At 39.3% G+C, this 72,089-nt stretch overlaps 1 long non-coding RNA gene across 1 annotated transcript; it reads left to right on the forward strand.

Annotated features, from left to right (window-relative positions):
* Positions 1-6,621: 6,621 nt before the first annotated feature.
* On the forward strand, positions 6,622-48,401 carry LOC134759466 (uncharacterized). The gene is made up of 3 exons (XR_010135689.1): positions 6,622-6,774; positions 9,682-9,794; positions 48,194-48,401. It is a non-coding gene; the product is annotated as an uncharacterized LOC134759466 (long non-coding RNA).
* Positions 48,402-72,089: the final 23,688 nt, after the last annotated feature.

Consider the following 72,089-nt stretch of genomic DNA (forward strand, 5'->3'; position numbering starts at 1 on the left):
ATATGGAATTTCACAAGTTCTACACATGGTGGGAGGCAGGAGCAGGCTCCCAAGGTGTCAGCTTTTAATGATGTTGTATATTTAAGGAGCAATTGATGCCAGTCTAGAACCCTTTTGGCATGTGCATATGGAAGATGTTACTGGTGTGTGACAGTCCAGTTTTTATGCTACTGCGTTTTGTGTGCCTACTATGTGCTAAGGTCTATATACATAATCACATTTAATCTTCACAGCCACCCCATAGGAAGTCTTATTACCCCTATCTTGCAAACAAGGGAAAAATGAGGCACAGAGAAAGAAGTGCAAGAGGCAGAGGTGGAATTTGTTCATCCACTTATTTGGCCTTAAGAGGCAATCAGCATTATTGACCAGCGCCTGGTCCCACTCTTCTCAGACACTGCATTCTCTTCCTATTTTTCTGGTTGAAAATTCTTTTGTTCTTTTTCTTTAGTTTTCCTTTACATGCTGGTCATTATGGATTGAGTTGCATCTTAACAAAATGTCTCTGTTGGAGTCCTAACATCTGGTACCTCAGAATGTGATCTTATCTGGAGATAGGGTCTTCTAGGGGTCATCAAGTTAAAGATCATTAGTCGGGGCTGTAATCCAATATGGCTGATATCCTCATGAAAAGGGGAAAATCCGGACACAGACATGCGCACAGGGAGAATAGAAGATGAAGATTAAGGTAGAGATTGGGATGATGCTTCCACAAATCAAGGAATGCCAAAGGTTGCCAGCAAACCACAAAAGCTAAGGAAAGGCATTGGACAGAGTCTCCTCTCACAGCCTTAGAAGGAACCAACCCTGCTAACACCTTGATCTTGGACTTTTAGCCTCTAGAGCTGTGGGAATACAAATTCCATTGTTTAAGCCACTCAGCTTGTGGTACGCCTTGTTACAACAGTCCTAGCAAACTAATACACAGCTATGCTTCAGTAAAAGGTACCTCATGGAGAAAGACCTCTGCCTACCTCCCCAGGCTTGCCTGACTTCATCCTCATATACTAGCCACCAGCACCCCACCAAATAATTAACTTCTGCTACTTTCCTGGACACCCCAAGCCATTGTGTCCCTTGTTCCCTTGCTATGATATTCCCCCTTTCTGGAACACCTCCATCAACATTCCAGCTCAATTATCACCTCCTACAGGAAGCCTTCTCTCATTTCCTCCTATGCTTGTCACTCAAGAAGTATTAACCACACTTTTCTCTGTGCTGTAGCTTTTTTTTTGTACCTGGTTCTATGGTTACCTTTACGCTGCATTGTAACCTGGTATTCATGTGCTTATCCGTGTCCCCTGTGGAGCTGTCAGTCTCTGAAAGGCAAGTGCCTACTTCATTTCCTCTCTAGATTCCAGCACTGAGATGGTGCCAGGTGTCAGCCCTCCTTGGAAGCCTTAGAAAGGTCTCTCCAATTGCCCTACCCCAACCACAATATAGGGGACTATAAAATGAGCACATAGTGGGAGGAGACAGAAGGGTTCCCTGCTTACATGTATGAACGCAGCTAGAGAGAGAATATGTCCTTCCAATGTGGGTGAGGTAGAAAAGCAGTATCTGTGAAAGCATGAAAAGGAGGAAATAGGAGTTGCTGGACCTATCGAGGAACTGTCTGATAGGGAACCTAAGTTATCAGGCATCCAATCTTTTTAGTCACATTGTAAAGTAATCTCAAGAGACAGATGATTCAGGGTCCCCTGGCTCTTGGTCCTTAATCTCTGGTTTTATATAACTCCCCTTATCCTGCTTCCATGTTTCTCAGACAACCTCTCATTCCCATCTGGATCTCCCACTGAACAAGAATACGATAAGTGCATGGATTCCGCGTGTTTCCAGTCCTTGAGCAGTGATTGCTCGTGGCCAGTGGACAAAGTGGCTTTGGATTGTTTGGCTCCTGAGCAGTCTGACAACAACCAGAGAAGGCTTGGAGCATGTCAGTATGAGAATTTCTGGTCTGAATGACAGATACATTTGTCAAATTGAATCAATAAGCTGTCATTCTGGCAGCCACCCCAGTCTCCTTTGGGTTTTGCTTAGTGTAAACTAGTGAGTTAAATCGATCTTGGTTTGTATTTATTAGGTAAATAGTAATACTAGCACCTGAGCTGAGCACCGTGGCTCACGCCTGTAATCCCAACACTTTGGGAGGTCAGGGTGGGCAGACCACTTGAGGTCAGGAGTTTGAGAGCAGCCTGGCCAACATGGTGAAACCCTGTGTCTACTAAAAATACAAAAATGAGCTGGGCGTGGTGGCAGGCACCTGTAATCCCAGCTACTTGGAAGGCTGAGGCAGGAGAATTGCTTGAACCCAGGAGGCGGAGGTTGCAGTGAGCCGAGATCAGATCACACCACTGCAGTCCAACCTGGGCAACAGAGACCGACCCTGTCTCAAAAAAAAAAAAAAAAAAAAAAAAAAACCGCTAGCATCTAAAACAAACAGCCTACATCCTAGTGGTTTAACAATAAAGGCTTATTTCTCACTCATGTCCTTACATTTCAGTCCTTGCAGGGTGGGTGAGGACTTTGTAGTAATTCAGTCCTACCTCCTCATTGTGTCTTCTTTACTAAGCTGGAAATCATGTGGAAATAAAAGCAATTTTGCTTTCATGTAGAAGATAAAAAGGAATGGATATGGCAAGTGGCCAATATCGCAAACACCCTTGTGCTCCTGGACAGAGTTTCATCACATGGTCACTCTAAGCTGAGGGAAACTGGAAAATGTGGTTGAGCCAGATGCTTGGGAAAAAGAAAACTTGGCAATTGGCCACCCCAAGTGGTCTCTGCCACATAAGGACACAATAAACTGACACTCTAGATCCTTCTTTGGGCAATACCATGGCCATCTCCAGACTCTTCCTTCCTGACACTGATTGCTATACCTGAACCAAGAAGAGGTTGGTGCATGTTCATTGAATAAATGAATAGAACTTTTACTCTTCTCAACTCTCTGGCAAGCTTTAGTCGTTACCTCTAAGCGGATGTCCTCTCAAATAACCATCTCTCTTCTCTCCTTCTGAGCTCCAACCGTACATTCTCAATTCTTTCCTGGGTACCTTCACATGAGGTTCAACCATTTCAAACTCAATATGACAAACCTAAGCTCAGCAAGCTCTTCCTGCGCTGAGCTTTGTTTTTCTTACACAACGCTTAAGGCAAGAGGCTTATCTAACTCGTTTCTATTCCTCCAAGCATCTAGTACAACTTTGCATGCTATTAATAGTTATCTTTTGAATAAATGTTTCTGTTGTGGAATTATGTAAACTATGCTAACCTTAGATTAGCAGAAAAAAAATGTAATTTTTCTGTTTTTCTATAGCTTACCTGATATTCCTCATAACACCTACCCCTCTGTGACTGATAATCCAGTCTGTTGTAAACTCTGTTGCATAAAATAATTGAAGGTCTCTTTAGGTAACTCAGTCTATCATTTTTTATTTTTGTGGACATTCCATCCTCAAATTTCCTTTTCCTCTGCTCTCTTCAAGAGGCATCTGTGGCTATGGCTGTACCTACTGAATCCAGGCTTAGGTAATCTGGCCTGTAGCCCTCAGCCACATGGTCTGCCTGTTTAATCTCACCACAGTAACATCCCTAGTAAACTTCCCCTAGCACTGTTATCTAACCTCTGCATGTCCTCCACAGGGGCCCAGAATGTCAGGGTACCCAAGAGAGTGGAGGAAGAATTGGGAGAACTAAATATAGGCCTCCCTTGGCCTAAGCATGCAACTGCTGCAAAGGTTACTCTGATGGAGCCCATCAATGTTGGTGTGAGGGAAAGAGGGGCATCTGTGAGACTCTCTTCCCACAGTCCCCAACTGGAAATGAGAAGGAACCTACTCTGCTCTCTGCTTTGCTTGTAACCAGCCACCCCTACCACCCGTCCAGGAATTCTGCTATTGAAAGGAGGGTCCACCTGTAACACCCGTCCATGCCAGCTTCCTCCTAGTTCTCCTGAAGTCCACCATGGACCTGCTTCTTCTCTCACTGTGGCCAAAACTTTCCTGGCCCCATAGCTACTGCTTTTCCTGGGTGGCAGTGACTTGCCACCTTTCCCTGGAGTGTCCAGTGGAATAACCTCTGAGTATTATGAAATACAAGAAAGAAAATGAAAACCATATTTATTTTTTCAGACGGAGTCTCGCTCTGTTGCCCAGCCTGGAGTGCAGTGGTGCGGTCTCGGCTCACTGCAACCTCCGCCTCCCAGGTTCAAGAGATTTTCCTGCCTCAGCCTCCTGAGTAGCTGGGACTACAGGTGTGCACCACAACACCCAGCTAATTTTTGTATTTTTGGTTGAGGTGGGGTTTTGCCATGTTGGCCAGGCTGGTCTTGAACTCCTGACCTCAGGTGATCCACCCACCTTGGCCTCCCAAAGTGCTGGGATAACAGGCATGAGCCACTGTGCCTGGCTGAAAACCATATTTTAAAATATTTTAAAATGTAATAAATGTTTATTAAGTATCAGGCACTATTCTAAGAGCTTTCCAGATATGAACTCACTTAACCCTGTGACAGTCTGAGGGGGGTTCTGTAATCAGACCCATTTTATTGACAAGGAAGCTGAGGCATAGCACAGCTAAATGATTTGCCCAAGGGCACAGAATTTGGGTTCAAACTCAGGCAAAATGGTTCTAGAATCTCTATTCTTAACCACTACGGTAAGTTGCCTCTACATTTGCTTTATATTTTTAAAATATTACTCCTACTTCAGCTTATAACTAAAAGGACATTATAATTGCCTGTCATATTTTCCCACAGGCAGTAAATCAAGATGCCAAGTGAAGACTTCTCTATAGCATAGGGCAAAAATCCATGAGGCTAAATCCTGGTGTTCATGGTCTATGTTAATTTGAAAACCAAAAACCCGTAAAACGGCATGTGGGGAGCTTCAAAAGAACTGCTGTCTTGGGAATTCTTACCAGCTTTGAAGACTTCGGGGAGGTGTGGTCTGTTTTTCCTTCTCTGGATTCTCCTCCCGGCCTCTAATCCAGAGCCTGTACATGTGGGTGAATTTGCACATGCACACCTGCACACACACACCCACCAATGGTAAAAGCCTCTCCGGGATCCTTTCAGGATCCTTGGAGTCAGGGCTCTATACAGGGCTATTTTAAAGTGTGATGGTTCACTGAAAAATGTTGTCAAACAGCAAAGTACCAACCTTTTTGAATCACTAGGTCATATTTTAGAGACTGTGAGTTCTACCGCTGCAGGAACGTGACCTTTTCCACGCTGTATTTTCTCAAATAGGAGAGAAGAGAATTCCAACCAGTGAGATGAGAATTGCGCAAATCCTGCAGCCCATCTCTGCCACAGCTCAAAGTAAGCAACTTTTACTGCTGTATTCTTAAATAGTCCCAAGGATCAAATTATGTCTCTGCTAAAACATTGTTAGGCCCAACTTCCTCACCAAGAATGTGGACTTTGGTCTGACTGCCAGGTTAAGAGGGCGTTTCTTGAAAACTTTGGTTTCTTTGTAGGCACGGTATGTGCTCATTAGACATAAAAGCTGATGGATTAACTAATTCCTTTAGCCTTTCCAAAATAGAGATTTCATGGAACTATCTAGGCCCATAACAAATGTTTCTGTGATGAAACAAACTCAGGAAACTGTATATTTTCTTTTTCCCTTAAAGCTTCACAGAATGCATCATCTCATTAAAAGCTCCAGAAACCCTACAAAGAAGAAACCTTACCTGGTATTCCCCAAACTGAGATTTGATAGATTTCTACTGAATTGTAAAAGAGACTCTTATTCTGCGAATTTCTCATGGGCTTAAAAAGAAGTCACCTTCTCATTGTATAGACTCAGACACACAATTTGTACTTTTTTTTCGGATTGTTGGGTAAGTAATGACCCAGACCATTGAAGAAAATGAGGAAACTGCACACAGACTGATGTCTTATGTGACCAACATGCATAGAAGAAATGGAAGCTTCCCCCTATCTTTCCAGCGTTCAAAAATCCTACTGCTGAATTCACCTCCAATTCCATGAAACAATATAGAAGATCCTCCATAAAGACCCCAGGTTATAATGTTTACAATTTATTCTGTACTCCTTTTCTCTGGTAATTGATGACTGCTATTAATAATGAAGACATTACAAGGAATAAAAGGGCTTGCCTGCCACTTCTCACAAAACTGTGGCATCAAACAGAATGAAATCCTTCTGACACTGACAGCTGGAGAAAACCTTGTCACCACAGTGACAGTGTCAAGTGTGGTGTGACATCTCTGTGTGTGTTTCCTTTGCACCTAATAACTTCGTTGCCAATACAGACCAAAATAATGAAAGAAAACCTGCTTTTGCCAGCCCAAAGGATTAACTGTACTGTTGAGAAAACTGCAGGAATATTTGACATGAGATTACAATTTTTAATTCTTTTCCCCCCAGGATTCTGCATGAAGTATTTTTCTATGAAGGATTTAAATAGAATTACTTTTCCTCACATTGGTCATGGAGAGAATTAAGACATTAACTGTTGATCCAATTTATACTGCCATTTGATCCCATAAGTGCTATACAGGACTCGGTTACTCATGGAAAATAGTTCCTGCCAGATCAAACACTTTCAGGGCCAAAGTCACAAGATTCTGACTTTACACGCTCTGTTCTGCCTCCTTTCATTTTGCCTCTTGGATTGTCATGAACTTCCTGAGCAAGGAGGCCATCCACCATGCAGTGTAATGTCTTGCTAAGAGAAATTAGTATTCAGTCTGCTCAAGTTCCAGCAAGGACTTTCTTCATGAAGATCTTCAAGTGGAATCGAGGTAGGAACTGTTATCCTTTTCAGTCCTTGTCCTATTCATTCACACCTTGGAACAAAAACAAAAACAAAGCTGAACTCTGTAAAGGGGAAAATTGATACCACATGGTTTCTGGTGTATCTGCAACTTTTGGCTCTGGTTTGGAAAAGGGTGTGTGTGTGTCATGCACACATGTCTATTTCATCCTCATATCTGACAAATACCTTTGTGAATTGCTTTGTGGACTATTTGGGTGTTACTGCAGGTTACAAATTTCTAGAGGGCTGGGAGATGTCTTTAAATCTTATAGGCATTGAATCATGTGTCCTCTAGTGGCCATGAACACTAGAAGTTTTAGATAAAAGGTCCCATTTTCAGATAAGTATGAGGAATACTTTATTTTCAGCCCTCTCTTTTAACAGGCATAAAATCTTTTAGTGCTGAAAACACTTGTACTACCTATAATAAAGAATTATGTTTAACTTTAAGTCAGTGTGTTCCTAATTTGACTATGGAATTCAAAGTTCTTGTAAGAGTCCACAGACCAGGTAAGACTTAAAGATTTGCCAACATTCAAAACCTCTGAAAAATAACCCATTACTGGGCAGCTAGGTGATCTCCATCCTAATTTACCTGGCTCTATTTTCTTTTCTCTACCATCACCAATAGCATCTTTCTAATCCCTCACTCGGATCTCCTCATTCCTCCATTCATTAGAATACCAGTTCATTTCTTCAATAAACATGCCAAATAGGAGTGGCTCTAACAAGACGGGAAGTTTTTTCTGATGTGACAGTCTGTATATTTGCAGTCTAGGACCTGAATGGTGACAGCAAGAGGACAGAGACTCCAGGTTCCTTTTGTTTTAGTGCTCTGCCGTGTGTAGGGTATTTCCCATCCAAATGTTCCAAGATGTCTTACCACTATTTCTGTATTCCAGGCAATGGGAAGGAGGGAAGGGGAAGGGGAGAGAATTTTCCTTCCTTGCAAAAGCATCATCTGCAAGTTGTATTTCTGCTCACACCCCATTGACAGAGCTTTACTGCTTGATCACAGCTAGCTGCAAACGAGGCTAGGAGATGTTTTTGTCAGTCTGGTAGCCTTGTCACACTACAATTTCTATGTTAGAGGAGAGAGAGAGAACATATATTAGGGAATAGCTAACCATCTCTGCTACACCTATGACCTTCCATTTGGCTCTTACAATGAGTTTGTGAAGTGAGAATTTTTATCCCAAGTTTTCCACTGAGAAAAATAAAGCTCATAAAGCTGAAATAATTTTAATATTGTCACCATGTTAAGAATGATTAAGGGTGTGAAGTTTTATCTGCTTCCAAGCTAACAAGGGAGCTGCCACAATTGCATGGATTCTTGCAGAAGACACAGATTCCTGAGTCAGACACAGAGGACTTTATCACTCATGGCACAACAAGCAGCATCAGCTCCAGTATTCATGTTGGTTCTTCTTGTCCTCCAAATCCTATGGGGCATTAGGGGGTGGCCAAGGTAGAGATGCTGCAAACGCAGTCGGTTTGCACCAAAGGTGAAAAACCCCGAGCTTAGGAAACTACAAGCTTTTAAAGAGGCTATAAGGAAACCTGCCCAACTTTTTCCTTAGAAGGAAACCTTTCTTTTAGTATCCTAGTAAAGAAACAAATCTCTCTGCTTGAGAGAGACACACTACCTCTAACCTCCAAGAAGTCCACCATACAAATATTCTTGGAAGGCAGTCCCAAATAAAAGTCTCTTTGTTGACAAGGCTTGCAGAAACATGAGAGACCCATGGACATTTTTTTCCCCAACACACAGATAGTCTTGCTATTTTCATTACAATAAAGATACTTCTTCAAGAAATCTCCCACATACACTGACCATGCCTCCATCCATCAGGGCAGTTCTCACTTTTTATTGTAATTGTTCACACCTCTGGATCTCCATATTGGAATATCAATTCCTTGAAGGCAGGGGCTATGGCTTTTACTTTTATATCCCTAGCACCTAACACATTACTTGGAATATGGAACATGTTCAACAACTATTTTGAATGAAGTATATTAGAATAAGATTTACTTAAGGGATAGAACAAATCAGCAAGCATTACATGTTATTGAATCCACTTGAGGTTCTCTTTGTATGGATCCTAGGGTAGGTGGCTAATTTTTATGATTCAGGCTTCAAATACCACTCCCCTGACCACCGTATTTAAAACATCATTCTAGATAAGTCTAATGATAAGCACTTGTCACTACCTGATATTATTCTGCTTGTTTATTTAGGTATCTGACTCCCCTTCTAGAGTAGAAACCCATGACTTCAAGGACTTGCCTATCTAGTTCATGACTATATTTCTATATTCTCAAATAGTGTCGGGCCTAAAATAGAAGTTTCATAAGATTTTTGAATGAATAAATGAATAAGTAAATTCAGCAAACATTCACTAAGTTTATACCATCTGCTAGGAACAAAATGTTTTACTGTGTCGCAGTGGCCCACAAAGAATATTGTTACTTTGGACAACTGAAATAATTCCATATCTGGGTTGAGTGGCAGCATCACTTTTGTTGGGGCAATGAGCTTCCATTCCTCACTACAGATATTCCACTGCTGGCTTGAGCTGGGTCCTGAACACTGTCCTTTCCTGGTCTTGCTGGTGAAGGCGTCCTGTGCCAGCAGGCAGCTTCATTGCCTTCCTCTCCTCTCCAAGCCCCTACGTAGCCATGCTGCTTATCAGGTACCCACAGTTCTGGTCAGGTAGCCTCAGGGAGCCCATCTGATTGGCTCTGTGGGTCCCCACACCTCCAAGGACTCCATGCCCTTCATATGATGCTTAACTATTTGTTTATCCTCATTCTCACCTGGGCAGCAGGTAGCTATCAGACCCTCTCTCACTTTTCCTCTACTTTTCTTCCACCTCTATTTGATATCCTATAGCAGCCTTGCCCATAAAGTCTTTCCTGTGGCTCCACTGAGAAATTCGATTAAGTATTCCAATACTGCTGTGAAACGAAGTGATCTGATTCAGGTGAGTCAATTTATCTTGCAAGGTGTATCAATACTCATTTTATTCATTATTTACCCATTTCCAAAAGTGATGTGAAGTGGGAAAATGTCAATGTTGAACAACAAAAATAGTAAAATCCCTTTAGGGGGAAGATCATTATAATTTGTTTAAATGCTGACAAATATTGATATCAATGGTGAATGTAGAAGTGGGGCATGAGGGAAATTACCAGAGGGAAATGACTAGGATATTTTCCAAGCCATCATTGATTCAAAATGAATTATGAGAGTAGAGCTTTGCGTGGAAAATTAAAGGCCTAATACTAAAAATAATTATTAAGTATTTTCTTTCTTTTATAGATGAAGAAATTACCTCAGAGAAGTCAAATAATTTACCCAGAGTCACAAAATAAGCAAATGACAGAATATTCAAATCCAGGTCTTCTGACTGTACCTCTATTGCATTGTCTGCCTTAGAGGTTTCCGAAGTATTGATAAGATGGAGGCTGGAAGAGCTTGAAACAGACCATATAAAGCCAGGTCTGGAAAAGCAAAGAGGCCCAAGGAACAGCACAGACCCTGACTGGTGGGGTATCTGTGTATTTTAAATAACAAATACAACAAAGATTCAAGGTTCAGCATGTACCCAGATGTTTCCATTATTTATATATATATATATGCCAATTTAAAATATTTAAATGGAAAACAGTTTGTGTCTACTTTATTTTAGAACTATGCCAGTTACAGGAATCACCCCAGTATCAGTTATGTCTCACTCATGTCAAAGAACCAGGGTCAGAAGAAAAAAATCTCCAGTAAAGATCCTTGCAACTCAGGAACACTCTTTCCTCTGAATATTGCTATGAACTAGAGTTAAAAGAAAGCATTTTTTAAAAGAAATATGATTTATTCATTCCTCATGATAAACATATCAAAACATCACATTGTACCCCATAAATATACGCAATTATTTGGTTAACTAAAAATAAAATAAAATTTAAAAAGAAATAGAACGAACCTGAGTTAAACCCTGAGTTAAATGACTTTTTAACAAAATTCAGTGGATTTAGTTTGAGTTCATGTTTGCCTATATAATGAATAGAGTGTTATTTATGACAACATCCAGAAGAACAGATCTCAGGGGTTGGCTTTATTACAGTATGTTAGTTTAAATTAATTTGCCACTATTCCCTACAGTTATTCTTTAGTCTTCCCCTGAAGATTTTCACACACACACACACACACACACACACACACACACACACACACACACCCCTCCTTCCAGAAATATAAGAAATATCTTTACCCTCACCCTATCCTATCTTTAAGATGCCAACTTCTAGCTTTGCGGGTAGGAAGGATTAAAACATGAGAAAGAAAAGTAGGCCTAACTTGTCATGAAAGTAAAATATATGGTCAAAGCCCATACCAAATGATAATGTCTGTATTTTTCCAGATATGAAGTTCTTCTTTTGTGCTCTTAAATGGGTTGAGAGATTGTGATAGGTAGTGGGGGGAAAAAGCATTTGGGGCCCTGAGTTTTTCATTATGGTGTTTTTGCTACTAGAAAACACATGTCTCAATGGTGAATATTTTTAAAAAGTTACCGTTTCAATTTAACTAGACCCTAATAGAGGCTCATCAACAAGTGGCATAAAGAGAGGAACAACAAACATTGCCTACTTGAGAATGAAGGATGGGAGAGGGAGAGGATCAGAAAGAATAACTATTGGGTACCAGGCTTAGTACCTGGGTGAAAAAATAATCTGTATAACAAGCCCCCACGACACAAGTTTACCCATATAACAAACCTGCACATTTACCCTTGAACCTAAAATAAAAGTTAAAAACAAACAAACAAAAAACAAACCTAGAGGCTCACCTGCTTCCATTCCAAGTGAAATGTCGAAATTTGTGTTCTTTTCTTCTGCTTAATGAAAGTCTGGCATAAAAAAATCCAGAGTCCACTCTAGTATTGTTGCCATGTGTTCTAATAATGCATTTTTTCACACCAGCAAAATCATAGAAAGTGTGGTGAAATACTGTTTTAAGTGAGAGCCATCCTTCACCTGGTATGAAATGACCATGCTAGATTCTGTTTCACAGCCAAAAAAACATGATTATTACACTGTGTGTATGGGGTTAACCTTGATTATTCTTATTCACCACACCAAGAAATTACTCCAAACCTAAACTGATCCAATTAATAAGACTGCAATTAAAACCAAGAAAAAAATTATAAACATATTTTCTAGTTCTCAGAAAATATCTGAGAAGGAAAATTGACTCCAGAGACACAAATGGCCTAATAGAATAATTAAAATTATAATTAAATAAAACCAAGTCATCCCAGGCCTACTTAGCTGTACAACTCCCTCCAGGATTATTGTGTCATTAGGGGAGGGAGGATGAAGAAATCACTTTTCAGGATTTCTCAGTATAAGAGAGTTCTCCAGACTTTCAAAGCCTGAGAAGAGACCAAGAAGAAATAAATATCAGGACAGATGAAGCTGACATTACACCCCTTCCCAGTCATTTCTACTTTACCATTGATAGCTGTGTGGCCAAGGAAATTGACCTTGCACTCTTTATCTTTAATTTCTTCATCTCTAAAATTTCTGGGACAATAGCAACATGAATCACAGAGTTACTATGAAGATTAAGTGTAACCATGTATAATAAGTGCTATGGGCATATTCGGTATTGGATATCACTATTAATATGAGGAAGACATCAAATGGTGTAAAGAGTATTCCAGAACAGCTGAAGACGGTGACAATAGTGAATTCACTGAGCCAGGCGTCAATGGTAGGAGAGTTTCTGGAGAGAGCTGGAATTGCAAATTGGAAAAGCCTCCCTGTAAACTGAATGTGGGACTCTGGGAATGGAGGGAGGAGGTGAAGCCTCAAGCAGCTTTCTCTGTCTCCCATTAAGTGCAGACCCCAGGAAGCTGGTCACTGATAAGGAGTGGGGCAATGAAAATGGGGAGAAGCCTGGTGAGGAAAAGGGTTCCCTTTCCATAGGCCACATAATCTATTCTCCCAGCTTAGCAAGTGTCCCAAGTTTGGCCAGGCACAGTGGCTCATGCCTGTAATCCCAGTACTTAGGGAGGGTGAGGTGGGCAGATCACCTGAGGTCAGGAGTTCAAGACCATCCTGGCCAACATGGTGAAACCCCGTATCTACTAAAAATACAAAAATTAGCCAGGTGTGGTGGCGTGCACCTGTAATCCCAGCTACTTGGGAGGCTGAGGCAGGAGAATTGCTTGAACCTGGGAGGTGAAGGTTGCAGTGAGCCAAGACCACACCGTTGCACTCCAGCCAGGGCAACAAGAGCGAGACTACACCTCACAAAACAACAAAAAAAAAAAAAAAAGAAAAGAACAAACAAAAAACAGTGACCTAAGGTCTCTAGCTTTCTATTTCTTTAAATTATTCTTTAAAAATCATTAGTGAAAAATTCCCTATTGGGTACAACATACCCTTTTACTTGGGTAAAAGGTGCAATAAAATCCTATACTTCACCACTGTATAATTCATTCATGTAACCAAAACCTCTTGTACCCCTAAAGCTATTGAAATATAATTTTTTAAATAAAAAAATAAAAATCATTAGCTACCACACTGATTAGGATAGCTAACCACAGTGATAGAAAATAACAAGTGCTGACAGGGATGTGGAGAAACTGGACCCCTCCTACACTGCTGGTGGGAATGTAAAATTGGGCAGCCTCTTTGTAGCACAGGTGGCAATTCTTCAAAGGTTAAACATGGAGTTACCATATAACTCAACAATTCTACTCCTAGGCATAAACCCAAGGTCATTGAAAAGATCTCCACACAAAACCTTGTACAAGCATGTCCATAGAAGCACTACACATAACAGCCCCAAAGTAAAAACAACTCAAATGTCTATCATTGATGAGTAGATTAAAAAAACTTAGTATACCCATACAACGGAATAGTATTTAGCCATAAAAGGGAATGAAGTACTCACCTTAAAAACATTATGCTAAGTGAAAAAAGCTAGTCATAAAAGGCCACATATTATATGATTCAATTTTACATGAAATGTCCAGAAAAGGCAAATCCAGAGAGACAGAAAGTAGATTAATGGTTACCAGGGGCTGGGGAGGGAAGGGGATGGGGACTGGTTGCTAATGTGTATGTGATTTCTTTTTGAGGTGATTAAAGTGTTCTGAAATTAGTGATTATGGTCGTACAACTGTGAATATATATGTATATACATATATATTTTTTTTGAGATGGAGTCTCGCTCTGTTGCCCAGGCTGGAGTGCAGTGGTACAGTCTCGGCTCACTGCAAGCTCTGCCTCCTGGGTTCACGCCATTCTCCTGCCTCAGCCTCCTGAGTGGCTGGGACTACAGGTGCCCGCCACCATGCCTGGCTAATTTTTTTCTGTATTTTTAGTAGAGACGGGGTTTCACCGTGTCAGCCAGGATGGTCTCGATCTCCTGACCTCGTGATCCACCTGTCTCGGCCTCCCAAAGTGCTGAGATTACAGGCGTGAGCCACCATGCCCGGCCAACTGTGAAAATATATTAAAAATCATGGTGTGTGCTTTAAAAAGTTGAATTGTGAATTAGATCTCAAAAAAGTATGAGAAAAAAATCAGTACCTCATTTAACAAACTATATTAAACTAAATTGAAGGCAAATAAAAGCCAAGGTTTTACAAATGCTTTAGTGAGCCTACACAAGTCATTCATTCCTGTTTCTTAATTTTCCTCAACTGGAGGAAGAAAAGAACCACACTTGCCACCTACATTTGTGATAAGACCTGAGTATATTTTTTAAACGTCTGTGTTTTTTAGCCAAAGGTTATATACAAATACTAGGTGTTGTTATTATGAAACTGGCAACACTGAACCCTGGGTAACTTTAAATAGAGTCACCATGTGGCAGTTGAGTCTTAGACATATGCATTACTGTTCATTCTTCACAGCAACTGAGTGGCCCATTTGATATACCGTGGCTCTGAGTGGGTCATCCATGGGGGTAAAGCTTGGGAGACACACAGTTTTGAGATTCAAGCCCTAGGTTATTCCTCTAGTTATCATAGTGTCCTGAATATTAAGTTCTGTTTTCAAAACAGACAGTCCACAAAATTGTCAGCTCTGATGATCCTTTTAGAAAATAACCCAAGGCATTCTTCTTAGCACCTGGAAGGAGGATGGTCCTTAAGAGGGGCTGTTCACATCCCTTTTTGTGTAATCAAAAGATCTTGATTCTCTTTCTTCAGATTTCTTTTAAGGAAGTAGAAAGAATAAGATTCTGGAATGTGGAAAGGGTAACTACCCCCCTTTTCTTGATGGCGAATGTTGTTAGTTTATCCTTCTATGGAAAGGAAGGGCAATGTAGGAAGTGCAGTGAATCCTCAGTTCCAAACAGCCATTGCAAATGGTGACTGCCTACCCTTAACCCACTGTAAACAAGTGCATTTCTAACACAATAATCTCCCTGCACCTCACTTGTGATTTACACAAACAAATTTAAGATCCACACAGTGTAGAAGCCAAAGCAGGGAGACAAAGCCACTGTCTACTCTCCCCACATTCTTTGTCCCAACCCCGTCCCTTGCTGCTGGGCAGGTGCACAGGAGAGAGGGTGCATGTACCTTTATACAGTGGAGAAGCACACACCTGCTTCCTGTACCCCCTGGTGTCTCTCAGAGCCACCAGCCAGAGGAGAGGTAAAGCTGAATTGCATGTTGCACTGAAAGGGCTGGGATCTAGTGACCCATCTCTCCACTCCAGTCTTTCACTCCCTTCAACACAGCTATAGAAGTGGAAATGAAAGAGGGGCAAAGACTGATATGGAAATCTAAACATAAGCAATGAATGGTTTGTATCTTTAGGGAAACTTTTTCTCTTCCCACATTTTCCTCTCATCTCATAGAAGAAGGAATCTCCATCATGACTCTCAGAAACACCATAAAGGAAAGATCCACCATCTCAATTCCTCTTTACTTGCTCTTCTTTATGGAAATGGGAATAATAATCTGATTGGTTAATTTGCCTCAAATCAGGAGACTGGATTCTGCTGCTATTTATGGTACCTGGAAGCAAATGGGGGCTAGGTTTGACAAACGCTGGATGCCTGTGTTCAGTGATGGTGGACATCACTGGTGGAAGGCTTCCAACCTTCATGTGACAAGCAGACCAAGCACCGGGTTTAACAGTTGAAGACGAGAAGCTACAAGGCAAGCAAAAACCAGCAGCAAAGGGTAAGAGTAGAGAGAAGGGGGAAAGAGGCAGCGTGGATCTATTCTAGATTACATGACTTGTATATAGTTTACAACAGACTAGCTTCAGCTGGATTGAACAAAAAAAAACTGTCTTAAAAACAGTCTTTCCTTCTCCCAAAATAAATTTGGAGATAGATGAGCCAGGATGTGTAATGTTCTCCACAATCATCAGGGAATGAGAATCTTTCTGTTTTCCCACTCTACCTACTTGGCCTGTAGCTTTTGTTTTCAAGGTCACTTCAAGGTTGAAAGATGGCCACTAGAGCTCTAGACATGGCACCGTGTCCCAGGGCAATAGGAAAATAGAAGGAGCCAGAGGAAAGACAACTCCCAGCTGAATTGAAGTTACACTGGGAACTCCACCCACCAACTTCTGCTTGCATCTCATTGGCCACTTCCAGCTGCAAGGTAGATTGGGATGTGGAGTCTTATCTAGACACAGTGGTGGCCTGAATAACATCATATGTGGTCACAGTGCATTAGTAAGGAAGAAGTGGATGCCTGATGAGTTCCAGGGAGCAATCAGATTAACCACATCTGCTCCTATGGGGAGGAGAAAGAAGATAGAGAGGTTAAGCCTCACTCCATAGTACATTCATAAGAGATCAAAAGAATTGGTAAAATTTTCTTTCTCTGTAATCTAAAGGTGAGTAGAAAATTAAGGGAGTTCTCTGAATAAATTAAGACCATTACCTCATTACAAATATGCACACACACTTGCAAAAGTAGACCCATTTTTCATGGACAAATGCCAAGAAAAGAACAAGGTTAGAGAGGAAAAGTCTTCCTTCTACAGCTATATCTTCCCATAAAACATCGTGGGGTGTGTGAGTGTATGTGAAAGAGAGAGGGACAGAGAGTAATGGAGTGGTGGTACTATTTTATTCAGAGAACATTCTTAACTTTCTATGTACTTATACATGTATCAATACAATCTAACCCTACTGAGCTCCCATTATAAAAATTAATCACCAAGGTTAGGGCACAGTTTGTTCTTGTGCAAGGACATTCCCAAAGAACAGATGTGGGGAGGGCAGCATTTCCTCTGGGTCCTATCACTAAGTTAATGGTCAGAATTCATGCTGTGGAGTGAACAGCCCATCACAATCTGAGGCATTACCATGGAGGATGAGCTTTAGGGAACAATGGGATAAAGACAGACCAGACAGGACAGGCCGTCCGGAACACTGCCCAGAAAAATTCCCACCACCTCTGCCAGCTCCTGAACTGCCCGTGTAGGGAGATTTCTGCTGTTACACAATCAGCTGGTTTATCTTGTCTGCATGGCATGTTGAGAGAAGGCTGTTTAGGGGCCAGCTAAGTCAGTTTCTCTGGCTGCTGAAATAGCTTTCATAAAAATAGAGTTACAAAACTAATGTTAAAGCTTGGGTTGTATACTGTCTTTTTAAGAAAAATAATGGATATTATAAACAAGGAACAGTAAAGGTTTCTGGGAGAAAATATAATAGAAAAGTTGTCCTGGCACCCTTTGGAGAAGGTAATGGGACTCTCTCATGACCTTTGTTTCAGAATTGCTTTGTAATTCTGGTAAGATAGACACTAAATTGTCATTTCTGGACTGTATAGACACATTAAATTGTCATTACTGGAAGTATATACACACACATGCAAAAACGGACCCATTTTAAAATGAGCAAATACAAGGGCCAAAATGTTTGATTACAGGTTCATGATGGATTTTTATTTTTTTAATTAAACAAATGCTTAAATTTTTCTAACAATAATTTCATTCGAAGAAAAGTCAGTTGATAAATTTTAAGGTTGTATTTATTACTCCCATGTTTTTGAAAAGTGTTCATTCAATCTAGGTGTTTTTAGAGTATCAGCTTTTGAACTCAGGATTCTCAATCTTGAAAGCATAATGGTAAAAGTCCTGCTTTCATTTATTTAAGTGTTCTCAGAGACTACAATTGCCAATATAAATTTGAAAAAACAAAATTTACAGTACCATCGCTTTTTGTTAACAAATACTATATGCAAATCCACTTGTAAAACTATCTTACAAATATTTTCTTAACAATGTTCTACAACTAGTAGTTATATTTTGAGGTGCCCAGCAAAGGAAAACAAAATCCATCCACTTTGTGCCAGTCAGTAACAACCACAACAGACCAGCTGATGTTGTTAACAATGCCCCTATTAGCTAAGGATCAGAAATGTTGTGACATTAGTTTCTGGGATCATTTTAGGATTGAATTAGACTGACTCATCTCAGGTCTTGGTGCTCTCTTAATTCTTTGGTCAGCAGGAATTAGTCCTACCAAGCTTTATGTTGGTCATACCCAACATTGTCCTCAAGCATAAGTTAAGTAGCCCTACTATAGGATCACATTTGTCAGAAGTTTTCTCCTCTGTGCTTGGCTAAATTCCCACTGTCCATTTGCAAAAGGAGTGGTTTATGCAATTTTATTACTTTTAAGAGCTGTCTCACCTCCAAATGCCTGCTCAAGGGAACTCAGTGACACCAAGAGTTCAAGTGACACTAAGAGGCATGTGAGTGCTAAGGTTTAGAGTTGCCCATGTTTGCTTTCTGATACAGGAATGCCGGAAGAAGCTGAGTGCTGGATGAAGGTGAAAGAGATTATCAGTACCAGAAAGCCAGCTCTTTCCTTCTTCCCTGGAAATTGAGTTGTCAGCAGCCAGTTCAAAACAGACATGTGAGAAAATCACCATGTCTTTTTATTTTAATGGAAATAACTTAAATAGTTGTCTTACAGGAAATAGGTTTTAAAAATTGATCTTTCTGGGGTTGAGGGAAGCTGGCTATACTAAATGGGCCATGAGCAGGGGGTCAGCCAAATTATTACTTATTACTTATTAGAGTAGAGTGCTTAATAACTTTTCCTTATCTCCCCTCAAGGGGAATATTCATTAGTAGGTCAGAAGATAGTGTTATTAACTTATAGCATATCCATAATCTATAGCATATATAGAGGCCAAATTTTACCTCTGATTTATCCAATTGGTTAATGGTTTTAAACCAGATTCACATGGAACTCTTTTTTTAAAGCACATTGCCTCTCCATCCCAGGAGGTTGAGATTCTTTAAGTTTGGTGAGGAATCTGTATTTTAACAACTGTATTGATAATTTCAAAGTATGCCAAAGTTTGAAACCCGCTTAGGTTAGGGACAGGTCAATATGAGAGAAAATAGTCACCTTGATTTGCTCTAATAGCTTTATCATTTAGATTAAAACATAATCTACCCAATTATGTTATATATAACACCCAATCCGTTAATAAAAATGTTAAAATCTAGGTTTTTTTAAACTCTAGGTAAACATTGCCTGAATCCTTTAGTGCTTCAATTTAGCTAAACCATAAAGTAAGTAGAAACTATAAAGCTTCCTGACTGCAAAGATGGTGAAATTCTAGTTCAAATGTTATGCCTCTCTGGGAAACCTCCTTGTAAATCTCATCGTCCTTTGTGGAACTCAAGTCTTCTTTTTGGTTCCTGGCTAGTAGCAAATTGTATTTAGATGTTTTATCCATGGCCACACCAATTGTGAACTTCTTGGGGGATAGACATGTTTCTATCTCCTCTCTCCTTCAACAAAGCATCAAGCACACAGTAAACCTGAATGATGTATGCTGATTTTCACTCTGTTATAGGTTTCCTAAAGTGATTTACCACTTATTTTAGAAAATTATGGACACACAGAAGATTTAGATGGAATTACTGTAATATTTTAAATATTTGTTTGAATTTGGAAGTACATTAAACTCTTTAAGAAAAGATGTTTCCTAATCTCGAGTTATTTCTCTCAGGAAAGAAAAACACAGTAATTTGCCTAAAAGCTTACCCTTAATTTAGGTGTTGATTTAGTGTCTCCACTAAATACAATCCCCCTTCTCTGCTGTGTAAGTGTTTTTAAAAGGATTGGCAATGGATGAATAAACAACTCCTTTAACAAACATTTGAAGACCCCATCCAAACACATACACACACACACAACATAAAATCTCTTTCCACATCAATTTAGTGAGCCCTTAATTTTGCTTTCTAAGCACACAATATTATAAACCACAAAACACACACAACCAGTGTAACTACTGCTGAAATGACATAAGAAGATTCTACTGAAATGCTTAGGGAAACTGGTAGTTGTGTGCTGGATTTACTATAGGCTACACCACTAGAAGAGCTATAAGTAGCAACAGCAGCAAATGTTGAGCAGTCACTTTCCTCAACTTGTCCCTGTCCTTAGGGAGCTCACAGTATGTGGCTAAGACAGATACATGAACCATTAATTACCATGTAAGGCAAAAAAATGGCACATGGAAGAATATGCAGCTGTGTTCTGGGAACGAGGCAAAAAGAACTGTCTGGGGTCACGTTTGACAGACTAGAAAACATTTGATCTGCCTGGAAGGATGCATAGGAGTAGGAGTTCACTCAAAGATATTCCACTAAGAATAGGTACTATGTTTATCCAGCTTGCTTTTCAGGTAGTTCAGTTTAAAACAGGCTCTAAAAAAAGTTTAATAAAATACATGAACTGAGGAAGGATTAGATGCAAACAGCCCAGCCAGTACATTTAGACCACATAAAATCCAGTTATGCTCATGAAAATGCAGGCAGCAGGATGTCCAATTTAATAGGAGAGGAAGAAAGAAAGGGCACATAAAATAGAAAGGATTTATTCATTTTCCCCAATAAAGGCTAAGCACCTTCGTAGGTTCTTGTTAATTCATGAACTTTCCAATTCATATTCCAGGTACTAATCCTGCTGTTCTAAAATAGCTGTTGCAGATAACGGGATTTTATGTAGGCCACGTGACCTTAATTTTTATTTCTGCCTCACTCAGCTCAATGTCTACTCAAATTTGTTGGTCATAAACCAGGTATTTAATTAGATTACTTAGCGACACCTAGTGACAGAGATCGGAACCAAGTGCTATTTTAATACAGTGGAGTGTGTGTGCCTCTGTTATTGTCACGCTTTAGCCCAAGACAGCCCTCATTATTCCAAGTTCTCTTTTCAACCCATTTCATCCCAATGATACTAAAGCAAACCCATGCCCAGTTTGGCCTGAAAAACAACTAATTAGAGAGAGGAAGTAAGAAAGAGAAGAACAAGGGAGAGAGGGAAGGAGGTGATTGAGGGAGTGGGTTGGAATCACAGAAGAGACAAGATCAGCAATGAGGGCTTCTATTTTTATGTATTTATTTGGCTGTGTTCATATCAAGAAATGGCAAGAAAGGTAAGACCACCCTGAAGCAGAGAAGGAATGAGAACCAGGGGCAGTCTAAAGAAAGGCTCAATTCATATTTTGTTTCTCTCTTTTCCACTTGTATTTGAAAGGGCAGAATAAACATGTTTTGATGATTTTGAAATCAAAGATAGATCCAAATTTAAATGTTTTTAAACAAAAGATAGTTCTCATTGTCATAAATTATAAAACGTCTTTCTCACTTTGCAATTCCTCTTCTTTCATCCGTGTCTATGCATTTTTCATATCAATTTGTTTTTCCCACTAAATGGATCTATTCAGATAGAGTCATTACTGAGTTGGCATTGCTCTAAAAATAAGCTGATGATTTTCTATCTGCAGTACGTGCTGTCAAAAAAAAAAACAACCAAAGTAACAAAGCAAAATATAGTAATTAACACGTTAAATTAAAAATCAAAATATAACAAAAATACTAGAAGACAATGTGAGTCACGTGACAGTTTTAAATGAGTTGAAGGTGCTGATTCTAGGCAAATTCCATCCAAGGGTTCAGAGGGAATCACACAAGAAAGTACTGTTATACATTTTTGAGAAAATACAGAGAACATGAACAATGCTAAAGGACTGAATTCTAAAACAGATTTTGAAGAATGCAGACAAGTGAGCCCTCAACTGTAAGCATGACACTGGCGCAGCCAATTAAGCAGCGGTCTTTACCTGCTGTGGTCCAGCCCCTTTGCCAACAATGGGGTTCACACCCTACAAGTTGAGACCCTTTCAGGCTCTGGGTCCACTGAAACTAACTGAAACATAAGGAGTGACTTGCTCCTTGGAGTTGGAATCCACAGATGATGTTATACAGAATAGCCCTGATTCTGAGGCCAGAGGTCCCAGTGGGCTCCACTGTTCCAGGGTGCAGACATGGCACTGGACCATCAGTCTCCCTATTTTTCTTCCCCACCCAGTTAGCCATTATGTTTTATTATATTTGTACAGACATTTATATAGATTTCTACCATCCCATTGCATTGTAATATCGTATTGTCATGTCTGTTTTTCTTCTGTTAAACTATGACTTTCATGGGTGGAGTCACGCTGTGTAGTCTTTGACTACTAGCCCAGCCTATTTAATCGTTAATTAAATGTTAACTAAGCATCTAGTATGCACTGTGCACTGAGTGGGATTTGGGGATACAATGAAGAAGATGTATGTCCTGGCCTCGAACTACTTAAAATCTGGTGGAAAATACAAGGAAGACCTTACTTCATTTTGGTATGTTTTAGTAAGTGCTAAGACGGGGGTAAGCACAGAGTTCTGGGAGCACAGAGTAATGCCACTGGATTTACAGTTTGTGAAGGAGTGTGGGAAGGCTTCCTGGAGGAGGAGGAGCTGAGGAAGGAGCATGGGAAGGGCATTCTGGGTAGCACAAAGCCTCAAAGACATAAACTAGCACAACATACGCTCTCACATGAGATCTAGTTGTCTGCCTGTCACTGGTCCCTTCCCCTACAAGCCCATTCTCCACATTGTCCCCAGAGTGGTCTTATCAACATGCAGATATGCAATATAAAGATCTTTCCATAATCAAGTTTCTTTGATGCCTCCACATTACCTGCAGGAAAAAAAATCCAGTTTTTTTTTTTGTTTTTTTTTTTTTTTGAGACGGAGTCTCGCTCTGTCACCAGGCTGGAGTGCAGTGGCGCAATCTGGGCTCACTGCAACCTCCGCCTCCTGGGTTCAAACAATTCTCCTGCCCCAGCCTCCCGAGTAGCTGGGACTACGGGCATATGCCACCACACCCAGCTCATTTTTTTGTATTTTTAGTAGAGACGGGGTTTCACCATGTTGGCTAGGATGGTCTCAAACTCCAGACCTCATGATCCACCTGCCTCGGCCTCCCAAAGTGCTGGGATTGCAGGCATGAGCCACCGTACCCAGCCAAAAATCCAGCTTCTTAACATAACCTGTAAATCCCATCTCACCTCACTGAGCCCAGGTGCCTACTGTGGTGCAGTGCAGTACATTGCACAAAATATTTTTGGATGAACAAATGAAAGTTGAATAAATGGCTCATGAATTGTAGACAGGATGAAAATAGCAAGAATACAAGAAGATTATTCCACTTCTATAGGCCATAATCCTCCCACATACCATCCTCACAGGGCTTTATCAGGCGACCAAAAAACATTAGGGTAACAAAGGGTCAAAACATTATTAATGATAAAAGTACACTTTAGGTTATTGCTTTCTTTGCAACTCATTTTAGTTTCGAAATGGCTTTGAGTATCTGAAATGTTATTTGTACTTTATACTTTTGTTTAAGCTTCCATTTCTTCAGTACTTACTGTACACCATAATATCCTAGGCATTTTTCAGGCATTTATCTTAGTAAAAATCCATAAACTAGAAATGAAGGAGGTGCTATGGAAACCTCATTTTTCCAGAGAAAGAGATGAACATTTAGAGGTTAAGGGACTGACAGAATGTCACAGTCGATAATTGGTAGAGCAGAAATTTGAACCCAGGACTGTCTAACTGTAGCATCCATGTTCTTAAATATTCAATGTGCTGAACAGATCAACTTGATCTAAGCCCCACATGGATCAGGAGAAAGGGGACACTAAGGCTGTATAGTTATGACATGAGGACTTGCCCCCAAAGGAGCAGCAACCAGAATTCTAATCTCTACTGTTGCAAGCCCAGGCTCCATGCAAACCAACATCAGTATCTATATGCAGGAGAATCCAATCCAGCAGCTGGGATGCAGAATTGGAGGCAATTCAAATATAAGCGGTCTTCAAGGTCATACTATTACTTGGGTCATGGTTTCAAGGGACATAGCTATGTGAAGTTCTGTCTCCACAGTGAACTGGGACTATGAAACCTAAGGTTTGAGACACAGAGGAAGGGGCAAGGAATAGACAGGGAACCAGCACCACCTTCCCCATGCATCATCAAGCCAACTTGGAATTCAAGGAACTGCGATAGACAGAAAGTCAGTAGGAGAGTCCAGTTCATGTAGACACCAAGTACACAGGGGCTGGTAGAAAGCTGATTTAGTGGGTACCTTGGTGCCGTCATTTGAATGTATCCCCCAAAATTCATATGGTAAAACTTAATCATCAATGTGCTTATATGAAAAGGTCAGGGGGTGAATTAGTCATGAAAATGGAGCCCTCATGAATGGGATTGACGGCCTTATTAAGAAAGATTTGAGGGAGCTATCTCTTCTGTTTTGCCTTCCACTTTCCAACATGTAAAGACTCAGTGTTCAAGGTGCCATCTTAGAAGCAGAGACTAGGCCTTCAACAGACAACAAGCTTGCCAGCACCTCTATTTTAGACTTTCCAGCCTCCAGAACTGTGAGAAATAAATGCCTACTATTTATAAATTATCCAGTTTCTGGGATTCTCTCTTACAGTGGCACAAGCAGACTAAGACATGAGGTGAGCCAAAGTGGTTCCAAGACACCAAAATACCAAAAGCTTATGACAGCAAAACTAATACTAACTTCTACCTGTTGAAGTGTGGCATCTACTGGTTTCCCTATCCTAGTAACATAGTCCAGAAGGATGGGATAGGGCTGAGTCAAGTTAAAGTGAAGGATTCAGCATCTATGGCTGAGAAGAGCTGAGAAAGGCAGAAAATGACAGTGAACATTCTTGGTGTTTAGCCAGGATCTTCCCCCAAAAATACCCATGAAACATGACAGTGAGGTTTCAGGTGGGTGTGGGAGATATTTTGGGGAGAAGAGAACTATTCTATGGTGTCCTTAAATAATATCTGTGTAAAAGGTCCTCATTTTTGGAAGACCCTCTGTTACTTGTATTTTCAACAAATGGGTCCGAAACCCTGCCATATTAACATCATATTGCACCATAGCCAGATGCTACAAACTATGAACTTTTTTTCACTTTTATGAGCAAACGTCACAATTACTTTAAAAAAAAAAGCAAGAATAATTTTCATTCCTTGGAAAAATTTGTAAAAATGTCATCGATAAGATGAAAAGATTCAGAACACATTTATTTGTATGCAGCACATACACTGAGGACCGAAGCATTTGCTAAAATGAAATACACCTGTAAACAAATGTCTTAGGGAGAGTTTATAGGTGGTCAACTCCACTGTGCAAGGTATGCTGCTCATACCCTCTTTCTGAATAGATTTTTGTGATAACTAAAAAGGTCCGATTTTATCTCAAAAGATGTTAATACATTTTTAAAAGGCTTGAAATGGGCCAAATTATAATTACATATATTAAAATAGCACAAGAATTAATTGGCTTCACAAAAACACTAATGAAAAAAAATCTTAGGCCCATCTATTAAGAGAAGAAATGTTTGACTCATGACTTGGGGGACATAGATATTTTGGTATAAGCGCTAAAAGATAACATATTAATTTCTGGTTCTACAAAAAGACTGACGTTAATACCCATCCTATTCTGTTCTACAGAATGCTTTGGTACAACTTCAATAAATCCTTACATACTTTAATTTGAGCCATAAACCTATGTTGCTGTATGTTGCTTTTTAAAAGAGTGAAGTCTAGGGCAAAAGCCAACCCTTCAACTCTTACACCATGTATTCACAATTATGTCTTCTGAAACCATGCAAGTTACCAGCACCAATGATTGACATTAAAATTATTCTTATATTTGAGCAGCAAATTATAAAAAAGATGCTATGCAATTTATGATTAGTACAATTGCTAAAATTTAAAGTAGCTCAATTGCTTTAAGATATAAAATTCAAGATCTCCCCATATTTATATATCTAATAAATACTTGCTTTAGCTTCTGAGAGAGAGAATCTTCTGTCAAAGAAGACCATATTGCAGTTTTCCTTATGAAAAATTAGTTTGAATGTAAGTTCTCAGCTTAAAAAACATTAAATTTTAATAAATCACAGAATTTTAAAGTCAGAAAGGACCTTGGAGATCACTTAGTCCAACCTATTTTTTTTTTTTTTTTTGGAGGCGGAGTCTCACAGTCTCCCAGGCTGGAGTGCAATGGCCAATATCGGCTCACTGCAATCTCCGCCTCCCTGGTTCACGCCATTCTCCTGCCTCAGCCTCCCGAGTAGCTGGGACTACAGGCACCCGCCACCACGCCTGGCTAATTTTTTGTATTTTTAGTGGAGACGGGGTTTCAACGTGTTAGCCAGGATGGTCTCGATCTCCTGACCTCGTGATCTGCCCGCCTCCACCTCCCAAAGTGCTGGGATTACAGGCGTGAGCCACCACACCCTGCCAGTCCAACCTATTCTTTTTGGATGGGACAGATGAGGCCAATAAAGGGGAAATAAGTTGTCCAAGGTCACACAGTAGCAGAGGCTAGACCCCAGCAATCTCATCAGCAAGATATCTTGCAAGCTATCTTTCCAAACTTTTCTGGTTTTATTTACTGTCATTAATTAAATTAAAAAACATCACGCACACAGCAATATGATAAACATAGACTTTTACTCCAATTTTCAAGTCAGAACATTAAAATGATTCCTGAGAGTTTACCTACCTGCATTTTATTGAGAATGCAGTCAAGAGTAAATTATGACTAGCTATTGTGATTATCCTCAAATACACACATAAATTACCTTAATGTATTATACTGGGTGGCATAAATTTTGCATTTCAGGTATGTATACTGTGGCAGCTTTTATTTGTATTATGCTTGCCTGTAAAGTATTATAAGCATATCACAAATTTGACCTTTAATTCAATATCTCATGTATTAATTACAAATAATCAGGTAATTAGATACCAAGTAAATAAAATTTTAACTCAAAATCAATTTGTATCCTTTACTTTTCTGAATACTCCAGAACAGAGATATCATTCATTCTTCTTGTTTCTTCCAGATATGCATACTACCTGCATCTAGGACATACTATAATGTTATAAACCATATTTGAGGGTAGAAGGACAAAAATCAGATGCATGTTCATACTTAACAGTCCTACCTTCAACTGCTGCCTTTTCTTAATACTGGACAAATAGTAACATTTTATTAATTATTTTTTGGTCAAAAGGTTAATATTTTCAAATTGTGTAATACAATTAAATATTAAAATAAAAACATACATTACATTATATAGAGATTTAATAGCAACCTTTAAATCCTCTTACCAGCAAAAGATAATATGTTTTATTTCCTGAGAATGGAATCTGACCTGTGCTGTCTTTTACCATGGAGTTATTTTGAATGAAAACTTGCTTGGTTGAATGACAATATACAGTTGAAGTATTTTGTCACCATCAAGGTTAGAAATAGCCATAAAATTTATCAAATCAGCATATAAATATACTTTTTGAGACAGTCCTGCTCTGTCACCTAGGCTGAAGTGCAGTGGTGCCATCTCAGCTCACTGCAACCTCCGCCTCCTGGGTTCAAGAGATTCTCCCGCCTCAGCCTCCAGAGTAGCTAGAATTACAAGCACATGCCACCATGCCCAGCTATTTTTGTATTTTTAGTACAGATGGGGTTTCACCATGTTGGCAAGGCTGGTCTCAAACTCCTGACCTCAAGTGATCTGCCCACCTCGACCTCCCAAAGTGCTGGGATTACAGGGCTGAGCCACCATGCCCAGCCATAAATATACTATGAAATGCATCAAATAGGATGGATTATAGATTGATGGGGGAATGACAGGTGCACAGGTATGTGGTAGTGCAAGCAAAGTAAAATGTTCATAGCAGGATTGAGATGGTGGGTACATTAATGTTTACTCTAAAATTCTTTCAACTATGCTGTATGTTTTAAAATTTTCATAATGTGTTGGAAAAAAAGAATCTGGGAAATAAGATAAAGGCTTAAAAATTCATGGGATTTCTTCAAAATTATTTATCATATATTGTCTACAGTTTAAATAAAAATCAAGGACGGCTTTAAGAAGTCTCATAATCCTGAAAATAAGTCAACACAGAATGACATTTTTAATGAAAAAGAAAAGGGGAGATTTTAAAATATCAAAACAATTCAGGTAAAATATATCTTGAGGTAATTCAAATAATGTGTATATTACCTGATATTTTGAGATTATATATATTTACCTAAATTGAAATTATATATATATTTACCTGAATTCTTCTGAAACTTGATATAGATATGTGTATATGTTTGTATGTATGTACAAATGTACTAGAAGCTGCAGGGAAAGAAGAGGAGTTAGAGAATAAGTAAAAGAAACCATGAAAGAGATTGTAAATATTTAAATAGGTCTGAGGGATAAGATTTCATCATTTTAGATTAGAAAAACAACCAAAAAAGTTCCTGATATATGTTGAAGAAAACCCAGGATGGATTGTTTGTTAACTATGGCACATACAAGATATTGGCATCAATATCATGTCCACGCACGGTATCAAGATCAATATACATGTTCCTTGTTGCTGCAAGAACAGCCTGTTAGGGTCAGGAGGATTTAATATGGATTCATTCTCCCTGGCAATGAATCAGAACCACTGGTGTGGCTCTAAAAAGATAGAAACCCTGAAGGGTTTACCATTCTAAGATTCTGATGCCATAAGTCTGAAATGAGAGTTGGGCATCTTAATTGTTCTTAATGCTAGAGGAGATTGCCATGCACAGCTGGTTTTGAGTACAATTTCTTTACCCCTTAAGATGCAAACAGCAAATTATTCTTAGTCATTAGATCAGTAGACCTATAAATTTCTCTTTAAATTATTAGTCCTTGCTGTGTTCTCCCATTTTGTTCAGCTCTGCTCTTAGATGAAAGGATGTTATTTTCTCCAAGGTTCCAATAAACCATCATTTCACACTCAAGGAAAATACATTTATAAGATCTAATTGTAGTCTTTTTTCCCCCCCCCAAAAAGACTTGAAATAGAGAAGAGGAAGTTAGTCTATCGGGGTTTGCAAAGGGGCCTGGCAGAGGATACAAATAGAAGGGAGAAGGATAATGCCAATTCAGAAAACCCTGGTGGAACACTTACATCTTCTGTCATGTGAAGAACTTTCCACAGATTTGAGGCAGAATGTCATCAGCTAGTCAGGTCCAGTATAGTGGAGGGTGGTCATGAATTCCAGCATGCCTGGGAGAGTGCTGATTTGTGACTACTCTCCCAGTATCATTAATAATGCCTTTCACTCTTTAAAGTATCCTGGACTTTAGACAATAGATTATATGGTCACCGTAAGGTTAAGAGTGTTTTGGACCGGGTGCAGTGGCTCACGCCTGTAATTCCACAACTTTGGGAGGCTGAGGCAGGCAGATCACCTGAGGTCAGGAGTTCAACATCAGCCTGGACAATATAGTGAAACCCCGTCTCTACCAAAGATATGAAAATTAGCTGGTCTTGGTGGTGTGTGCCTGTAGTCTCAGCTACTCAGGAGGCTGAGGCAGGAGAATTACTTGAACCCAGAGGGCAGAGGTTGGGGTGAGATTAGATCCTGCCACTTCACTCTAGTCTAGGCAACAGAACGAGACTCCATCTCAAAAACAACAACAACAACAAAGGCTGTTTTGGAGATCAGATTATAAATATAAATTTGGCAAGTTTCTTAATCTTACTGAGCCTTTGTACCTTCAATTGTGAATTGTTAATGTTATCTTGAAGGTTGTTGTAAGGGTTAAATTAAATGATCCAGGTGAAGTGCCTGGTCATGAGTCTAGCTCCCTGTGAAGGCTCAGCCACCAGTAGTAGTTAATACCAGGATGGATAGTGCAGGCTTGCAAGCCAGTCTGCCTGGATGTAAGTGAAGATACTATCTATCACTTCTTAGCAGTGTGACTTGGAACAATTTTCTTATCTTCTCTAGGCTATTCCTCAGCTTCTTCTCTAGGCTATTCCTCAGCTTCTTTTCTGTGAAATGGATATGAGGGGAGTCCTTGCATACAGTGTGTGTTGTAAGGATTAAATAAAGCAGAATATACATAGGGCTTCGAATGATACCTGGCACATAATAAATACTCAATAAGTGTAATATATTATGATTAATCCAATAAACTTAGATTTTTAAAATAGTTTTATTAGTGGACAAAAGACTAGTGGATAATCTACTGTGTACAAAATGACATCTGACTTCATATGAAGGTGTTTCTGTGGTATAAAAATATTGACAGTAAAACAGACTCACAAAATGTTGGCTTCTATTTTGACCTTTGCCATTTTGGCATTCTATTATTTCACTTTCATGAATTATAGTTATTTTGCTCTCTTTTTTGTTTTGGCATGAGTGGTCAGAACCTGTTCTAGTTTGTTCTCTTGCTGTCATTGTCTTAACTTCCATTCTGAGCAGGTGGGACCACAAAATTAGACTGAGGCATGACCTTGGGACTGCCTTCCTGATGAGATGAGGGGTTGGGGAAGAACCAAAAGAGCATGGACTGTGTGTTAAAACAAGACAACTTGCTCAGAAGCTAACAAACAGGAAAACACTTGTTTCAACTGGAGCTAGAAGGTAGCAATGTGAGTACCAGGCTTGGGGTGGTAGGGAGGAAGGAGAAGGAGGCTGGTAAGTTTTTATGAAAACCTCCAAACTAAGTTTATATCTAATGTTTCCATCCCTTGATATAGTAAAATAAGATGGTAGGCTAATAGCACAGAATGAAGCAGTGCTAATTTATTCACATAGGTGTATCTCTGCAGGGTCAAGTGGAAAACAAATTAAACATGGTACTCTAATCTGAATGTTTGTGTCCTCCCCAAATTTACATGTGGAAAATTAATCACCAATGTGATTGTGTTCAAAGGTGGGAAGCCATTGGGAAATGGTTAGATCATAAGGCTGGAGACTTTGTGAATGGGATTAGTGCCCTTATAACAGAAGCCCCAGAGAACTGCCCTGTCTCTTCAACCATGTGAGGACAAAGGGAGAAGGCACCAGCAATGAACCAGGAAATGAGCCCTCCCCAGACACCACATCTGCTGGTGCCTTGACCTTGGATTTCCCAGTCTTCAGAACTATGAGAAATACATGTTTGTTGTTCATATGCCACCCAGTTTATGGTATTTTGTAATTCAGCCCCAGTGGACTAAGACACATGGCATTCTTTAAGTTGCCTAGCAAAAAAAAAATTTGTTAGCACACACTGAACTATCAATATAGTTACTTCTGCTGAATCAAAGAAACATATGTAAACTGTAACTAGTTTATTAAATTGCTGAAGTTGGTAAGATGCAAACAGAAAGCAACTTTATATTTCTTAAGTAATCTCTCAACTTGCTCTTCCCCACCCCTTGATGAAATCTTGGTTGCTCTAAGAAATCTCATTTTTCAACACACACATACACATTCAATCAGCATAATATGAAAATTTCAAACTCTCACCCAATTTAAACCTTTTCTCTTTCCCTGGGCTGGGTCCGCTTCATGCTTGGAAACCTGCCAAGGGGAAGGGGTGCCTATAAAGCCTGTTAGTTAAGGTTCTGGAACAGATAAATCCTGAAATACAGTGGCTTGGCACAATGAAACTTTAGTTTCTCTCATAAAAAGTGGAACCAGCTATAGTGGGATAAGGGCAACTCCACCAACTGCATGCTGCTGGAATTCTTGTGACAGGAGAAAAATAACCCGCTATTATTTTAGGTTATTAAGATAACCAGAAAGAAGAGATCACAATGTATTAACAAATAATGTGGTGGAGACAAAAGGACTGGACAGTGGTTTTGTTTTGATGTATTTTACTTTTTTGTTATTTTCTGTTTTGTTCAGAAGGATGATTATTCAACTGAAAAATTACAGTAAAAGCATTTTTTGGAGCAAATCAAAAATCAGAATAAGTGGCAAGATTGTAAAGAACACTCAGTTGCCTTAGATGCATTAAAGTTTTTAAGTCTAGGGGAATTACCCAAAATAAACAAGAACGTTCTGATAGAGCCACTGAACCACCCTTTGCTGAGAGCTCAGCCGGAAGCTGACCCGTTACAGGGCCTTCGTGTCTGGTTTGCCCCCCATGCTGGAAGCACCTATGCCCCACAACATCCTCATTCTGCTGGGTAATTAGTAGCTTAGACCTACAGCTCTGCTGAGGGTGCGTCTTCTCCAGGAAGCCTTTCCTGGCTCCCGAGGCTGGTGCAGAGACTACTGCTGCACGTTTCCTGAGCACTGACTGGACTGTCCTCAAGAGACTCATCACTAAGCCCTGCCTGTAAATTAGCTGTAAAAGGAATGGACCTCAGTCCCTGTTGCATCGCCTGGGCTTGGCATAGTGCCAGGCACTACTGCAACTTAAGTGTTCAGTAAACATTTCTTAAATCAATGAATTAAACACATTATTGTATCCTTCTCGATCCTTGCTCATAGGAGAGTTTTCTTGCTCTAAGGCCAAAGCTAAATAAATCGTTTTGTCTGAGCATGGAGTCATAGTCTGAATGGTAGTATACAGAGATACCTGGAAGAGGGAGTACAAAAATATACTCTCCTGAAAAAAACACTTCGTTAGGTCCAAAGCTGTAGCAGTGATATCTGGAAAAATATTCGATTCTTATGCCACTCAATACTCAAACAACCAATACACTGCAATAGTTTCCCTTAACCAAGCACTTACAGTTTGTCAAGACTTGTGCTAAAAATTGTAAAGTTTTAAATCCTAACAGTCCTGAAAGATGAAAATTATTTTCTCCCATTTTACAGTTGAAGAAACAGGCTCTGAGAGATAAAACGACCCACCCAGGACCTCACAGATGGCAGCTTCCAGAGGTGATCCTCAACCCAAGATCTGCTTAATCCTCAACTCTTGCACCTTGTGCTGGCTTCTTAGGGCGGCAGTGATAAAGTACCACAAATGGGTGGCTTACAAAAACAGAAATTTATTCTCTCACAGTCTGGAGGCTAGAAGTTTACAATCAAACTGTTTCTCCCTGAGACTCTAAGTAGAAGCTTTCTTTGCCTCTTCCTAGCTTCTGGTGGTGGTCATCGATGATGGGCGTTCTTTGGCTTGCAGCTGTGTCTTTCAAAGCGCTGCCTGTAATCACATGGCCTTTTTCCTGTGTATCTGTCTTCACATTATCTTCCCCATAAGGACACCAGTCACATTGGATCAGAGCCTACTTTAATGACCTCATCTTAACTGATTACAACTGAAATGATTCTATTTCCAAATAAGGTAACATTCTGTGGTACTGGGGGTAGGACTTCAACAGTGTGGACACAGTTCAACCTGTAACACACCTACCCACTATTATACTTCTTCTCTGAGAAATGTGGGAGTGGCATGATTTTCTTAATATCGAGAGCACAGAAAACAAATTGTTCCGAAGTGGCACAACAGAATAATAAAGTAGAGGGAATCCTAAAAAGCACATCTAAACACCAATGGCATTATTCCTAGTTTCCATCATGAAATTTCAGTCAACAAAATATACTCCTTAAACTATTTCCATAGTAATAAGGATGCTACTGCCATGACGAAGTTTAACAGAAGCAAAGTCTTACACTTAAAAAAATGTTAATTTTTACATTAGGGATTTGACTTCATTACACAGAAAAAAATGTGAATTTGATCAACATAAGGAACAAAAGCAGACGTGAGTCAGGTTTCATGCAGCTAATTGTCTAAGTTTAATCAAAAGCTTGTGTAGTATTTGTTGTCAGCAGTGGTAGATAAAGCCAGCTATTCACATTACAGTTTGTGCTTCCTCTTCCAGTGTGGAGTTGCCACTCAGAGGTTACATTACTACTCACCAATGGGATGTGAGTTGAAGTAATGTGTCACTTAAAAGTTTCATACTCTCATTTCACATCCATTGGTTAGAGGTGAGAACGTCAAAGATGTAGAGGCTTAAGAAAAAGGAGTGCCCTAAATTAGTGTGTAAAGGAAAGCTGCCTAGCAACCGGGACACATTTTGGACCATTACGTTAGGTAGAAATAACAGGTTAGGGTTGATGTGTTACGGCAGTTAGTGCTATCCTAATTAATACAAAAAGATATACCTTATAGAGCATCACTACAATTAAAAATACTATGTTGGATTAAAGGTCAAGTGTATTCAATGAGAAAATGGATAACACAAGCTGGAAAAAAAATGGAAACTAGTATTATACCGAGACAAAATATTTGGTAAACTTGCCATGTATCATAATTCAGGCAGACTATATGTCTACTGAGCATGTGGCTTTAAGAAAAGTGGTTGAAAAGAGTATTAATGTAGGGTATTTTTCTTGCTACTTTTAGCAAGATATTACAAAATAAACAAAAAAAGACCTTCAGCAAATCAGCAAAAATTGGCTCATTTGAAATCACAGTTGGACATATGTGACTTCACAAGGAGGGAAAAGCTAACTCCTAGAATCTGAGAGGAGAAAAGACTGAAAACTAAAATCTTAAGAGGCCTATTACAATTTCTCAGTTGAATCAAATGATTCAGTCCCATGGCAAAAACCAGCATAAGGCTATTTCAGTCCCACCCAAGCCTGTTCTTTCAAATGCCTCCAAAGCAGCTACTGTAAAGTTGAAATACAGGGACACAGGGAAAGGAAACAGAAAAAGCAGACATGTGAATCTACCTTTAGCAGATAATTTGAGATGTGATTATTGGTACATGGGACTGACTGAAAACAGATTAAAAGCCTCCTGTATTTCTGAGGGACATTAACTGCCAAAGACATCAGTAAAATATGAACTAGTCTGTTCTCACACTTCTAATAAAGACATACCTGAGACGGTAATTTATAAAGAAAAAGATTTAATGGACCCACAGTTCCATATAGCTGGGGAGGTCTCACAATCATGGCAGAAGGTGAAGGAGTAGCAAAAGCACATCTTACATGGCTGCAGGCAAGAGTGTGTGCAGGGGAACTGCTCTTTATAAAACTGTCAGATCTCATGATATTTATTCACTGTCATGAGAACAGCCCAGGAAAACCTGCTCCCATGATTCAATTACTTCCCACAGGGTCCCTTCCAATGACATGAGAATTATGGGAACTACAGTTCAAGATATTTGAGTGGGGACACAGCCAAACCATATCATAATATGTTGATTATTTGAGTCTTAAAACCCATGGGACCTCAAACTTCCATAGGGAAAATATAGACAGTGAAAGCACTGCAGATCCTATAGAGAGTATCCTTCCCAATGCCCACTTCAGAAGGCCAGGAAAAATACAAGAAAGATTTTTCATAAAATGGAGCCAGGCTCCACAGAGAACAAATGAGAGGAATTTTCCTCCCTGAGAGAGATTCAGGATCTGACCTAGGAACTTCTCTCCCCTTTAGGCTACCTCCTACATTCTTTCAACATGTCTCTTGTTTTGGGAAAACTCGTGTTCAGCTTTTTCTGATTCATCTTATACTCTGTTCCATATTAAAATCAGCCCTGAAATCACGTATTGTTCCAAGGAGCCCAACTTTCTCTTAATGGGGAATAGCTTTCAGTAATCAAGATTTGGTGTGGTGTGCTCATTGTAATTGGAATGATTTTACTTCTAGACACTTTTGTAGACACCCAGGGTTGAGGGGGATGACACACACACACACACACACCTATTTTTCTACGTCTATTATTTCCCTGGATGATGCCATCAAGAGTTTGTATTTGTAGTGATGGTTTTTGCTGCAGCTCTGGGAACTGGCTCTAGATATCGAGGGGTTCTCGATATCTGGAGCCAATTCCAAATGTTCTTCAGTAAGCTTATATTTGATCTGTGATCTGAGGGACTCTGATCTCAGGGACTGCGGAAAGCTTGGGGCCTAGGCTCCCTCACCTAGGCTATGATAGAGACCTCTGGTTCTTCTCTTTCATATCATCCTTTAGGATGAGGAAGATGCAGTACTCAAAATTCCTCAGATGGGGTATGTGGGTGATATGCTTCCTGAATCCAACACTTACATAGCCACAGATATCTGTCACCAGGTCAGAGAAGCCATATCATATGGGTGAGTATAGGATTCCCGAGTTTAGTTCTTTTTGATGTAGACAATTTTCTTGTCTTCTGAGTTGCAGCTTTGAGATATACATATATAGCTACCACATATATTGATACTACGTACCAGGCACTGTTCTAAGCCATGTATCAACTACTAGTTAATTTAATCCTCGCAAAACATTATGGATATCACAATCACTATTTTACATATAAGTAAACTGAAATAGAGTTAAGTAACTTACTCAAGACACACAGGCATTAAATAGAAAAATGTGAAATCAAAACTAGACTATGTGACCCAAGCCATTATTCTAAACTTGTATGATATGCTATCTCACAGGTAACTTTGATTCTTTTCTTTTGGGGGGTATCTTGCTTTATCTCTCTGCAAGCATACAAATTTTTCTTTTCCTTCTTGTGGCTCAAGAATTTTGCTATAATATGCCCAGGTATGCTGTTTAGTTTTGTTTTTCTTACCAAACTTGCTTGGAATGTAGTATCTCCTTTCAAACTACGAATTCAGGTTTATGTTTAGTCTAGAAAATTTTCATCTGTTACCTGTAAAATCATTGTCTCTTGCTTATCTTTTACATTTGTCTCTTTGTGGAAAACCTATTCTCACTCTAAGTCTTTGCACCCATCTATGTGTTTCCTTCATCGCATCTGTCTCTACATTTTTGTTCATTCATTGAGGGATTTCTTTTACTTGGCATTTATGGTCACTAATGCAGATATCAACAGACTCCATTCTTTTCTTCAATACACCTATTTTTTTTTGTTTCTTTGTTTGAAAATCATGTTTTTTTTTAGTTCCAGAAAACCTCTGGGGTGGACTCTCTGCTCCGATTCCTCAGGGATCTGCAGTAGTGCTCTTTCTCTGGGCACCTACCTCTGTGGTTTGGTCTTTCTCTGAATGATGGGACCACATCACTATATTCTTGCCATTTCTTTTCTTGGCTCATTTAGGCATATGACTGATATTTCTGGTAGCATAAGTGATTGTGGTTCACCTTGTGGAAGGCAAAGCATTTTCTAACTTTAGGGACAGAGAGGGGAGCCAGGAGGAAGCCTCTCTGCCCTCTGTGTCCTCACACAGTAAAGGCCAAGCCCACCTGCTTAGTTTTCCTTGCACCTCTTGGGGATTAGCAAAAACAAATGTACTCATAGTATCAGTGCCAGTTTTACCTCTGGGGGTACACAAATTCCTTAGGGCCCTCTGGTTCTAATTCTTGTCCTAGGGCTCCCCAGTAAAGGTTTAGAGACTCCTCTGATGCTCAGGGAGAAAGATCCACACTTGCTTCATGAAGGGCATCACCTAGAGCCCAAGACCTGTCACTCTGATCCTGTGGATAAATGGAACTAGAGATAGAGGGAAAGTACGAAGCGCTTAGGTTATCTGCCATGTTTCTATAATCTGTCCTTATATTCAAAACAACTGAAAGAAAAAACATAATTACTATATTCAGTATAGTTTCCCAATATCAAATTTTCATGCTTCTGTTATTCAAACATCTCATGAAATTTCATTTTTACATTTGTAAAAATATTAACCAATTGGAATATTCTAATTATGAATTTGATATACATACCCAAACACGTATAATTTAGCTGAAGATAATTGTGAGGGCTAAGGCCAAAGAAAAATGTGCAGGAGGAAGAGACTGATTTCAGGGGGTGTTTTGTTTCATTCAGTTCCTCAATAACCATATACCGCTGATATAGGCATCCCTTAATATGTAAAAATGGTAACTTTTACAGGCACTAGTATATCAAGGCAGGGCTTAATAGCAAAAATTGAGCCAGGGGTAGAGTTGAGATTCGCTTGAAAATAAACTACATCAGGACAACCACTTGGACAGAGGGTCTCTTAACTGTGTTTGGAGATTAATTAAGTTAGGGTATATATATTAAGCCAAAGTTCTCCTTAGAAAACATTTACTGAGTAAGCTAGAGATAAATGAGAAATCAAAGCCATAAAGTTCTATATCATGTTCATAATTTTAACCTAGAAAAATGTGAAGAGAAATATAAGTAGACAACCACTTTGGCTACATAAAATCTCAATGAAGCACCCATAGAATTCTTAACTTTAAACAATGATACTTCCTGATATAGTCTCTAAGATGAACTGTTTACAAAATGTGCGTCATAGAAACCAAATGAAATTGTTTTCTCTTTGTCACCTTATCAGAAATGTCTTTTTTGACCACCCTACTCCTTTCTCGGCTGTTCTTTGTTCCTTGTACTTATCACCATCTGACACACATGTTTACTTGTTTATGCGTCAATGAGCAGTCTCCTCCCCAGTTGATTGTAAGCTGAGAGCGGGTACTTTGTTTCACTCATTGCTGCCTAACTAGTGCCTAAAAGAGTACTCAAGGTATGATAGATAATACATATCTACTGAATTAGCGACTGATGGACTGACTGACTGAATGAATTATTATTTCTATACTAGGCAAAATCTACATGGCATCTTCACAAATAGTGATTTCAGTTTTGTAATATTTGATTTGTAACATTATCTTCTTGAACTTGCTAAATGGCAGGATCATTCACCTATTAAATCCACTGCTAGATTTAGATATTAGACCCTGTCTTCTGTTTATAAGGAAATTTATATTTTTACTCTTATTGAGGTGGGTCAGACCCAAAGATTGGGAAAAGTACACATCAAGTTATCAAAAAAGAACTTCACTTTTTTATCTCTTTTATTAAGAAATAATTTTTATAAGGGGAGGCCAGAATTCATATTTTCCCTTGCTTGAAAATATTCAATTATCCATCCAGAGTTCTTCCTCTTTCTCTTCCTATTCCTCTTCCTCCCGCTCCTTCCTTTTTGAGATCTCAGACTAATTGACATTACTCCATTGATACATCTTAACTTCATCTTTGTAAGAGGTGAAGATAAAGTCCTATTTTTAGTATAATTTACTTATAGCGTAAACTTTTACTGTGCACCATAATTCTATATCAAAATTGCACATTATTCCAAAATTTTAAATACTTTTTAATGTAATAAAATATCTCTAACACAAAACAGCAGTTAATGTCAAAGTCTTATGAAACTGGATGATTAGACTGTGTTCCTCAGAACATAGTTGTAAGATCTGAGAGCTATAGAATAGTAAACAAAAAAAAATGAAAACAGAACATGAGCATCTGCAGGGCTTGGTTTATCAATGTCATTTTCATTAAAGTCTCAGAAATTTCAGAGATATAAGCAGTAAGAAATACAGATTTGATTTCATAAAATATGCAGATTTATTGCATCTGCAGTAACACAATTACTATTATGCTCAGTAAATGACAATGTTTCTTAAAAAGACGATAATTTTATGCCAAGTTAATATTTTGAAGGATCTCTCTCCTTTAAATTCTTGATGTATTTGTGGGCTAATGACATACCAACTCAGTTAACAAACTTAAGACACTTATCAGATAATTTCTAAGGCAGTGAAAGTAGTTGAAAATGTTGCCTTCAGAATTAGAAGGTGGGGGACTGAATCCTGTTTCTGCCACCCATTTGCTATGCAATCTTGGGCATGTGGTTGAACTTTTATGTCCCCCCTTTTTCCCATCTGTTCAATGGGGGTGGTAAGAAAAGCCCTCACAGTACTGGATTGTATTGTTCTGAAAATTAAGAATTACAGAAAATCAACAAGGATACCCAGGAATTGAACTCAGCTCTGCACCAAGTGGACCTAATAGACATCTACAGAACTCTCCACCCCAAATCAACAGAATATACATTTTTTTCAGCACCACACCACACCTATTCCAAAATTGACCACATACTTGGAAGTAAAGCTCTCCTCAGTAAATGTAAAAGAACAGAAATTATAACAAACTATCTCTCAGATCACAGTGCAATCAAGCTAGAACTCAGGATTAAGAATCTCACTCAAGACCGCTCAACTACATGGAAACTGAACAACCTGCTCCTGAATGACTACTGGGTACATAACGAAATGAAGGCAGAAATAAAGATGTTCTTTGAAACCAACGAGAACCAAGACACAACATACCAGAATCTCTGGGATGCATTCAAAGCAGTGTGTAGAGGGAAATTTATAGCACTAAATGCCCACAAGAGAAAGCAGGAAAGATCCAAAATTGACACCCTAACATCACAATTAAAAGAACTAGAAAAGCAAGAGCAAACACATTCAAAAGCTAGCAGAAGGCAAGAAATAACTAAAATCAGAGCAGAACTGAAGGAAATAGAGTCACAAAAAACCCTTCAAAAAATTAATGAATCCAGGAGCTGGTTTTTTGAAAGGATCGACAAAATTGATAGACCGCTAGCAAGACTAATAAAGAAAAAAAGAGAGAAGAATCAAATAGATGCAATAAAAAATGATAAACGGGATATCACCACCGATCCCACAGAAATACAAACTACCATCAGAGAATACTACAAACATCTCTACGCAAATAAACTAGAAAATCTAGAAGAAATGGATAAATTCCTCAACACATACACCCTCCCAAGACTAAACCAGGAAGAAGTTGAATCTCTGAATAGACCAATAACAGGAGCTGAAATTGTGGCAATAATCAATAGCTTACCAACCAAAAAGAGTCCAGGACCAGATGGATTCACAGACGAATTCTACCAGAGGTACAAGGAGGAACTGGTACCATTCCTTCTGAAACTATTTCAATCAATAGAAAAAGAGGGAATCCTCCCTAACTCATTTTATGAGGCCAGCATCATCCTGATACCAAAGCTGGGCAGAGACACAACCAAAAAAGAGAATTTTAGACCAATATCCTTGATGAACATTGATGCAAAAATCCTCAATAAAATACTGGCAAACAGAATCCAGCAGCACATCAAAAAGCTTATCCATTATGATCAAGTGGGCTTCATCCCTGGGATGCAAGGCTGGTTCAATATACACAAATCAATAAATGTAATCCAGCATATAAACAGAACCAAAGACAAAAACCACATGATGATCTCAATAGATGCAGAAAAGGCCTTTGACAAAATTCAACAACCCTTCATGCTAAAAACTCTCAATAAATTAGGTATTGATGGGACGTATCTCAAAATAATAAGAGCTATCTATGACAAACCCACAGCTAATATCATACTGAATGGGCAAAAACTGGAAGCATTCCCTTTGAAAACTGGCACAAGACAAGGATGCACTCTCTCACCACTCCTATTTGACATAGTGTTGGAAGTTCTGGCCAGGGCAATTAGGCAGGAGAAGGAAATAATGGGTATTCAATTAGGAAAAGAGGAAGTCAAATTGTCCCTGTTTGCAGACGACATGATAGTATATCTAGAAAACCCCATTGTCTCAGCCCAAAATCTCCTTAAGCTGATAAGCAACTTCAGCAAAGTCTCAGGATACAAAATCAATGTACAAAAATCACAAGCATTCTTATACACCAACAACAGACAAACAGAGAGCCAAATCATGAGTGAACTCCCATTCACAATTGCTTCAAAGAGAATAAAATACCTAGGAATCCAACTTACAAGGGACGTGAAGGACCTCTTCAAGGAGAACTACAAACCACTGCTCAAGGAAATAAAAGAGGATACAAAGAAATGGAAGAACATTCCATGCTCACAGGTAGGAAGAATCAATATCGTGAAAATGGCCATACTGCCCAAGGTAATTTATAGATTCAATGCCATCCCCATCAAGCTACCAATGCCTTTCTCCACAGAATTGGAAAAAACTACTTTAAAGTTCATATGGAACCAAAAAAGAGCCTGCATCGCCAAGTCAATCCTAAGCCAAAAGAACAAAGCTGGAGGCATCACACTACCTGACTTCAAACTATACTACAAGTCTACAGTAACCAAAACAGCATGGTACTGGTACCAAAACAGAGATATAGACCAATGGAACAAAACAGAGCCGTCAGAAATAACACCACATATCTACAACTATCTGATCTTTGACAAACCTGAGAAAAACAAGCAATGGGGAAAGGATTCCCTATTTAATAAACGGTGCTGGGAAAACTGGCTAGCCATATGTAGAAAGCTGAAACTGGATCCCTTCCTTACACCTTATACAAAAATCAATTCAAGAGGGATTAAAGACTTAAACGTTAGACCTAAAACCATAAAAACACTAGAAGAAAACCTAGGCATTACCATTCAGGACATAGGCATGGGCAAGGACTTCATGTCTAAAACACCAAAAGCAATGGCAACAAAAGCCAAAATTGACAAATGGGATCTAATTAAACTAAAGAGCTTCTGCACAGCTAAAGAAACTACCATCAGAGTGAACAGGCAACCTACAAAATGGGAGAAAATTTTCACAACCTACTCATCTGACAAAGGGCTAATATCCAGAATCTACAATGAACTCCAACAAATTTACAAGAAAAAAACAAACAACCCCATCAAAAAGTGGGCGAGGGACATGAACAGACACTTCTCAAAAGAAGACATTTATGCAGCCAAAAAACACGTGAAAAAATGCTCACCATCACTGGCCATCAGAGAAATGCAAATCAAAACCACAATGAGATACCATCTCACACCAGTTAGAATGGCAATCATTAAAAAGTCAGGAAACAACAGGTGCTGGAGAGGATGTGGAGAAATAGAAACACTTTTACACTGTTGGTGGGACTGTAAACTAGTTCAACCATTGTGGAAGTCAGTGTGTTGATTTCTCAGAGATCTAGAACTAGAAATACCATTTGACCCAGCCATCCCATTACTGGGTATATACCCAAAGGACTATAAATCATGCTGCTATAAAGACACATGCACACATATGTTTATTGCGGCATTATTCACAATAGCAAAGACTTGGAACCAACCCAAATGTCCAACAATGATAGACTGGATTAAGAAAATGTGGCACATATACACCATGGAATACTATGCAGCCATAAAAAATGATGAGTTCATGTCCTTTGTAGGGACATGGATGAAATTGGAAATCATTCTCAGTAAACTATCACAAGAACAAAAAACCAAACACTGCATATTCTCACTCACAGGTGGGAATTGAACAATGAGAACACATGGACACAGGAAGGGGAACATCACACTCTGGGGACTGTTGTGGGGTAGGGGGAGGGGGGAGGGATAGCATTGGGAGATATACCTAATGCTAGATGACGAGTTAGTGGGTGCAGCGCACCAGCATCGCACATGTATACATGTGTAACTAACCTGCACACTGTGCACATGTACCCTAAGACCTAATGTATAATAATAAATAAATAAATAAAGAAGAAGAATTAATCCATCTGAAGCACCCTAGAGAGTGCCTGGCACATAACTGAACACAGCATTTTCCTGGATTCCTTTGACTTTCCAAGAGGAATCAAAAGGATTTCTGAACTACAAAATACTGGATTATCAGAACTAACTGTATCTGCTTCATAAAGTTTCATGGAGCATAACAGATTCTAGTTTAGGTTAACTGGCTTTGGTTGCATTTCTATTTCCACTTAATTTAAGTTGTTCTGCATGGCTCTCTGGAAAGCAGGAGTGGCACTTCCATTCTACCATATGATTGACAAAAGTCTTCTGTTCTAGCCCGTGACTGAGTAGATTCTGCTTAGAACAAGGATGTTTTGTTCTTGTTTAAGAAATACATCTTGTACAGCTTAAGACTAGAGCTCTAACAGAATCATTGATTTATTCATTTCTCCTTTGGCCAATGGAAAGAAAAGCAAAGTTTGAGGCTCTTGTCTTACCTCAAAGAAGTGCATTTTATATTTCTTCAGAGCTTTCAGATGCCAATTTCAATACATTCTTCTCTGACAACCAATTAACATGCAGTGTTTTAAGATTAAAGCTTAACATTCCACAGGAGACAGTGTTTAACTCTAGAAGGCCAGCTTTCTCCCAGGGGACTTCTTACCAATATCTTTGCAAGGACATATTCATGGTAACTAAATAGAGACCTAGATTTTGTTCTTGTGAATGCTATTGACCTTCAATTTCACTAAGCAAGTATCCTCTAAATAGCTTTATGTTTAGAATTCTGTTCTCTTTTTACACCTGCAAAAACAGTGCTCTTCTCTGAGCAGACCCCCCTTTACAAACAGTAGTTAACTAGTATGCCTTGTAGATTTTAGGCTACAGAAATAATTTTATTTGCTAGATTTATTCAGAAACATAGTTTCTAAAGATATCTATGACTCAATAAGATAAAATAAAGACTTTTAAGGAAGGCACGTTAAAGCTACTCCTCTCTGCTTCTATATTTTCCTTGTCTTAGAGTATGCGTCTGCTGGTGTGCCATTGGTCGGAAACAGGTCATGTGGAGACAGGAAACTGAAATATTTACCATGGAGCTGACCAATGATATACTTCTTAGACGTGATGCATGAGATGTTTTCTATTGCTGACCCAAGCCATTTCTGCCTCTTCTTTCCAGCTAACAGAATCCCAATTTGTTCAGATAGGGACCTTCACCAGGGATGAACCATGACTGAGGTAAATAAACCAGGCTTTCTAATCTCATCCCTCTTGGATGTAATTGGTCTGATGATGAGCAGGTGACCTAGTTCAACTGCAGGTGGAGACACCTGGAGAGGACTTCTTTTCCTGACTAAAAAGACAAAGCTGTGCAAAAAGGAAAGCTTTAACTTTCTCCCCTTCTTTCTTCCTGGAATATGGCTCTGGTTCCTGAGATACAACAGATGTTTTCTGACATGAGAAAAAAGTCCAAGGATGAAAGGTAAAGATGAAGATGGAAAGGCCCTGATTCCTTGGTGGGATCATGGAGCAGTTGAACCTACCTTAGCAACTGTCTGCCGCTGGAATTCTCGTAATAGAGGAAAAATAATCCCCTATTCTATTAGGTTACTGAAGTTTGGCTTGCCGTTTCTTGCGATTGAATGCCTGACACAGGTGGGCTCTCCTGAGGTTTGTTGTGAGACTCTATTGCTAACATAGTGAGCAATCTGGGTGTCTTCATTTGGGTTCCCTCAATAACAGACCTTATGACAAGGATTAGGGTGCAAGTGGTTCATTTGAGAGGCAAAGGAAATATCAATAAGCAGTTAGGGAAGTGAAACAGAAAAAAGCAGCCAATAAAGGGTGCATTATCAAGCCAGCTACCACTGTGAAGAAACTCTACAAACCAACGGAAAACACATGCCTCAGGGGTAAAGGAGCTAGGGTATTTACATACCAACTCATTTATTGGTTGAGGAAGGCTTCCAGGGAACATTAATTCCCTGGCATATCTGTTTACCATATAGGAGGCAAACTGGGCTTTAACAGTCAGAGAAAGCCCTCAGGAGAAGAAATGCAGGGACTGATCATTGAAAGTCCAGCTAGCATGCATTGAAAAACTAGGAGATATGGAAGGACAATCAAGAGCATCTGCTGCAACTAATGAGCTGCTGTTACAGGCAAATACAGTTACTGAGTTAACAGCTATGATCGCTGCATTCATCTCTAATAAGACACATTTTAAAAGTACCTTACAGACACGTGTCTTCCCGCTAACTCCAAGTACAATCAGACTCCTCCTTCCCCAATAAATCCCCATAAACGTGCCTCAAAAGTCATTGGCTATTTCTTCCTGAAGTCAAAATTGATGGTAAAATAAAAAAGGTATGCATTCAACATGCCCTTTGGCTCTGACTTATGTTGGCCAAGGAAGGGAAGAGGATTGGGATTTAAGTGAAAGGTGAACAAACAGTATTCATCCTCCATCTGTATTTGGTCTCATATTTCCTCCCTACACTTCCCATCCCGGTTTTGAGAAGTAACACCCGCCGGGCGCAGTGGCTCATGCCTGTAGTCTCAGCACTTTGGGAGGCCGAAGCAGGTGGATCACCTGAGTTTAGAAGTTTGAGACCAGCCTGACCAATATGGTGAAACCCCGTCTCTACTAAAAATACAAAAATTAGCCAGGCATGGTGGTGTACGCCTGTAGTCCCAGCTACATAGGAGGCTGAGGCAGGAGAACTGCTTGAACCCAGGAGGCAGAGGTTGCAGTGAGCTGAGATAGTACCACTGCACTCCAGCCTGGGGACAGAGAGAGATTCGTCTCAAAAACAAAGTTACACCCTACTCTGTTTTAAAAGTTTACTCATTTCTCTTCTCTTTCTCCACCTTCCTGCAATACATTCATAAGACCTGACTCACCTGTCTCATAATTCCTACTCCACGGTAAAAATAAAACATTATGATATGCTCCATGTATTAGTTCATTTTCATACTGTTATAAAGAACTGCCTGATACTGGGTAATTTATAAAGGAAATAGGTTTAATTGACTCACAGTTCAGCATGGCTGGGGAAGGTCACAGAAAACATACAATCATGGTGGCAGGTGAAGGGGAAGCAAGACGCCTTCTTCACAAAGCAGCTAGAAGGAGAAGTGCCGAATGAAGGGGGGAAGAGCCCCTTATAAAACCATCAGATCTGGTGAGAACTCACTCACTATCATGAGAACAGCGTGGGGGGAACTGCCCCCATGATTCAATTACCTCCACCTGGTTTCTCCCTTGACAGGTGGGGATTATGGGGATTACAATTCAAGATGAGATTTGGCTGGGGAGACAAAGCCTAACCATATCGTTCCACTTATGTTTTATTGGATTTGCATATTTTTTGGAGGTGGGTTAATATGGTTGATAAAAGTAGTACTGGACTAGAAATTTTGCAAGACCCGAATTCTTGTAGCAAATGTACAAATATACTAGCTGAAAGAACATGTGCAATGCACTTATCTTTTCCATGGCTCAGTTTCCAGATGAAGAAAATTCAGGGTTTGACAAAACCAGTTCTAATGACCCTTCCTACTCTGAAGGTCTAATTCTTCAATTGACTTGGAGCCTGGCTGCCTCTGTCTATGTCGTGTTTATTTTATTACTCAGGTTATTTCCTCCTAGAAGGCTTTCTATGGAGCTAGTCTAACTAGGCAGTGAAATAGGAAGCTAGCCCCATGGTCCTGTTGAGATGAAACTAAGGGAAGGAATCCTTTCCTCAAATTCAAACCCTACTGCCTGTTATTCTACCAGTATAGTTTTATTTTATCACGTAAAGGCTTTGCCAGTTTTACTAAGTATCATTTTGGAGAATGGGGATTACTCTTTAATGAACAAATATCATATAAATTAACACTATAGCAAAAAATAATGGGGGTGGGAAGGGTAATGACAGGTAAGGGTATAAAGAACAGAAGAAAAAAATAAAGAATGAGGCTAAGGGGGAAGATGGAGGGTGTGGAAAGACAAACTTTGCTTAATTTGTCATTTTATTCTGCCTGACACCTCCTTTATACAATGCCCAGCATAGCCCCAAGTCATGTGCGGGTGAGTGATTTTGATGAGATAATGACATGACACTTTTAGTCAATGGTATTTATGGAGGACAGAATTACTTGGGAAGAAGAATGAAATTAAATCAAAACAAAAATATATTAAACTCCTTTTTTTTCAAAAATAGAATCTTTTTTTCATACTGAATGGGTCAGCATCCATACTTTGAACTTTTAATAAATACATGAAAATGTAAAAAACACAACTTGCAACAAAATTCTACATTTGTTAGCTTTAAAGTTATTACCGAGCTCTCACCTTTGCTTATATAACACCTGTCATTTTTTCAATCTAAATCAGCCATATGTGCTTCAAAGGAGAATAGCCTGCTATTTAGAGCTTCCCAGCCATTATCACAAAATCAGACCACCACTCAGCACGCTGTCACTCAGATAGAAGAGAAATGCCCTCTTATCTGTGCAATTTGTCACCCGAATGCTCTGAAGCTCCTTTGCTTCACGGCTAGGGTGCAAGTTAATTCATCCAACAAGCCAGACATCATTTTCCTAAAAAGGTCAGCTTGATAACACTCAGAGACCACAAGCATGTATGCAGCAAGCTTCCAACAGCCACCTTGATATCTTTCCAGCACCATCACATTTTCACGTGATATAAGGAACTAGCTCAAGAATTGGTGGTGAGTCTACGGGCTGCCAGATTCTCCTATCTGTGCTGAATGAAACAATGGAATGTCTCTTGGATCCAAGTTCTACTCACGCAGTTGGTGTGAATTTTCAGTTGGCCTCTGTTGCCCAACTATAGCCTGAAATCTTAGAAACATTTGTTTCAGCAGGACAGCTGGTTCTTCAAGTAAGAACACTCTTCAGCTCTATGATCATGAACATGACATTTCTTTTTCTTTTTAGCATAGCCCATCTGGATTCTTTACACTAAGGCAAGAGGCAAGCAGAAGACAGACGGAGAGAAAGCAGAGGCCCTCCAGGAAAGGAAGCCCCCTTTTCAGTCAGCCTAGGCAGAAGTAGATTTGCTCTGAGGATTCACTCCAAGGTTGAAGTTTTAAGGGTGCTTCACTTGCTCTGGTTTCATAAATAAATTTTAATCTTCTTACATACATTTGGATTAAATTTTCATGTTTTTTTCTAAAAGAAATTGTACAAACCTGAGGACCCATGAACTTAGTTTCACCCCTCCTACGGGGGAGTCCTAGCAACTCCAAATGGCCTTTGTCACCATCTGATTCTTAAATTCTAATTTCCACATTGTTGTGTAAAAACAAGAAGCTATAGATAACAGTTGAGTTGTAAAGTTATCTGGTGTACTTTATTAATAGCAGTGATTGATGTGGATAATGGACAATCTGGAAAATCCTGAATACTTAACAAACAATATTATTTATATCTATCCATTTTACTTTATATACATAGATGGAGGCTTTTAAAGAGTGTTACTTGTGAAACATGTTTTTAAAATTAGTTTATCCTATTTTATGTTATTAGACCCCTGAGAACTCAAGTTTATAGAGATTAGCAATATGATTTTTATAAATATTTTTAAGTACTTACCTCCCAGACCATTGTAAATGGGATGGGCAGTAATTATAAATTTATCATTAAAATAAAAAGAATGTTAAGAAGCATATAAAAATTACACAATCCCAATCTATCTTTTCACAGATTGACTGTCAAATGCATTCTGATAGGAAAATGAATAGTAAAAAAAGACACAATATACTGACATTGAGCATATTTTATATTGAACAAGACTGTTTAAAATTCTTCACATAGCACGTTCAGGCTGCATTTTAATTAAATGCCATGCAGAAGTGCTGAGCTTTTGAACCATGTAATATTCCCAGGACAATAGTAAATTTCCAGGGAAAATTTGAACTGCTAAAAAGTTATTTCTGAAATTGTCCTCTGTTATTTATTACTTCAATGTAATGAACTTGCCACTCAAAAAAATCCATTAAAATATTTTCCTGTCATAAGTGATAACTTTATTTGATAGCAAATGTCTTGACAGCATAATAAAAACTAATATTTGCATCACGTCATGTTATTTAAAATTATTTTCACACATACTTTGACTCATTTAAAAAACATATCAACCCTATCAGTTTTATTTTTTATTTTTGTATTTTACTTTAAGTTCCAGGATACATGTGCAGAATGTGCAGGTTTGTTACATAGGTATACATGTGCCATGGTGGTTTGCTGCACCTATCAACCCATCATCTAGGTTTTAAGTCCTGCATGCACTAGGTATTTGTCCTAATGCTCTCCCTCCCCTTGCCTCCCAACACCCGACAGGCCCTGGTATTGTTGTTCCCCTCCCTGTGTCCATGTGTTCTCATTGTTCAACTCCCACTTATGAGTCAGAACATGCACTGTTCGGTTTTCTGTTCATGTGTGAGTTTGCTGAGGATGATGGCTTCCAATTTCATCCATGTCCCTGCAAAGGACATGATCTCATTCTTTTTTATGGCTGCATAGTACCACATTCTCTTTATCCAGTCTCATTGATCTGCATTTGGGTTGGTTCCATGCCTTTGCTATTGTAAATAGTGCTTCAATAAACATATGTGTGCATGTGTCTTTATAGTAGAATGATCTATATTCCTAAAGTTTAATTAGATCCCATTTGTCAATTTTGGCTTTTGTTGCAATTGCTTTTGGTGTTTTGTCGTGAAAGTCTTTGCCTATGCCTATGTCCTGAATGGTATTGCCTAGGTTTTCCTCTAGGGTTTTTATGGTTTGGGGTTTTATATTTAAGTCTTTAATGCATCTTAAAGTTAATTTTTGTATAAGGTGTAAGAAAGTGGTCCAGTTTCAGTTTTCTGTATATGGCTAGCCAGTTTTCCCAGCACCGTTTATTAAATAGATACTCCTTTCCCCATTGCTTGTTTTTGTCAGGTTTGTCAAAGATCAGATGATTGTAGATGCATGGTATTATTTCTGAGGCCTCTGTTCTGTTCCATTGGTCTATATGTCTGTTTTGGTACCATGCTGTTTTGATTATTGTACCTTGTAGTATAGTTTGAAGTCAGGTAGCATGATGCTTCCAGCTTTGTTCTTTTTGCTGAGGATTGTCTTGGCTATACAGGCTCTTTTTTGGTTACATATGAAATTTAAAATAGTTTTTTCTAATTCTGTGAAGAACGTTAATGGAAGTTTGATGGGAATAACATTGAATCTATAAATTACTTTGGGCATTATGGCCATTTTCACAATATTGATTCTTCCTATCCATGAGGATGGAATGTTTTTCCATTTGTTTGTGTCCTCTCTTATTTCCTTGGGCAGTGGTTGGTAGTTCTCCTTGAAGAGGTCTTTCACATCCCTTGTTAGCTGTATTCCTAGGTATTTTATTCTCTTTGTAGCAATTGTGAATGGGAGTGCATTCATAAATTGGCTCCCTGCTTGTCTATTGTTGGTGTATGGGAATGCTTGTGATTTTTGCACATTGATTTTGTACCCTGAGATTTTGCTGAAGTTGCTTATCAGTTTGAGGAGTTTTGGGGCTGAGATAATGGGATTTTCTCAATGCACAATCATGTCATCTCCAAACAGAGACAATTTGACTTCCTCTCTTCCTATTTGAATACACTTTATTTATTTCTCTTGCCTGATTGCCCTGGCCAGAACTTCCAATACTATGTTGAATAGGAGTGGTGAGAGAGGGCATCTTTGTCTTGTGCTGGTTTTCAAAAAGAACACTTTCAGCTTTTGCCCATTCAGTATCATATTGGCTATGGGTTTCTCATAGTTCTTATTATTTTGAGATATGTTGCATCAATACCTAGTTTATTGAAAGTTTTTAGCATGAAGGGATGTTGAATTTTATTGAAGGCCTTTTCTGCATCTATTGAGATAATCGTGTGGTTTTTGTCATTGGTTTTGTTTATGTGATGGATTATGTTCATTGATTTGCATATGTTGAACCAGCCTTGCATCCAGGGATGAAGCCCACTTGATCATAATGGATAAGCTTTTTGATGCGCTGCTGGATTCAGTTTGCCAGTATTTTATTGAGGATTTTCATATCAATGTTCATCATAAATATTGGCCTACAGTTTTTTTCTTTTGTTGGGTCTCTGACAGGTTGGTATCAGGATAATGCTGGCCTCATAAAATGAGTAAGGGAGGAGTCCCTCCTTTTCAATTGTTTGGAATAGTTTCAGAAGGAATAGTACCAGCTCCTCTTTGTACCTCTGGTAGAATTTGGCTGTGAATTCATCTGGTCCTGGGCTTTTTTAGTTGGTAGGCTATTAATCACTGCCTCAATTTCAGAACTTGTTATTGATCTATTCAGGGATTTGACTTCTTCCTGGTTTAGTCTTTGGAGGGTGTATATGTCCAGGAATTTATCCAATTCTTGTGGATTTTCTCATTTATTTTCATAGAGGTGTTTATAGTATTCTCTGATGGTAGTTTGTATTTCTGTGGGGTCAGTGGTGATATCCCCTTTATCATTTTTTATTGTGTCTATTTGATTCTTCTCTCTTTTCTTCTTTATTAGTCTAGCTAGCAATCTATCTATTTGGCTAATTTTTTTAAAAACCAGCTCCTGGATTCATTGATTTTTTTGAAGGGTTTTTGTGTCTCTATCTCCTTCAGTTCTGCTCTGATCTTTGTTATTTCTTGTCTTCTGCTAGCTTTCGGATTTGTTTGCTCTTGCTTCTCTAGTTCTTTTAATTGCGGTGTTAGGGTGTCAATTTGAAATCTTCCCAGCTTTCTGATGTGGGCATTTAGTGCTATAAATTTCCCTCTTAACACTGCTTAAGCCATGTCCCAGAGATTCTGGTACACTGTCTCCTTGTTCTCATCGGTATCAAAGAACTTCTTCATTTCTGCCTTAATTTTGTTATTTACCCAGGAGTCATTCAGGAACAGGTTGTTCAATTTCCATGTAGTTGTGTGGTTTTGAATGAGTTTTTTAATCCTGGGTTCTAATTTGATTGCACTGTGGTCTGAGAAACTGTTTGTTATGATTTCAGGGGGTTTTTTTGCATTTGCTGAGGAGTGTTTTACTTCCAATTATGTGGTGATTTTAAATTAAGTGCCATGTGGCACTGAGAAGAATGTATATTCTGTTGATTTGAGGTGGAGAGTTCTGCAGATGTCTATTAGGTCCACTTAATTCAGAGCTGAGTTAAAGTCCTGAATATCCTTATTAATATTCTGTCTTGTTGATCTAATATTGATGGTGGGGTGTTAAAGTCTCCCACTATCATTGTGTGGGAGTCTAAGTCTCTTTGTAGGTCTGTAAGAACTTGTTTTATGAATCTGGGTGCTCCAGTATTGGGTGAATTTATATTTAGGATTGTTAGATCTTCCTGTTGCACTGATCCCTTTACCATTATATAATGCCCTTCTTTGTCTTTTTTGATCTTTGTTGGTTTAAAATCTGTTTTATCAGAGACTGGAATTGCAACCCCTGTATTTTTTTTTTTTTTTTTTTTTTTTTTTTGCTTGGTAAATTTTCCTCCATCCCTTTATTTTGAGCACATGCGTGTCTTTGCACAGGAGACGGGTCTCCTGAATACAGCACACCAATGGGTCTTGACTCTTTGTCCAATATGCCAGTCTGTGTCTTTTAATTGGGGTGTTTAGCCCATTTACATTTAAGGCTAATATTGTTATGTGTGAATTTGATCCTGTCATCATGATGCTAGCTGGTTATTTTGCACACTGGTTGATGCAGTGTCTTCATAGTGTCATTGGTCTTAAAATTTTGGTGAGTTTTTGCAGTGGCTGGTACTGGCTTTTTCTTTCCATATTTAGTGCTTCCTTCAGGTGCTCTTTCAAGGCAGGCCTGGTGGTGACAAAATCCCTTGGCATTTTCTTGTCTGGAAAGGATTTTATTTCTCCTTCACTTATGAAGCTTAGTTTGGCTGGATATGAAATTCTGGGCTGAAAATTTTTTTCCTTAAGAATGTGAAAATTGGCCCCACTCTCTTCCGATTTGTAGGGTTTCTGCTGAGAGATCCGCTGTTAGTCTGATGGGCTTCCCTTTGTAGATGACCTCACCTTTCTCTCTGGCTGCCCTTAACATTTTTTCTTTCATTTCAACCTTGGAGAATCTGATGATTATGTGTCTTGGGGTTGAACTTCTCATGGAATATCTTAGTGGTGTTCTCTGTATATCCTGAATTTGAATGTTGGCTGTCTTGCTAGGTTAGGGAAGTATTTCTTGAATTTGAATGTTGGCCTGTCTTTCTAGGTTGGGGAAATTCTCCTGGATAATATCTTGAAGTGTATTTTCCAACTTGGTTCCATTCTCCCCATCTCTTTCAGGTACTCTAATCAATCATAGGTTTGGTCTTTTTACATAGTCCCATATTTCTTGGAGGTTTTATTCATTCCTTTTCATTCTTTTTTCTCTAATCTTGTCTGCATGCCTTTTTTCAACAAGATGGTCTTCAAACTCTGATATCCTTTTTTCCACTTGATCTATTCTGCTGCTGATACTTGTGTATGCTTCACGAAGTTCTCGTGCTGTGTTTTTCAGCTCCATCAGGTCATTTATGTTCCTCTCTAAACTTGTTATTCTAGTTAGCAATTCCTATAACCTTTTATCAAGGTTCTCAGCTTCTTTGCATTGGGTTGGAACATGCTCCTTTAACTCAGTGGAGTTTGTTATTACCCACCTTCTGAAGCCTACTTCTGCCAATTCATCCATCTCGTTCCCATCCAGTTCTGTGCCCTTGCTGGAGAGCTGTTGTGATCATTTGGAAGAGAAGAGGTGTTCTGGCTTTTAGAATTTTCAGCATTTTTGCACTGGTTTTTCCTCATCTTCATGGATTTATCTACCTTTCATCTTTGAGGCTGGTGACCTTTGGATGGTTTTTTGTGTGTGTTTGCAGGGGGTGGGGGGTGCTTTTTTGTTGATGTTGTTGTTGTTGCTTTCTGTTTGTTAGTTTTTCTTCTAACAGTCAGGCCCCTCTACTGCGGGTCTGCTGTAGTTTTCTGGGGGTCTACTCCAGACCCTGTTCTCCTGGGTATCACCATCGGAGGCTTCAGAACAGCAAAGAATGCTGCCTGCTCCTTCTCCTGGAAGCTTCGTCCCAGACGGGCACCAGCCTGATACCAGCTGGAGCTCTCCTGTATGAGGTATCTATCAACCCCTGTTGGGAGTTTTCTCCCAGTCAGGAGGCATGGGGTCAGGGACCTGCTTGTGGAGGCAGTCTGTCCATTAGCAGAGCTGGTGCACTGTGCGGGGAGAATTCCCCTCGTCAGGATCAGCTGGTCTCTTCAGAGCTGGCAGGCAGGGAAGATTAAGTCTGCTGAAGCTGTTACTGCAATCTCTCTTCTCTCAGGTGCTCTGTCCTAGGGAGGTGAGAGTTCTGTCTGTAAGCCCCTGACTAGAGCTACTGGATTTCCTGTAGACATGCCCTGCCCAGTGAGGAGGAATCTAGAGAAGCAGCCTGACCACAGCCGCCCAGTCCAAACCTCCCAATCTCCTTAGCACTGTCAGGGGAAAATTGCCTACTAAAGCCACAGTAATGGCAGTCACCCCTCCCCCATCAAACTTGATTGTCCCAGGCCGACTCCAGACTGCCATGCTGACGGTGGGAATTTCAAGCCAGTGGTTCTTAGCTTGCTGGGCTTCATGGGAGTGGGACCCACTGAGTGAGACCACTTGGTTCCCCTGGCTTCAGCTCCCTTTCCAAGGACGTGGACGGTTCTCCTGTCTCACTGGAGTTCTAGGCACCACTGGAGTATGAAAAAACTCTTCCAGCTCAGTGCATGCCTGAACAGCCGCCCAGTTTTGTGCTTGAAATCCAGGGCCCTGGTGGTGTTGGCTCATGAGGGAATCTCCTAATCCATGGATTGCCAAAATCTGTGGGAAAAGTAGTACTCTGGGCAGGTAGCACAGTCCTTCACTGCTTCCCTTGGCTGGGGGAGGGAGGTCCCCTGGCTCCTTGAACTTCCTAGGTGAAGCAATGCCCCACCTCGCTTCTGCTCATTCTCCGTGGGTTGCACCCACTGCCTAACCAGTCCCAGTGAGATGAACTGGGCATCTCAGTTGGAAATGCAGAAATCACCTGCCTTCTGCGTTGGTCTTGCTGGGAGCTGCAGATGGGAGCTGTTTCTATTTGGCCATCTTGACCCCTCCCCACCCATCAGTTTTATTACCCTTGGTTTTCAGATAAGAACATTGAGACACAGAGTGGTTAACAAGTCCTAAATTTTAAGTCACGGGGTCAGAATTACACCATTGCAAAACTTTCTTTTTCTTTTTATGAAATAATGTTAAAATTTATTAGTTAAAACATGTGATCTCAAATACGTTCTAAGTAAGAGAAACAAATTGTTATGCTAACAGTTAAAATGTGAATCCTACTCAAAAACATGCTGTTCTAGTTTTTGAAATTGAACTCTTCCCCCGACAACTGTTCTTTCTCCAATTTCAAAAATGAGACCAATTTTTCATCAATCTTTGCTAGGCAACCATTATTGCAATTCCATGGAGAATGTGGCCATTTTCTCCTGCATTATTTCTACCACATATCAGTACCTAATAACCTGTTACTCCACCCCCATAAAAATCCCAGTGTCCTAAGGGTTTGGCCTGTTCTATATCATGGTCAGCCAGTAGACCATTTCTTTCCTTTAACCCACAGTGCCCTCCTGTGAGGAGAAAGGCACCCTGAACACAATGAGCATGATGAGTGGCATCATCATTTTATTTTGTTCTCAGCCCCTGCCAAGTGCTCTCTCATTCAGACAATATTTAATTTTCAAAGGCAGAGTCCTTCTTCTTCCAGGAACTTAGATAGAAACAATCCCCACCTAATGAAATGGGTCATCTCATACAATTGGTTCTTTCCCAGAGACCATAAGGAAAGGCCTGTGATCACACATTTGATCCATTGTCACCCATTTCAGTTTCTTGCTATTTGTACTTGGCTCTCTACAGTCCATGTCTCTTTCCCTTGCTCCAACATGGAGATACTACCCAGGTCAAAAAGAGAGATTCCCAGGAAGATAAAGTTCCTGTAGTTCTCCAACATCATGTCTCTGCATAAAGCCCTCTGAGTAGAGGCTCCAGGCATGGCCACTTCTCCCAAGATTGTATTAGTCCATTTATGGCCATATCCCTAAATGTCAATGGTCCCGGAGTAGGAGTCATTCCTGATTCCTTTTGTTTTCTCTTCCTCCTCTTCTAGGCTTCTTCGTGGTGTGGAGAGGGTGGTGTGGGGTTTTTAGATCCATAGCAATGCCTGGGTGCTGGTATGGAAACAGGGGATGGTGAAGCACAGGTTGAGTCTAGACAGAGGGACACTCAAGCTCCCTGGTGTCACCCTCACTCCACGCAATTCGTTTCCGGGACTATCCCGAAACTTTCTATTAAACCCCAAACCACCTTTTAGTTACATTATATACGATCTCATAGTAAAAATATAAATTTTCAAAACTTGCCACCATAACCACTCTTGACAGTTCTTCTATAAGACTTTTGTTACTGTCTCTTCATTACTCCAAATAGCAGGACTCAAAAAATAACTTATTTCTAATATCGATAGAAAAGCACCAAATGAAAAGAGCTGGGAAACATAAAACCAAAATAAATACTATGTAACTGATATGGTTTGGCTCTGTGTCCCCACCCAAATCTCACCTTGAATTGTAATCCCCATAATCTCCATGTGTCAAGGGCAGGACCAGGTGAAGGTAATTGGATTATGAGGTGGTTTCCCTCATACTATTCTCAGGATAGTGAGTGAGTTCTCAGGAGATCTGATGGGTTTGTAAGGGGCTCTTCCCCTTCACTCTGCACTTCCTCCTGCTGCCTTGTGAAGAAGGTGCCTGCTTTTCCTTTGCCCTCCACCATGATTGTAGGTTGCCTTAGGCCTCCCCAGCAATGCAGAACTCTGAGTCCACTAAACTTCTTTCCTTTATAAGTTACCCAGTCTCGGGCAGTTCTTCATAGCAGCGTGAGAATGGACTAATACAATAACGATTCAAAATTATGTTTTTAGTGGAAAGGGTAGAATGGGGAGTTATTGTTCGATGGTTACAAAGTTTCATTTTTTTCAAGATAAAAAGAGTTCTACATGGATGGAGCTGGAGGTCATTATCCTTAGCAAACTGACATAGGAACAGGAAACCAAATACTGCATGTACTCACTTATAAGTGGGAGCTAAATGATGAGAACACATGGACACGTAGAAGGAAACAATACACACTGGGGCCTACCAGAGGGTGGAGGATGGGAGGACGGAGAGGATCAGGAAAAATAACTAGGGGTGCTAGGCTTAGTACCTGAGTAATGAAATAATCTGTACAACAAATCCCCATGACACAAGTTTACCTATATAACAACCCTGCACATGTACCCTTGAACTTAAAATAAAAGTTAAATAGAAAAAAAAAGAAACAAAGAAGAGTTCTAAAGAAGGATGGTGGAGATGATTGCACGACAATGTGAATGTACTTAACGTCATTGAACTGTACACTTAAAAATGCCTAATATTTTAGGCATTTTATTTAGGTATATTTTGTTATGTGTATTTTAACACAATTAAAAATAACTTTTAAAAGATAAACAGATTAAAATATTGAACTCATGGGGAAATAGGACTAACTACTAAGGGCACTGTCCCATAAATGTAGTTGTTTACATTTGGCTTGTACAATTAAAATGGACTTTCATTTTTTAAAAATTTAACGACTTGGGAAAATACTCATGATGTAATATTAAAGTGGAAAAAAACACAAGATACAAAACTATATAGAACAATGTTGGTTGGAATGTAAACTAGTGCAGCCACCATGGAAAACATTACAGAGATTTCTCAAAGAACTAAAAATAGAGCTACCATACAATCCAGCAATCCCACTGCTGACTATTCACACCCCCAATAAAAGGAAATCTGTATATCAAAGAGACACCTGCACCCCTATGTTTATTGCAGCACTATACAGAATAGCAAAGATATGGAATCAACTAAATTGTCCATCAAGAGATGAATGGATAAAGAAAAGAAAATGTGCTATTATATATACGATGGAATACTATTCAGCCATAAAAAGAATGAAATCATGTCACTTGCAGCAACATGGATGGTAATGCAGGACAATATGTTCAGTGAAATAAGCCAGGCACAGAAAGACAAATATTATAGGCTCTCATTCACATGTGGTAGCTAAAAACAAGTTTATCTCAGGGAGGTAGAGAACAGAATGATAGATACCAGAAGTTGGGAAGTGTGTATGTGGAGGTGGAGGAATGAAGAGGGGCTGGCTAATGGCACAAACACACAGTTAGATAGAAGGAATGAGTTCTAATGTTCAATAACAGAGTAGGGTGACTGTAGTTAACAATCATGTATTGCATATTTCAAAATAGCTAGAAGAGAAGACTTGAAATGTTTCCAACACATGGAAATGATAAAGAAGGTGGTAGATATTCTAAATAGCCTGACTTAATCATTACATATTCCATACATTTAACAAAATATCACATTTTTAATAAATATGCACAAATATTATATATCAATAAAAACTATAAACAGCAGTATCACAGACTTTGTTTTCTTAAAAATTTGCACAAGTGCTCAATAGAGATTGGAAAGAAGAGGCACCAAAATAATGGTGGTTATTTCTGGATTAAGGATCAACCAAATTTTTCTGTAAAAGTTCAGATAGTAAATATTTTAGGATTTGTGAGCTGCATAAGGTCTGCAGAGAGGGACGTCCCTCTAATTTTGGCTATATCTTGTAGATCAAAGTTCGTGTTCCCTCTACCCTCCTAGAAGGTATAGACAACTCAGTTTATTTTTTAGTTTACAGTAGTTTATTTTTGTCTTCTTAAACCTCCCAATAAAACTCTGATTCTCCTCAACAACTTTCTTGCTTTTTTACATTTTTTGCTATCAGTCCTCATTTTCTACTTCTTCTATTGATCCCAATACAAGTGATCAGAAATTCTTGTACCCTAGAACCAAAATGTCTGTGCTTGCCAATCAAGTTTTACAAAGGTATTTTCCTGAACATCTGAATTCCATGAAACAAAAATGTGACAGGAATGGAAATATCTTCTTTGAGACCTTTTGGGAACGTGAGAGTGATCATCGTGGTTTTGTGGTGATGCTAACCAAGCAGTGGCAGAGCTTTCCCATGTCACCTCTGCAGCAGCAGGGGGTTTAATTACAGCTCTGAGTAAGTCAGGAGTCATCTGACTTGGACGATGACTAGGCCTTTTACTCACAGTTTCCACAGACATTTTAAAATATTAATCAAAATAATAGAGAAGATACTTATCTAGACTACCATTTTTGACAAGTCATGGCTTCTTAATTATTGAATTCTTATTCTTCAGAGGAGACAGGGAGAGTTGCCTGAATTAGCTCCTAAGTGTATCACCTTCTCATATGCTTTGGTTGTGTAGAATCTGCCCTAATTAAAAATGATTCTTGGAAATGCTTCTGGGATCAGAGACTTTGAAGGGTATTGCATTAATATAAAATAAATTAAAGCAGCTGCCAACCAAAGATATGTTCCCATTTGTCTTTCTCCTTGACCATTCCATTCCCATTAAAATAAACTCTCAATGCTTTTAAAAGAGTTTGTTCCTGGCCTTGCTTTTGGAGAACATGCCCTTTGTTGTTGCACTCTGAAAAGATAGGGAGGCGGTATTCAAGGATAAATCGAACGAATGAATCAGCCTTCTATTCCAGCAGGCATGGGGGCAGGAAAGCTCCAAAGTACACGGAGAACACTCTAAGCATAGTCAGATGGGCTGTGCTCAGGGTTTTACAGACTCATTCACAATTTGGAAGTCATTATCTCAAGCACATCTCTGATGTCATCTCATTAAATAGCAGTCTCATGCTCTCTATTTTTCTTTTTTCTCTTTTTCTTTTTTTTAACTTTGCATGGCAGCTTTGAAAGGGAAGTCAGCTTTATCACCAACAGATATACCCACAGAACGCAATGCTTTACTGCCTTTCTTTTCAATTAATCTTGGTTGTGCTGGCCTAGTGGGGCTGTGTTCTCTGGCGATGCTCCAGGGGTCTCCAGGACTGACCCCATCTACCTGTCATTGCTTCCTTGGTGGTTTGATGATTTCCCTCTGGTTTTTCCTGGCAGCAGCTGCTCTCTTAATTGAAGCCACCTGTTTGGTTGCATGTCCTCCATTCCCCAAGAGGAGCTGAAACTCCACATGGTGCTCCATTGTCAGCTCACCGCTGTCCATATTTGAATTAGATTGCAGAAGAGGAGCACCATGTCAGCCTGAATCCAAATTGATCCTGCTGTGAACAAGTGTATATACATATTGCCCTGTATTACAAGTGTGCCTTGATTTAAACAAATTGAAGTATGCAAAAGTATAATTTTAAAAACTGAAATATCCAAGGTGATAGTTCTTAAGAACATATTCCTTGAGGCTGAAGGAAACTTAGAAGCCGCTTAATTCAACCTTTTATCTAATATATAAATTCCTCTTATAACATCCCCTATAAGTGGCTCTCAAGATATTACTTGGCACATCCAGTAATAAGGTATATATCCTCTCAAGAAGTAGTCCTTGCTATTTTCAGAGAGAGAATGGAATTTCCCCTGTATGTCAAACTAAAATCAATCCTACTCTATTTAGCTCATTTTCTTAAATGCTGACACCTGCAACCACATAGAAAAAAATTTCTACCCCAAACTTCAACCATTTAAAGACAACTATATTGCTCCACGAGTATTTTTTTTCTCCAGGATATTTGTGGAGCGTTATAGTTTTCAATATTTTCTTATAATATCACGATTTGCAGATCTTTCCTTCCTTCATCATACTGTTTTTTTTCTTCTTCAACAAAATTGTCTCTCTTAAGGTGTGGATCTTAGAAGCAAACCAGTAATCTAAATGCTTAGTGTAGAAGGGACTTATCATTTCCCTTAACCAGAAACTGTCTCCCATGATTATGGTCTAAGATCTTGTATTGGTTAGAGAAAGCCATGTGTGTTGCCTGCTATAGTTTGGATATTTGGCTCTTCAAACCTCATGTTGAAATTTGATCTCTAATGTTGGAGGTGGAGCCTAATGAGAGGTGTTTGGGCCATGGGGCAGATCTCTCCCGAATGACTTTGTGCCTTCCTCCTGTTAATGAGTGAGTTCTTGTTCTATTAGTTCCCAAGAGGGTTCTCCGAGAGCTGGTTTTTAAAAAGAGCCTGACACCTTCCATCTCTCTCTTGTTCTCTCACCATGTGACCTCTGCACACCCTGGCTCCCCTTCACCTTCTGCCATAAGTGGAAGCAGCCTGAAGCCTTTACCAGAAAGCAGATGCTGGTGCCATGCTTCTTGCACAACCTGCAGAACTGTGAGCCAAGCAAACCTCTTTTCTTTATAAGTTACCCAGCCTCAGGTATTCCTTTATAGCAGTACAAAGGGACTAAAACATTGCCCCAATAAACAAACCCCCAAAACTCAACCATAGTAAAAGTTTATTTGCTCACCCCTCCGTTGGATGAGAGTCTGAAGACCATTCTCCATCTCATAGCCAAGCCATTAGGTCCCCATGGCTCCAAGGGTCACTTGGAGCTGTGGAAGTGAGGACTGGAGGGTCGCTCTGATTTTAAAGGCCAACTCTGGGTTACATATTTCATTAGCTAAAACAGTAGATTTCCATGAATTTCCAGAAAGAGGAAATACTATGGGAGACACATAGCTTTGTCTCCACCACTGATCTTATTAGCTTTCTTGCCATTACAGCCTGAAGACATCTTTGAAAACTGGACCCAGCTTATCTACTATCATTCTCACTTAACATGACAATAAATTTTTATACCCACAGGAATCTTTATAAGTCAATATTATTATTTTCATGATATAAATGAGGAAACTGAGGTTTAGAGAAGTTAAATAGCACAATTGAGCTCACATTTGGGTATTTTACAAAAATTTTTCAAATAACCAACTTTCTTTCCACACTGAAAATTCAAGATGCTAAAGCTCTTATTGCATTCAACATTTAAGAGCCCAAGATATATAGATATTGGCAGAAACTGTAAGAGATCATTCAGTACATTAGTTCTTACCTCTATCTGACCCAATGCCGTCTTTTAATAATTAATAGTTTATAATGCCCTCTTGGTAAACATGAAATAAAATTAATAATAAAATATAATATTCAACAGGCAAAACTAGACTAGAAGAAACTAAGAAAATGAAAGTAGCTGAATTAGTCAATGATTGCTGCATTACAAACCTCAAAATCTCAATGGTTTTAAAAAGTAAATATTTATTTTTCATAAACTTGAAAGTTAATGGAGACACCTTTGCTGAGGTGACTCCGCTCCAGGAGATCCTCATGCTCTTCCTGAGACCAATAGGCAAAATGGAGCACTGTCTTCTGTTGACTATGGCAATAGGAAAAGTAGGAAAAAACAAGGCCTCTCAAGGTGGCATGTGCCACCATACTTAGCTAATAGTTAATTTTTTTTGTAGAGACAATGTCTCATTATATTGCCTTTGTTGGTCTTGAATTCATGGGCTCAAGCGATCTTCCCACCTTGGCCTCCCAAAGTGCTGGGATTACAGGAATGAGCTACCACGGCCTGGCCCAGCTTGGCATTCTTTGGCTTATAGATATTTCACTCTAATCACTGCCTTTATCACTAGGCTCAGGACCAATGCCATGTCATGTCTGCTCACATTTCATGGTCCAAAGCAAGTCACTAAGTCAAGGGGCAGAGAAAGTTACTACCTCGAGTGGGAGGAGTGGCACAGTTACATGGCAAAAAGTATGGATACAGGGAGGGATGGAGAATTGGGTCCCCTAATTGATCTAACTCAATGCCTGAGTATTACTAGTCTTTCAAGACCCTGATCCTCATGCATCCAGCTTCTGTCGGAGCCCTGTATTAGTTTCTAGGGCTGCCATAACTAAGTACCACAAACTTGGCGGCACAAGCAACAGAAATGTACCCTCTCACAGTTCCAGAATCCAGATATCTGAAATCAAGGTGTCAACAGGTTTCATTCCTTCTAAGGGCTATAAGAATCTGTTCCATGCCTTGCTCCTAGCTTCTGATAATTTGCTGACCATCTTGTCATTCTTTTTTTCTTTTTCTTTTGAGACAGGATCTCTCTCTGTCACCCAAGTAGGAGTGCAGTGGCATGATCTTGGCTCACTGCAACCCCTGCCTTCTGGGTTCAAGCGATCCTCCCACCTCAGCCTCCTGAGTAGCTGGAACTACAGGTGTGCACCACCATGCTTGGCTAATTTTTAAATTTTTTTACAGATGATATCTCACTATATTCCCTTCACTGGTCTTAAACTCATGGGTGGAAGCGATCCTCCTGCCTCAGCCTCCCAAAGTTCTGGGATTACAGGCATGAACTACCTTGGCCTGGCCCAGCTTGACATTCTTTGGCTTATAGACACATCGCTCCAGTCACTGCCTTTATCTTTCTATGGCATTCTTCCTGCGTGTGTGTCTGCATCCTCATTACCCCTTTATGTAAGGACACCAGTCATATTGGATTAGGAGTCCTCCATACTCCAGTATGACCTTAATATAATTACATAACCGATGACCCTATTTCCAAATAAGGTGACATTCAGAGGCACAGGTGTTAAAAACTTGTGATGGCTAATTTTATGTGTCAACTTGGCTGAGCTAAGGGATGCCCAGGTAGCTGGAAAATTTATTTCTGGTTGTGTTCATGATGGTATTTTTGGAAGAGATTAACATTTGAATTCATAAACTGAGCAAAGAAGAACCACTCTCCCCAGTGTGGTTGGGCATCCAATCCACTGGGACATCCATCTTCTCCTGCCCTTGGACATCAGTGCTCCTAGTTTTTGGGCCTTCAAACTCAAATTGGGACTTACACCATTGGCTGTCCTGGTTCTCTGGCCTGTAGGCTTGAATTGGAACTATACCATTAGCTTTCTGGGCCTCCAGCTTGCAGATGGCAGATGGTGGGATTTCTTATCCTTCATAATCACGCAAGCCAAGCCCTCATAATAAAGCTGTTTTTATATATCTATATTTTAATCTATATCTTATTGTTTCTATTTCTCTGGAGAACCCTGACCAACACAGACTTTAGCATATAAATTTGCAGGGCAGGAGGTGGGACACAATTCAGCCCCTAACAACCCCCAACTAATTTTGAAGTGTGAAGGGAATGAGATGGCAGAGGGGAAGTAAAGGTAGGATCACTGTGCTAGTACCTACTAGTCATAAGCCTGGTTGAAAATAAAACAAAAGGAAATGTTTGCATAATAGAATCCAGAGGAGATAAGAGGAGGTGAAATCACATGCATTGGTGAGAGATTTGTCTTTACAAGCAAAACAAATTTTAAAAAACTAATAAAACACAAATTTTAGAAAACCATTTATATTCTCTGACAGGACAACTTTTATCTTACAGATGAAGTATTCATTAACACACACTGGGTGCCTACTGTGTGTCAGGCGTATTATCTTCGATCCCACAATAACTTGAAAGGCTGGCACCACTATCTTCACTTTATATGTGAGAAACCTGAAACCAAGAGAAATCAGAAAAATAGTTCAGCTCATAGTTTATAAAGCATGAGGTTGTCAAACCCAAGCATGCCTGTTTCATCTCAACCACTTGTCTGTTGTTGAGTTACTGCTGCTTTTACAGAACTTGAGAAAATCCCAGATGTCATTGATTAGGAAATGATGTCCTGAAATCCCTCCTGTTTGGTCAGTGTTTTCCATGGGATAATAAATAAGGGGACAGCTTGATTACCCTTTTTTTTTTCTTTTTTGGCCTCTGAGGTCCACCTTTAGGAACACCTTTAATCATAAATTCTTAACACTTTACCTCCTCCAGGTAGAATAGTAAAATTTCTCCTCTTGTTCTTGAGACCTTTTCCAGGCTTTCCTTATAACATTCATCGTGTACTAATCAATTTGCTTATTTGTGCTTTCCTTTCTAATTCAACTGAAGTCCAGAATTTTCTTTTGTCTTTGTATCTCCAATGCCTAATATAGTGACTGACACATGTCGGGGGAGGGACTTAGTGGGAGATGATTGGATCATGGGGGCGGTTTCCCCGTGCTGTTCTCCTGATAGTGAGTGAGTTCTCACAAGATCTGATGGTTTTATAAGGGACTCTTCCCCCTTCAATCTCTCTCTCTCTTTCCTGCTGCCTTGTGAAGAAGGTGCTTGCCTCCCCTTCTCCTTCCACCATTATTGTAGATTTACTGAGTCCTCCCCAGCCATGTGGAACTGTGAGTCAATTAAACCTCTTTCCTTCTAAATTACCCAGTCTTGGGTGTTTATAGCAGTGGGAAAACAGACTAATGTATCAACATACGCAAACAGAATTTGCATATGTTGGAGACAGAAAATCTCTCTCTCTCTCTTTCCCTCTTTCTCTTTCTCTCCTATTAATTCAATTAATTTTCTCAAGAACCCTGTGAGGAACATGCTCCTATTGCCCACATTTTGCAAAAAACACTGAGATTTAGCAAAACGAAGTATCTTGTCCAAAGTCACCCATCTAAGAAGTGGAAGAGCCAGTCAAGGCCCTTGGTCTGCCCGTGTCTGCCAGCGCTCTTGATAACACAATATGGAAAGTGCCCTTTAACAATGATTGGCAGTCAGTTAATTACTTTAGAATTTCATTCTAACCTTAGAAAACCTTCCCTCTCCTTTTCCAATAACGGATATAAAATAGAGGAACCTCATTTGTGTTGAGGACAGGAACCCGACACTTCTGTCTGTGTCAATAGTCTCTGGCTCAGTGACTACCATATATGGGTGCTCAGTAAATGTGTAGGAGCCCAATACATGACATGTTCAATCATTATGCTAGAGGTGACTTGGGCACAGAGGGCCAGGGTGACCTTTCCAAGATCAAACCCTTGCCTCTTGGCTGAAACCCTAATCCATCTCTAGAACCTGGGGATATATATTATATAATGTTCTATAAACTTTATATAATTTGTTCTCATGATACTTGCTTGGGTAAGTATGAGAATTATTTCCATTCACATGCAAAAAAGGTGGTCTTGGAGAAATGCTAAATGACTTGCCCAAATTCACATAGCTAGTAAGTGGCAGAGCTAAACTTTAGACCCAGGTTTCTTCCTCCCCAGTCCCTCTGTATTTTCTCCAGCATAGTCTACCAACAAACCAGCACTGTTTACTTGGAGATTTTCAAACTGGCCACGACGTGGCTTGTTGAGGCCACACACATATAAAAGAGGGAGGGAGCTGTATTCTTTACTCTGTGCCAGATTTTGCTCAGATATGAAAATAAAGCTACTGAAAACTGTAGAACAGAAGCTGTTGAAACTTTTTCCTCAAAGACTGGGAATAGGTCTTTAATAATCCAGACACATGCTGCAGTCCAGTTTATCTACAGCCAGGAGTGTATTTGCAGGATAGCAATTAGCTGTGGTCTCTCCAGTCAAGGAACATGATTAACCTAATTAGCCACTAATGTCACCAAATGCATGACCTGAAAAGGCAGGCAGGGGCTGCCCAAGCTGGAATAGCCAGCCACCAACAGTAGTTTAGAGTACCTCATACAGAGGAGGAGACTTATTTCAGTAGCATTTCAATTAAACACATCACTAAATCATACAGACACGTGCAAATATAAAGATGCAAATTTGAAATACAACACTTTCTTGTAGGCGATTTTGGGACTGAAACAGGGGACTGAAACTTCACACAACCACTGTTTTGTCCCTGGTGGATTCCTAGGGAGTATCTCAGTGCCTTGCACTCAATACTGTTTACTGAGTAAAGGAATCAATGAGTAAAAACATGTTCTTATGAAAGCAAAATCACCTATAAAGCTACATACATCTCTAATTCTCATTTGGTTTTAGCTTCCCCTTTGCAATTAAAAGTCTACCTTCATTTCCATGCATATCAACCAATATCCCCCAACAAAAAAAGAAAGTTGCATGAAAAAAATAGAAAAGCTGTGAATCTCCACCATGTCCCAGATTTTCCAAATAATCCTGCCATTCGGAAGCCTGTTCATAGCCCCAAAGTACTGAAAGGCCTTGCAAAATTCTCATAGGTGGGACAGCAGGAAGCATCTAGAGCCATCTCAGAAGGAGCCTTCTGCTTCCAGAAATAAAGTCACACATTCACAGGTGCTTCCTGTTTTTTCAAACACCTTGCCCACCTCCTGCACACCAAGCGTGGATTCTGCAAAACGTGAGCCCAACAGGAAGCTGCCTGCAATTTCAGGTAGCTTTTCTGACTCTTAAAGAGATCTCAAGTACACTTTGAGAGAAATGCCAGCAAAAGCTGTAGTCACTTGGGAAGGAATAAGTCTGGAAGAAAAAGATACAGCGAACTAGCACAACGAGGGTGAGAACATTTTTCATGAAAATGCTGTCTGTAAATTACATTTTTAAACAAATAAATGTGTTTTCTTTAGGTTTTTAGCTCCTGTGGGTGGAATTAGGAGAAATGACTGTAAGTGGGTGGTGTTTGTCATATCTCTGCTGTGAGGGAGGAAGAAGAAGGAGGAAGGCTGGGGTGGAGAGGAGGAAGGAGACCCGCATGGCTGGAATATCTCCACTGAGCTCAGGGGGATGAATTCCTCTGAGACTTCTTCTATTTCAGGAAGCTCACAAACCCTTCCTGAGATCTCAGAATAACCTTGAAAAGAACATGTAGAACATTGATTAAGTTGTGAGAGTGTTTACAGTAAGCTTTGATTGAACTATTCTAGGGAATTTCATTTTAACATGGTCACAGGTGGATGAGTTGGGAAGAAAATGCCATGGGCGCTGTACTCAGTTTTAAAATGAATTCAGAGAAGTTGTTCAAGGTGGTGAGTGCCATGTCACATATCATAGGTCTTGGGTAATTTAGGGTGATTTTTTCATTGTAATTAAAACTACTAATTGCATAATTACTGCTAACACTACTGGTTCGGTTCCAAGTATGTATTCTTACATTTGCTTTTGTTTTGTTCTATATTTTCCCAACCATATTGCCAAATTAAGTTAAATCATGTAAATAATTTTGCTTATTAAATTGACTTCCTAATGTTCTTTTTTTCTGAAATGAAACTAAAAACAATATCTACAAAGTTAAGCTTCTTCAACTTAACTAGTAAAAGGGCTTCATGGGAGAATCTTCCTCAGCTGAAATTCAAAGAAATGTCTTTAACCTACAATGGTCAGAACTGGTCCATATAAATCCTCCCTGAGCTCACCCTTAGCAGTGAATTAAGGGAACAAAGTTAAGAGCGATTAACTTTGTTTTGCTTGTGGTAACTAAGAGCGATTAACTTTGTTTTGCTTGTGGTAACAAAAATAGAAACATCTGAACATCTTATATGACCAATAGAAGCTTTCTAATCCTTTTTTAAAGGAAACTTTATACACCTAAGAGTTTGAAATACAGTAATACTTTTTTTTTTTTTTTGAGACGGAGTCTCACACTGTCGCCCGGGCTGGAGTGCAGTGGCACGATCTCAGCTCACTGCAACCTCCACCTCCTGGCTTCAAGGGATTCTCCTGCCTCAGCCTCCCAATGGCTGGGATTACAGGTGCCTGTCACCACGCCTAGCTCATTTTTTGTATTTTCAGTAGAGATGGGGTTTCCCTATGTTGGTCAAGCTGGTCTCAAACTCCTGACCTCGTGATCCACCCGCCACGGCCTCTCAAAGTGCTGGGATTACAGGCACAAGCCACCGCTACATAAATAATTTTTTTTAAACTTTAAACTCTGTTCTACACCAGAAATTATTTATCTTCCACCTGCCCTATGTGGTTTGGTGAAGCACCATGTCACCATGTGCATATGGCTATTAAAGATCCAATATGCACATGCTATAGTTTCAAACAAGTTGCTGTCCAGAAAGAACCTGACATCCTCTCCGGACACACACATATCACAGTAAAATGGTACCAGATAATGGCAAAGGAGGGGTGGAGTCTAGTCTTGGTTCTATTATTTACCAAGTATCTCTAGGTTTCCATTTTCTCATTAGCAAAAAGAGGAAATTGGATTATGTGTTCTGTAAAACTGCTCCTAGCTTTAAAGTGTATTGATTATTAGGTTTTAAGAAGACCTGAAATAAAAGACAGCACATGCTAAGTGGCAGATGAGCTGCTATAATGGTTCTGAAAAGGAAGCGACTGCATAGGGTTGGAGCATCTGGGAAAGCTCCCGTGAGGTTGAGAGGTGTGGCTGGCTCTAGAAAATGGGCAGAACCTAAGAAGGTGGAGATGAGGGGGAGCAGTTCACAGGGCACACTCAGGAGACCAGGGGATGCTTGACTGTGGCTAGATCCGGACAGACCCCCGATGCACATGTGAGTGCTAGAGAAAATCTTGTTCCTTGCCACCTTAATGAATGAGGATAATAAGATCACTTGTGGGAAAGTTTTAGTAGCTAAGACTGCTGATCCAATGGGCAAAGCATCTTCAAAGGAAAGCCAGCAAGATGGGCTGCGTTAAACCCAGAACTTTTGCCAAGGCTCTTTGGCTTCTCCGCACCAGGGAAGTCTCAGTCAGTACTTCGTACTGCAACTATGCCCTCACATGACTCCTCTCTTTTAAATAGCTGGAAGTCCCTTAAATAGGTTCAAAAAACAAGACTTCCTAAAAGAAAACCATGCAAATTCTGCCATCTCTTAGCTCTGTGACCTTGAAAAGTTTGTTTTAAATGAAATAGCTCAAGGATAGAGAAAATTATCTAGAATGAAATGATAAGTGCCCATATGCTTGTCATCCAGCTTTGTTACATGTTATTGCTCGTAGTTATTTTCTCATAGTTATTTCAGATTTTTCACAAGGAATGAAAGGTTAAAGTTGACACTAATTATGTACTACCTTTCAAGCCAATTCTCTTCCTCTCTCTCTCTTTCTCTTTCTCTCTGTCTCTGTATCCAGGAGTAAACACATTTTGAATTTGATATTTATTGTCCCGTGATGTTTCTGTATTTATGCTCCACAGACACCAACAAATAATATTGAGTATTGTTTTGTGTCCCTAGATGTTATATGAATGGTATCATACTTTGCATTTCTTTTAATATCTTGCTTTGGTAATTCACCATTAAATTTTTGAGGTTTATCCATGTTGATACACATTATTTTCACTGCTACATAGTATTCCACTGAATCATTATTCCAAAATTTATCAATCTATTTTCTTGTTAATGGAATCTTGAGTTGTTTAAAAGATCTTTCTATCTCGAATAATGTTGCAACATTGCCCTCTCACATGTTTCCTCCACATAGGTCAAAGCTTACCTAGGAGCCATTGGAGGACACATACACTGCTGGTTTTGGAAGGTATTATATAACTGCTCTGTCCTTTTCTAACAGTGACAGCTTCCAATTCTCTACATCCTTGCCCACGTGCAACATTTTAATCCTTTTCAATTTGATAGGTATACTATTTTAATGTACGTTTACATGCTATAAAAGCCTTTTATGCTCCATTGTACAGAATACTAAAGTGAAATCTTTATTTCTCTTGCTACATAGCCCAGTCTAGTTCCTTTTAGGACTAATCTAATTCCTTTCAGTTTATGGTATTTTGGTTACCAAATTAGACACTGTTTTTCTTTGAGTAAATATATCTCAAAGCAAGTGTTGACTTTGCACAGTAACAAAGAAACGTAAATTGTTTGCAAAACTAGAGATAATATCACTGTGCCAACTTTAAGGTTCAGAAAACATCCCTTGATTTCATATCCAATTTTCTTTCCCTTTGGTCCTCCCACCAGTTGATAACCACCATGAACAGTCAAAATACTGCATGCAAAATTATATTTGTGACATTTGCAGCTTGACTTAAGAAAATGAAGTAGCTGAAAATCTGAGAAATATGTCCTCTTGTCACTTTCCTCTCCTTGTGCAGTGGTGAGGGATTTCAGACACAAACAGGTCCCCATTAGGCTCGAATCACTTTGATAAAGCTCTGATAAGCATCAAGGTTCTGGGGCTTTTTACAGAAAAGAATTTCTTTTTCTTTATTTTTTAATTTCTGAATTTCATTGGGCAGATGAAAGTTCCTCTGTTTCTTTAGAAAATCACCCTCTGTTTTTTATGCAGTTCATGATGTACTTTCTTCTTTCACTCGGACAGGATTTAGAAGAGCAATCTGGCATTCATCTCAGTGAAAGCATCAAAATATCTAACACTGTCACATCATCAAATAGAACACTATATAGTTATAAAATACACATCCTAAACCATTTATAAAAGGTCATTGAGGAATCTTAAGTGATCTGAAAAATGTTCATGAGATAAGGCTCAGGCAGTGGAAATAAACTATATGTATATGTGCATATCAAAAATAGTTCCATCTCTATCTTTCAATCTGTTTATCATCAATCTATCTAGATAAAAGAAATATACAAAAATATTAACAGTGAATATCTTCCAGTGAAGAGACCATGAATTATTAAACACTTAAAAATATATTTCTGATTTTCCAATAGTTCTACCATGAACATATATTATTTTTATGACCTAAAATGATTAGAACAAAAGGCACTTATTAATAAAAAAGATAATGTAACAAAGTTCTAATAAGACATAGTCTTATAGTATGGAGGCTTGATAAAGAAATTTAATATATTCAGTTACTTTTCTTTTGACTTTCCTTTTATTTTTCTTTTTGCAAACTCTTTCTGAGTTGAACATAGGTTTGGGAAAATAACAGAATTGTAACTTTCTACATACATTTTTTAAACATACGTTTAGTAAATTTAGACATGTACAAGCATGTCTAAATGGTAGCCTGCTGTGGTTTATTTGCATAAAGGGCAGAGGGTCTCAGTAATAACAAGTTATTATTTTCTTAAGGTTGATGGTTAATACCA

The sequence above is a fragment of the Pongo abelii genome, chromosome 10, assembly GCF_028885655.2.
Source record: "Pongo abelii isolate AG06213 chromosome 10, NHGRI_mPonAbe1-v2.0_pri, whole genome shotgun sequence".
Taxonomy (NCBI): domain Eukaryota; kingdom Metazoa; phylum Chordata; class Mammalia; order Primates; family Hominidae; genus Pongo; species Pongo abelii.